Source organism: Nuphar pumila, chromosome 5, assembly GCF_984573655.1.
Source record: "Nuphar pumila chromosome 5, dmNupPumi1.hap1.1, whole genome shotgun sequence".
NCBI classification, from domain to species: Eukaryota; Viridiplantae; Streptophyta; class Magnoliopsida; order Nymphaeales; family Nymphaeaceae; genus Nuphar; species Nuphar pumila.
This window is the reverse complement of record NC_143253.1, coordinates 4,168,238-4,240,326: the sequence shown is the minus strand read 5'-3', so window position 1 is coordinate 4,240,326 and position 72,089 is coordinate 4,168,238. Positions and strand designations below refer to the sequence as shown.

The 72,089-nt window shown below is 37.1% G+C and overlaps 3 protein-coding genes across 4 annotated transcripts; 2 read left to right on the top strand and 1 right to left on the bottom strand.

Annotated features, from left to right (window-relative positions):
• Nucleotides 1–17,050: 17,050 nt before the first annotated feature.
• Nucleotides 17,051–25,930, bottom strand: LOC149836531 (calcium-binding protein CBP-like). The gene is made up of 5 exons (XM_090005411.1): nt 25,324–25,930; nt 21,601–21,647; nt 20,541–20,713; nt 20,316–20,334; nt 17,051–17,238 (listed from the first exon to the last, which is right to left on the bottom strand). Exons 1-5 carry the CDS (start codon nt 25,898–25,900, stop codon nt 17,134–17,136), a joined length of 921 nt encoding a protein of 306 aa, XP_089861537.1. The 5' UTR covers nt 25,901–25,930; the 3' UTR covers nt 17,051–17,133.
• Nucleotides 25,931–32,931: 7,001 nt separating this feature from the next.
• On the top strand, nt 32,932–49,976 carry LOC149836530 (chromatin-remodeling ATPase INO80-like). Of its 2 annotated transcripts, XM_090005397.1 has the most exons (22): nt 33,095–33,303; nt 33,484–33,571; nt 33,935–34,785; nt 34,922–35,119; nt 35,329–35,439; nt 35,988–36,418; nt 36,527–36,635; nt 36,722–36,802; nt 37,597–37,769; nt 37,890–38,015; nt 38,218–38,379; nt 38,490–38,547; nt 38,755–38,985; nt 39,217–39,363; nt 39,465–40,031; nt 40,612–40,869; nt 41,223–41,330; nt 47,009–47,103; nt 47,211–47,367; nt 48,081–48,278; nt 48,865–49,020; nt 49,137–49,976. In XM_090005397.1, the coding sequence occupies exons 1-22, from the start codon at nt 33,241–33,243 to the stop codon at nt 49,449–49,451; spliced, it is 4,683 nt and encodes a 1,560-aa protein (XP_089861523.1). In that variant the 5' UTR covers nt 33,095–33,240; the 3' UTR covers nt 49,452–49,976. The 2 variants fall into 2 exon arrangements, with proteins under 2 accessions (XP_089861524.1, XP_089861523.1); XM_090005398.1 differs by lacking the exon at nt 33,484–33,571 and having other exon boundaries at nt 32,932–33,303.
• Nucleotides 49,977–66,588: 16,612 nt separating this feature from the next.
• Nucleotides 66,589–72,033, top strand: LOC149836529 (putative glycerol-3-phosphate dehydrogenase [NAD(+)] 1, cytosolic). Its single transcript, XM_090005396.1, has 5 exons — nt 66,589–68,266; nt 69,526–69,747; nt 70,365–70,612; nt 70,900–71,039; nt 71,674–72,033. The coding sequence occupies exons 1-5, from the start codon at nt 67,609–67,611 to the stop codon at nt 71,810–71,812; spliced, it is 1,407 nt and encodes a 468-aa protein (XP_089861522.1). The 5' UTR covers nt 66,589–67,608; the 3' UTR covers nt 71,813–72,033.
• Nucleotides 72,034–72,089: the final 56 nt, after the last annotated feature.

The following is a 72,089-nucleotide window of genomic DNA, read 5'->3' as shown; positions in this document are numbered from 1 at the left end:
GTTTTTTACAAATTTTAAACCTTTTCAATAGAGGTTTCTTCGCTAAACAATATTTTGAATGAAATAAACATTTGAAATCACTTTAAGCGATAAGGATTAATCACCATTTGTACGATTATTATAGCACAATTATATTTAGTAAAAGTAAAAGCCTTTACATATAACAGAATAAAATCATGTATCTGCATAAGTAAATTGCATAAAGCAGGAGCCTCTACGATGATAAAGTAAAGTAAGTAAAGTAGGGCCAATGAATAAAATTATACATTCAACCAAATAAAATGCATAAAACAATATATATATATATATATATATATATATATATATATATATATATATATATATAATAGAAAGGTAGTTGTAAGAATACTTATGAGAACACCTATTATTCCAAATTAATGTAAAGTGTGGCCCTGCAAACTAAACTTTTTTTAGTGTATAGACAAGCTGAGGTTGGGCAGACGCCCACCGTTTATACCGCACAATTGGGTTTTATATTTACAATGTCCACGTACACTAACAGATCCTGCCAAAACAAGCCGTGAAACGTTGGTGCCACCTTTTTTTTTAAATTTAATAATTTAGGGTTTCATACAACAAAAGGTATAGGCTATGTTTGGTAGGCAGGAGTAGGTGACTTTGAGGGTCCCATTGAGCACCTGTACTTGGATTCTAAGAACTTCCAACATGTTCTTTCTTTAATCTTTATCAATGCCCTCTTTAATCACATCATGCACACACGAAGGCCTCTCTCTCTCTCTCCAACACCCTTTAACGCACACACGAGCTTTCATGTAAATGACATTGATTTTTATTACAAATACCATAATTAACCGATAACTAAAAATATAACAAACATGGCCATTTTGCTATCTTCATAACAGTTTGTTATTGCCCTTGTAAGGTCTCACCTGAAAAATCAGGTGTCAGGAGATAACTTACGTGGTTCCTGATTTTTTTCAGGCAAAAAAATACAACAAACATATCAATTTTGCTATTTTCATAACAGTTTTGCCCGTGTAAGTTGCCTGAAAAAATCAAGTGTCATGAGTCAAACTTAGGTGGTGCCTGATTTTTTTAAGGCAACAATTTACATGGCGTGGCAAAAGTTACATGGTTTGATCAAAGCATCTAACTCTTTAGGGGACAAAGAGTTAAAATTGTCAAGAACAAAAAATAAGTGGTGCGATTTGTTATTGCAAAATTTGTAATTTTTAAAGATTATTAATAAATAAAGAATTTAGTTTTGAGTTAGAAACATTTTTTATTTTTTAAATTTTATTTATTACATGCCCACTTACTCATTTGTGGCTGACAAGAAGTAAAATTGGTATTTTTAAGATTATTTTAGATATTTAACGATCAATTATATTACTTCTAATAAAAAAACATGTTTTTAAGAGGTTTGTAATTTTTTTTTGTGATATGATCGAATTTTGAAATTTAAAAGATGAATTTAGACAGTTAAAAATCTTAGTTTTTAACCAAGAGACACTTTGATCATTTTAATCAAAAGTACTTTTTAAAATATTTAATTTGTCATTAAAATTATTTATTTTAGTGAATTATGACTCATTAAATGTATTTTGATAGTTTCGAAAGAAATTCTATCAAAAAAGTATTTTGATTTTTAATAATTTATGAAAAATATTTTAATTGAATAAATTAATATTTTAGAAAGTACCAAAACCATGAACTATTTAGAATTTATATTGCTATTTTAGAGTTAATAAGATAAGAAAAATAATTAAGGTTAAAATTTTAAGAGCATTATAGTTATATTTTGAACAGTGAATTGGCCATGTTTGATCTGTTTTTCTAGTCTCGACCAAAACACAGAAGGTGTTAAAAGTGAGTGCTATCTAATTTATTGTTAGAAAAAAAAAGCTCCATGGTTAGGTAGGCCTATGTTGGCTGAAAACTTAGACCTATAGGATAGGTGCACCATTACTAAGGTCATTGCCTTCACGGTCATCATGTTGATAAAGAAATTTAAAAATAATGTAGAGTTAGGTTCAAACAGACCAGAACGTATCTTAGTTCAAGAAGACCTGCCCAAATCAACCAAGAACGTCAGTTTAGTCAATGCTGTCCTTAAATAAGAAGTTCCGGGAATGGGATTGGCACAAGGACACGGACAAGAATTATGACACCATAGGAGTTCAGATTATTATTTTTTAAATAGGACACGAGGCACAGTTATTTTCATTATTTAATTATTAAAAATACTTTTTTGATATTTTAAAATATAAAAGTACATTTAGTATTCAACTATTATTAAAAATTATCAAAAAAATCAGTAAAAGTAATAAAATATTTTCATAAGTGTCCCGGCCTGCAACATAGGCAAAAAACTTGACAAAAAAAAAAAGACAGGCATGTCACTACCCCGCACTCGCATGTTTTGGGCATGTTTTTTACCTAAGCCAGTATTACCACATATAATTCGGATCCCGGTTCAATCTTACACCATCTGATTATTTCAGATTTGGATCAGGTGGGGTCCGGCCTGTATCTGATCCGTTATTATAAGTTGTGAAAATTTGTGCAAAGTGGGGTTGCAAACATGTCGGATACAGTTGGATGATTATTTCGGGATTCAGATCGTTCAAGTTAGATCCTAATATGCATTCAGATCAGACTTGGATTCATTTAATCCGATCATTTTTGGATTTGGACCGGAAGTGTTTTCATCAGATCTAATTTGGATCCTAATCAAAATCCAATCAAATTGCACTTTTAATTTACATGTAAAGTGCAAAAGATGTGATTATGAGATTGAATTGAACATCTTGGAGATAATTAATAATTAACATCACACCCTTTGTGTTTTACATCCATTATGAGCATCTGACACCTCGTAACACTCATTGTTTGCATGTTCCACTCATCCTATGCTCTCCATTATTGGTGTCTAATGTGTTTCATGTTGATTGAATGTGCTCCATATAAAAAATCTCAATAGCCCCAAACAAAAGTCTCTTTGATCATTTTTTTTTCACTAGCATTCGCCAAAGGGTAATGGTGTACGGTTCAAGCTCGCAACCCTAAGTGGGACCCCCAACCATCCTTGTCTATAAAAGCTGGGGGCTCTTTGGGGGTGTTTGATTGCTTATTCAAGATTAGACGGAACAGACAGAACACATGTTTTGTCTATGAGTTTATTTGGATTGGACATGAAATTATGTTTCTTGTGTCTAGTATTGGATTTTTACACTGTGCGAATAAATTAGTTTTGGATTGTACGACTCAATTCGCCAACATGTTTATTAAATATAATCATAAAAATCAAATAAATCATAAAATTAAATATAAAAAGCTTTACTTCAAACCCTAATTAAAGAAAATCAGCCCTCATCAAATACGAGAAAAGGCTTAATTAAATTAACTATAAAAAATATTAATTTAAGAAATTTCATGCAAAACCCTAATAAAAAAACTCTAATAAAATCAAAGAAAAGCCATAATCAACTTAACTATAAAAAGCTTTAACTTAATTCAAAGCCCTAATAAAAGAAAATTAAAGAAAAACATATTAATCAAATAAAAAAAACCCTAATGAAATTAACTATAAAAAACTCTAATTTAAGAAATTTGATTCAAATCCCTAACCAAAGAAAATAAAAAAAACTAATCAAATAAAAAAAATCTTTAATTAAATTAAATATCAATTATTCAAAGCCCCAATCAAAGAAAACCCTAATCAAATTAAATATAAAAAACCCTAATTAAAAAAAATTGATTCAATGCCCTAATAAAAAAAAATATTCAAAGCCCTAATAATTTTTCTTATTGAGAGCCCTAATCAGAGAGAGAGAGAGAGAGAGAGAGAGAGAGAGAGCTCGTGGCTCGGCCGTTGCACAGGGGTGAGAGAGAAGAACCCCTCTCCTGATGTTTTTTTTAACCTGCATTCCCCATCCCCGTTCTCAGTGTAGCAGGGAGAATCTCTGTTCCACAAACATGGCAAAAAAACTTTGATCGTCACGGCGTACTGCACGATGTGCAGGGCACACGATCAAACACACAGTCGGGCACACACGATGTGCAGTGCTTGTTTTTTATACGACAATGAAGATTAATATTAAACAGTAGTCATTTGCGCAGTTTGTTGGAGTGAACCATCACTCACAGAGTTGTATATTAGACGACATTTTTTTGTATGACCAGACCAAGGAAAGCTTTGAGTGGTTGTTCAGAGTATTTACACAGGCAATGAATGAGAAGCAACCTGAAAATGTACTTACAGATGGTGATCACACAATTACGGCTGCAGTGTCTCATGTATGGCCAGATGCACATCATCGCCTATGTTTGTGGCATATCTTTCAAAATGCAGCAAAGAACATAGGACACATATTTAATCAAAAGACAGGGTTTGACAAAAAGTTTACAAGGGTGTACTTGAGAGCGTAGACAATGTCACCTTTATGTCTGATTGGGAGGAAATGATTTAGATGTATGACCTTAAAGATTGTTTGTGGTTATAAAATTTATGCAGAAAAAGAGAAGTAGGCATTGGTGTATGGAAGACAATACTTTTGTACATGTATGATAAGCACACAAAGAGCTGAATCTATGCATGTCATACTGAAGAAAACCATGTATTCATGTTTAACAATGTTTTGCTTCATGAAACAATATGAATTATTTGTAGACGGTCTTAGACAGAATGAGCTTTAACAATATGTGAAATGCTTCAATACACGTCTTATAACTTTGAGCATGAAAATATTGATGCGACCTGTAAATTTGTATACACTAACTGTATTTGAATGGATTATGAATGAGGTTATATAAGTCATGAATTGCAACATAGAACGACGCATACAAACTGAGAATATACACAAATACCATATTGTATGGGAGAGCGAAGAGCATCCAAAAAGGCAAGAATCACATGTTACGTACAATGTTGACAACGGAACAGTTAAATGTACGTGCAAAATATATGAATTCAAAGATATTTTATGTCATTATGCATTAAAGACACTTAATCAAGAGAAAATATAAGAAATACTTGAGTCATATTTAATATGAAGATGGACGAGATGAGCAAAGATTGAACTGCTAGATACAAATAATGTTAGTCAATCTGGTGTTGATGATAAGTATTACATAGCCTTCCGTTACTAACAATTATGTAGGCCACTTATGCATGTTGCAGATTTGGCATCAAAAAGCGAAGAGGCCTATGTATGCATGAGAAAAGTGTCAAGGGAGTTACTTAAAAATGTGCAGTTAATTCACCATCAGTCCGTTGCAACTCATGATAATTAGTTCAAGAAAATGAGAGCGAACAACGGAGGTAAAAATCATGCTTCCCTTAACCCGCATGAGAAGTTACGCCGAAGCGTAAACATCATCTTTAATAAGTCAGGAATCAACATTGTAGATTATGATAAAAAAATTCACCTAGCGAAGGGTATTAAAAGAAAACTTGTCTTTGATCGCAGTCGTCGGAGATCAAAGGGTGCACTAGAATTGGTTGGCAAAAAAAAGCCTACGAAACAACCAACCTCTAAGCAAAAGCAATCAAGCCCTTCGCATGAACAGTTATGTAATACATTATATTGTTTCTCATATAATAACTGTTGTACACTCGCTATCATAGTAATCGATATACATAGTAATTGCCATCATAGTAATTTCTATGCATTATAGTCGTTATACATAGTAATTGTTATCACAATAATCGCTATACATAATAATACCTATCACAGTAAATCGCTATACATAGTAATCGTTATCACATTAATCACTATACATAGTAATGAGTATCACAGTAATCGTTATACATAATAATACATATTAGAGTAAATCATGACAGATATGATCGATTTACATACCTTGGTCACATTTTTCTTCTCTTCATCCCCTCCATCCATCCTTTGCCTTTCTTCTTTCTTCCTTCGCTCATTCACCTCCCTTTCTGCTTTTCAATTTCTTCATTTCTTTTCCTTTCCTTCTTTTCCTCCTCCTGCTTCTTCCTTTCCCTTTCCTTCTCTTCCTCTTGCTTTTTTCTTTCTCTTTCCTTCTCTTCCTCCTTCTGCTTCTTCCTTTTTTTTTCCTTATCTTCCTTGTCCTCCTTCTCTTTCCTTTGCTTTTTCTTCTCTTCCTCGTCCTCCTTCTCCTTCCTTTGCCTTTCATTCTCTTCCTCGTCCTCCTTCTCCTTCCTTTGTCTTTCTTTCTCTTCCCCGTCTTCCTTCTCTTTCTTTTGCCTTTCCTTCTCTTTCTCATTCTGATGCTTCTTCTTTTGCCTTTCTTCTTCCATTTTCATCATTTATCTTTCCTTCTCTTCTTCCTTTTTTTTCAATTGTTTTTCCTTCCCTTCCTCTTCCTCCTCCTCCTTATTCTTTCTTTGCCTTTCCCTCTCCTCCTCCTCCTTCTTCATTTGCTTTTTTTTCATTCTCCTCCTTCTTCCTTTGCCTTTCCCTCTCCTTCTCCTTCTTCTTTTGCCTTTTTTTCTCCTCCTCCTTCTCCTCTTTCATCATTTACCTTTTCTTTTTTTGCTTTTCATTATCCTCCTCCTTCTTCCTTTGCTTTTCCTTCTCTTCATCATCCTTCTTCTTCTTCTTCATATTTACTTATTCCTCATGCTTTCTTTGCTCTTCAGCCTCAATATCGGATGGATAATGCTCTGCATTATATAATTCCAATGTTTTATCTCTGTCTTTATCATTCTCAATTTTCATTATATTTTGGTACCTTTCATAACGCTCATATAGATCGGACTGACGGATAATTTCTCTAATAGTTATCCCATCGAACGACGGGAGATTTCTTGTATGATGAACTTTAGACATTGCTAACATGCACAACACATAAATTTAACTGCATCATTATATGTTACAACCGCCTTCCCAAGTATATAATAATACAAAGTATCACATTCGTTAAACAATCACCAACATTACAAATCGTCGCAATATTTAGCTTCATAAGTAAACATTATTCTAAGATTTAGCAAACTTAAGTACAAATCGAGGTAACTTCATAAATACACATCGCTAGTGCTTTAAATGTATAAATCATTGTTGCTTCAAACTTCATAAGTACATATCGTTGTAACATTTGGGCTTCATACATAAACATTGTTGTATAATTTATCAAACTTAAGTACAAATCGTGATAATTTCATTAAATCGTTATTGCTTCAAACGTATAAATCATTGTTGCATCGAACGTACAAATCGCTATTGCATTAAATGTATAAATCATTGCTGCATTCCAACGTATAAATCATTATAAAAATTTAGCCTTCATAAGTACATATCGTTGAAATGTTTGGCCTTCATAAGAGTAAATCGTGCTAACTGTTTTTCGATGCCCAGAAGGTGGATAGGTACGAATCGATTTGTTTCAGTATAAAAATAGGTGTTATTTAGCATGATAGTACAATCAGTTGTAAGATTTAGCATTCAGATTTACAAATCGATTTGTTTGCATAACGAATCTTTGCACGAAACTCATCGAAATGATACGAGTTTTGGTAATCTGACAGTGGAGGAGAAACATCCAGAAGGTAGATGCAGTCGATGGTGGCAACGATGTTGTCACTGTGCAGACAACGACAAATGATGCTCCGGTGGCAGCAAATGACGGCAAATGTTGCTCTGGCGGCAACGAACGACGACAAAGGGTGCTCTGGTGGCAGCAGACGACGACAAATGGTGTGTCGTCAAAAAGAGCTCCTATTACAGCAGATGGTGCAAAAGTTTACTGCTTAGGGCAAAAATGGAACGTTTGGATTTTGAAGAGTTAACATCATCCTCGACTTTCTGAATTGGGGACATTTTTGTCCTTTTTTTGAACCGTCATTTTCTTTTTTTTGGATGAAGGATATTTTTGTCCTTTTCTCAAATCATCGTTTCATGGCGAGAATGGCAGGAAATGGTACTTAAGTCTTTGCAATTGCACCGAACTCTGACGCTAAGTGATGCTGGCACACACGGGGATACGAGCCCCACGTGCTTATATATGTGGCGCTCATTCGGACCCCCGAACACGCACTATAGCAAACAATGCGTCTTTGGGGGCGGGGGGACATATAACCTGCTTCAAAAATCAAGCCAGCGTTTGCAATACGAACACTTGCACAAATCGATGATGCTTTGTGAAATATGAAAAATCATGGAGATTTTTGTTATAAAAAAGGTATTAAATCTGTTTGGTCAGGCTTGTTTTTTAAAACTCAATTGCTTGGTCATGCAAAAGGTATTCTCAGGTTACAAAGATGAGCACTTGGGCTTTCCCAAACATGGTCTTGGTTTGTTGTTGCAGGGGTACGACCACAACGCTAGGCCCATCCCGGACACCAATGACAGAACGATTTGGTTGTACAAGCAGCATTGCCACCACCTTGAGATTGCACATGATGATGATGATTATATGCAGACTCTCTCCCTGCCAAGGAGTCACTAGCTAGAATGCATCCTTATTTGCAACTTAAATAGAGTTGAATAAAATGACAGCATTTTCTTAGTCTCCTCCATGCCAAAGATATATATGGTCCATAATTCCCGTATTTTTTTCTTGCAACTTCACACTCGCAACTGGGGCTGGTAAACCAGCCGAACGAACCAAACAGGGCACGTTCAGACTCTGCTCGTTTACTAGTAGATTGAACTTATGAGTTCGTTTATGTTTGTGTTAAGCCGGGCTGAACTCGGGCTTGGTTTGTCGATGAATGAGATTAGCAGAACAAGAGCTAGCTCATGTAAAAGCATTCCATGTTATTTATACATAGAATATGTTTACTTTTTTTTATATATTATATTTAATATATATGTTTTTTTTATATTACACTTAATAGTACATATTTTCATGCATCTCTGTCTTTATGTATATTTTATGCAATCTTCTTTTTATACATTACACTTTAAATATATATTTTATGTAAAATATATATAAGCTCTCCTGAGCCAAAACACAGTCGTTTAAGATAAACGAGCTGCTCATAGCTCAGCTCGCCAGCTATACGAACAGATAATGATAAGTTCAGGTTGAACCGAGCCGAATCATGAGCTACTCTGTTTGGTTACCAGCCCTACTCACAACTCATTTCCAAAACTACTGACATTAATGCAGATCCACATGGGTCCAGTGGAGGTGCGACCCGTTACAACTTGTAACCACAACAATTAACACCCAATTTAATTATGTTTCTAGATACTTTACTCCCGGTTCAGATCTAAAGGTGCCTTCTAAGCGGACCCAAGTTCGGTTTCAGATAGGATGATACTTTATTTGATTGCCATCCACAAAAATGGGGAAGACTTCAAACGATTAGGTGATGCAATGTTTGCATTTTATGTAGATTAATAACAGCACCAAATGGGCAATGGCAGTGTTCGCTCGCTAGGTTACTTGAAATTTATTTGTTTTTTCTTCCCAAGTAGGGGTGTCAATGGGTCGGGTTTGTTCTGGACCAGACCCGTACCAAACCCTATAGGGTCAGAGTTTGGTGATAAAGAATGAGGTCCGATTAGATTCTGGGTTGGACCTAAAAGGTCCAGTTAGTATATGGAGCTGAGTATGTCTTGTAAAATTTCATACAAGATCCGGATCCAACCCAAGTTTCAGTTAAGTTGCATGATTTTTCAATGTAAAAAAGATAAAAAAGTAATATCTCACAGGGTATGAACCAGTTCTGGTTCATGTAATTCTTGTAGGGTCAAGGTATGGTTTTCCATATGGCAGACCCAATAGGATCCGGTTCCAGACCCGGTAACTGTACTTTAGTTCGGATCCAAGTTTGAACCCACATGGATCCGAACCCGATCCTACCTGTTGAGACCCCTTATTCCAAATTGTAGCAGGGGTGCAAATGAATCGGATGCGAGGTGCACCATGGCAGATCCAAATCCAACCCTAAATATTGGGGAGAAAGTCTAAATCCAAATCCACATAGGAACTAGATCTTATCTATGAGAATTGTGTCCAAATCAATGTTATCAGTATCGGTGTGTATCGGCCGACATGCATCGCAGGGCCGATTTGACTAATTTAATAAATGTAAAAAATACCAAAAAATAATTTTTTACTATTATTTTTAAATTATTTATTGGTTTTAACACATGTCACATTATGATTGACATGTAATAATTTTTTTATTACTTTTGGGCCCATACATAACGATTCAGCTGAGTATAGGTATCGGCCAATACAGCTGAATCGGCAGCCCAACGATTCAGGGCTGATACCGATACGTGACAACATTGGTACGAATCAGTAACGGTTCATATGATTACAAATTGGTGTGACTTGCGGTCCAGCACACCAATTTTTTTTTTTTATATAGACAAGCTGAGGTTAGGCAGACGCCCACCATTTACACATCGCACAATTGGGTTTTGAATTTGCAACGATCCTGACAAACAAGCTGAGCCCACGTTGGTGCCACTGTTTCTTTAATTTAATAAATTAGGGTTTCATACAGCTGAATATGCCACCAATGGTGTAGGCCCATGTTTGGTAGGCAGGAGTGGGTAGCTTTGAGGGTCCCAATGAGCACCTGTACACCCACGTCAACTTTTTCTTTTTCTTCGATTGTCCTACCTCCATAATTGGATTTTGAGAACTTCCAACAAGTTATTTCTTTAATCTTTACCATTGCTCTCTTTAATCACCATCATACAAACACAAAGGCATCTCTCTCTCTCTCTCTCTCTCCCTTCAACGCACACACGAGCTTTTAGGTAGATGACACTGATTTTTATTAGAATTCTAACTAAAAATACATATAACAAACACCATTTTACTATCTTCATAACAGAGCTGAAAAATCAGGTATCAGGAGACAACTTACGTGGTGCCTGATTTTTTTCAGGCAACAAAAAAATATAACAAACATGACAATTTTACTATTTTCATTAACAGTTTTGCATGCCCGTGTAAGTTTGAAGCAGATCAGGTCATGCTGAAAATGAGCGTTTTTGCTCATGCGGACATCGTGGCCATCCGATTTGCATTTTCAGCATGAGCAAAAACGCTCATTTTCAGCATGACCTGATCTGCTTCCGTGTAAGTTGTCACCTGGAAAAATCAAATGACAGGAGACAAACTTATGTGGTGCCTGATTTTTTCAGGCAACAACTTACATGGCATGGCGTCTGATATTTTTTGTTATTCTAATACATGTAATTTTTAAGAATTATTAATAAACAAAGAATTCAGCTTTATCTTCGAGTTAAAAACGTGTTTCTATCTTTTTAATTTTATTTATTAGTGTTTTACATGTTTAATTAGTCATTTGTGGCTAACAAGAGGTAAAAGTGGTATTTTCAAAATTATTTTAGATATTACTTCTATCAATTATATTACTTCTGATCAAAAATATGTTTTTAAGAGGTTTGTAAAATATTGGTGTGATATGATCGAATTTTGAAATTTATTAGATAAATTATGGTTCGGATCCAATTAAATCTTACACCATCAGATCATTTCAGATTTGGATCAGGTTGGGTCCAGCCTGTAAGTTGTGAAATTTTATCTATGTCGAAAAAAAAAAGTGAAATTTTGTGCAAAGTGGGGTTGCAAACAGGTCGGATACAGTTGAATGATATCCGATCCAAGTCTGGCGTATTATTTCAGGATTCAGATCCTTCAAGTTAGATCCTACTATGCATTCAGGTCATTCATTTTCCATAGAAAGTTGCTCCACTCGGGGCCTTCTCTGGCAACACAGAAACACACTCTAAATGATTTTGGTTGCTTATGGTGACAGGTAAGGAGTGTCGCTCCGCATCAGGTGGAGGCCTTAAGGCAGGTTGTTGATGTTGTGAGTGTCTTTTTTCACTTATTTCCTCATTCAGGTCTGACTTTGGAAATTAATAGAAAGATAAGGTTGTTCTGGGAAAAATGCCATTCACCATTCCACCTGGCAGCAGTCCACATGAGACTTGATTTTTAAATGAAAAAGGAATTCACGCTATCTTCTTTAAAATCTCATGAGATTCCAATCGTACCTAAGGGGTTGTTTGGATCATGTGACTGTTGGTGGAATTGACCAATTTTGTTAAAGCCACCCAAACAGGAAATTTCAACTCTCTTGCATCCCCATCAGGGGATGAAAGAAGAGCCCTCCCCATGTTGGGTGTGCTTGATCTCCACTCCAGATAGATCAGGTCATGCTGAACATGAGCTTTTTTTGCTCATGCCGACATCGTGGCCGTCTATTTGCATTTTGGATGAATGCCACGTGGTTTTGTTGACTTTTGAGCTTTTTAAAATGCAAATATGATGGCCACGATGTCGGCATGAGCAAAAACGCTCATGTTCAGCATCACCTGATCTGCTTCCCCTAGGGCCCGTTTGCATGCCACAGGAAAGGTCAGTTTTCCGCAAAAAAAACAGGCTTTTTTCACATGCCCACAACTGATGTTTTGTTGCACAAAAGCCTCCTGAGCGCCTGTTATTTTCCATGCTTCTCCACTCTTTACCGTGGAAACAAAGTCCAATGGGGGATAGTAGGACTTTGTTTCAATAGTAACCCTCTCTGGCTTGCAAAACAAAGCAATGCAAGTCAGTTGGAATTCCAACCCGGGTCTGATGCAGATCCAAGCCGTAGTATCCGATACAGGATATATATATATATATATATATATATATATATATATATATATATATATATCGGAATCCAGCTAAATTCTGAATTAGTATGGTCAGGTATATTTAGAACCAGATCAGAATCAGATCCAACCTGACCCGTTTTACCATTTTTCACATTATTTTACCCATTTTTAGTGTATCTAGTATGACAGGGACATGTATCATAATCATATATTAGACCTCCGGATCCAAATCCAGCACAGCTCTCACTCTTCAAAACTCAAAAGCCAAATACATTGTCGGGTCAAGCATGCCAGACCCATATCCAACCACTTCAAATCCCCACCTTAGGCTACATGTGGCTGCCATGCTCCCACAGAAACAGAGTTGCAATTGGTTCCATGGATTCAGTCAACTTTTTATGCTTGAACATAACAGAATGAAAAAGTAAATTTTGTAAAAAGAAAAAAATTTGTCAATACTTTACAGGTTAATAGAACCGTAGAGGCTTGTTTTTCAAACTCACTAGCTTGGTCATAAGGCAAGGTCTCCCCAATACTCACCCAAGTGTGATGTTATGTAGAGTCTTTCCCTGTAAAGGAGTCACTAGAGTATCTCCTTGTAATGCATCTTAAATAAGAATGAATAAAATGACACTATTTTTCCATTAGCACAAGATAAAAGTGTTGCACTGGTGATTCCTTGAGAAATCTATGACTATATAGCTTATTCAATATTTTGAGGCGTAGGAAAAAGTATTCCCAGCATCTCTCTCTCTCAGCAACACTCGTTCATCATGGCGTCCGAGGTTGTTCATTCCTTACAGCATAGCGGTCAGCCTTATTTTATCCTTAAATTAGACTTTCATAAAGCTTTTGATTTCGTGCATTGGCCCTTCTTATTTCAAATATTAGCAAATTTTAGTATTGGTCGTCATTTTTCTGGTTGGGTAAGGGAGCTCGTCTCAAATGCCCAGGTCATGTTAAATATCAATGGTGTTAGAGGAGACCGGTTTAAGCTGGGGCGGGGTCTGCGGCAAGGGTGCCCCCTCTCACCTTTGTTGTTCAATGCGGTTGCTGAGGGTCTTGTGGTCTTGCTTAAACGGGCTGCGGTATCGCGATTCGTTGATCCTTTGCAGGTTTCGAACTTTCTTAATCATATTCTTACTTATGCTGATGATATGATCATTTTTTATCTTGTAAATGTTCAGCAGATGCTTAGGTTCAAGCATATCCTTCAGTTCTTCCTCTCTCTATCTGGGCTTTCTCTAAATAAGACCAAATGCTCTCTTGCCATGTTCAATGTTCAGTCCAATATGCTTGCAGTTAGAAGGATAATTTTTAATTACACTATTTCTGACATGCATATAATATACCTGGGGTTGCCGTTACAAGTGAAGCGCCTTTCTTCTGCTACATGGGCTCCGGCGCTTCAAAAAGTGAAGCGCAAATTACTTTTGTGGCAGTCGTCTTATCTCTCCATCGTTGGCTGTCTGACTTTAGTTAGACATGTTCTTTTCACTATTCCAAAAAAAAATTATGTCTAAGTTTGTGATGCATGTGGGAGTAGAGAAGCAGCTGACGCGCTTGCTGACAGGTTTTCTATGGTTTGGGTATCAACTCAAAGGTAAGCGTCACTTGATTGGTTGGTGTTTGGTGGTCTTACCTCGACGTCTGGTTGGTTTAGGCATTCCTATGCCCAGACTGTGGAGCATTATTCTTGTCGCCAAACAATGTTGGTTGGCCCACCAACCGGATAACTCTTGTGCTCGTTTGCTTCTTGCTAAATATGGGGCTCATGCTCTTATCCTGGTTCGTCTAGAAACCCGGGGTTTGGCGTTCTCGCACTTGCGTAAATCGTGGTTGACAACTTTAGCCTTCTTTAGAGACCATTTTGAGGACTCCAAAAATTTTGGTCAGTGGTTGCAGTGGGCGTTGGCGCCAAGCAGAGAGTTCCTCACCTCAAAAGTCTATAGATCGTTGCTCCCCCTGGGGGCTGATTGGTTGCCCGAGAATGTGCTTTGGGCGAAGGGACCTTCTCCCCGTTCTAGAGTCCTAGCTTGGTTAATTTTGCACAATAGGATCCAGACCCATAGTAATTTAAAGAAGTAGGGCATTCAACTCCCGAGTTGGTGTGTGCTTTGTCAAGCTGCGGAAGAATCTATGTTTCACTTGTTCTGGTCTTGCCCAATATTTGTGGAACTCTTCAGCAGGTCTCTTCTACTTTCTTTTATTTGTTTTGGCTTTTGCTCTTTCAGTTCATGGGTTCAACATTTTGTTGATCTTCATGAGTGGTGGTAATGTTGAATCTCTCTATCTCTCTCTCTCTCTAGGGCCCATCAAAATGTTCCTTGTAGGGACATAAATGGGTCAGAGAACTCAGTTCAGATCTAGGCATTGTTATTTAATCTGACCTAATTGGATTTGGAACCACATTCTGAATGGGAATAGATAATGATCTGATTATCTAATCGGATATATTTTATATGTAATCAGGTCGGATTATCATCAAATTTGAATTTTGTTTGGATTCATATTCAAATTTGGAAGCAAAGTTGCATACTCAATCCAAGTATGATTATTCATTAGATGGTACTTGATTTATGGAGTTCGACTAATCAGATCGGGATTAGGTTAGATATCCAACCCAAACCCAATCCGTTTGACAACCCTAGTGCCTGTCAGTGAGGGGCATCGCGTTTCTTTCCATGAAATGTGATTGCACCTGATCTTGCCTTCCTTTTGCCCCAGTAGTATTTCTGTCATCATAGATTTTTATCTTTTATTTTCACATACATTTAAACATAGGCGCATTGAGATTTTATTGTTACGAGAAAACAGCCCGGTCTTACGAACGGGTCACATACATGCGCAAAAGTCACACTCACTTGCAGTTATACATACACTCTTTAACTTGAAATTTATCTATACTTTAACTGTTTTTTTATTAATAATTGGTATATTTTCATCTCTCTCTCTCTCTCCCTCTCTCTATTTTGTGATAATTTAATATTTACATTTAGATAACTTTCTAAACTACCTAACTCTCATATATTCATAGGATCCTCCTGTAGGTGGCTTCTCTCTCTCTCTCTCTCTCTCTCTCTCCAATGCATGATGGGGGCATCTTTCCCTCTATAAAAAAGTTTAAAACAAATTTGTAAATGACATGTATACCATAATACATTGCATGTCATTGAAAAAAGATATAACTGTGTAGATATTTTGCACAATGATGCCCTTCATCCATTTTTAAGAAGTATATATTAAGATCTTTTACTGCAAGAGAAAATCCCAAGATTGAGTTCTGTAACTATGGGTTGAAATGAGCAGTCCTTTGGATTTTATTCTAAGATCCATATCAGAGAATAATATGCTGGATTTGGGTTGAGTATTATTCCAAGTCATTTGGGCTCCTTAAAAGGAGTAAACCCCATGAGAAGTGCACCACTGCATGGTATGGAATAAGTATCAACATTTAAACTAACATCAATAATATTTTGATGTAATGATTTACTAGATGTTTCCTATAGCAAAGGTTTGAGTGTTGGATTAATTACTTGCAGAAATATTTCTTATAACCAAGTAGAAAGCCTTTGGAAACATTTTTCATGTTTACATGTGTTTTCAGAGTGATAAAAAATCAACTGCTCATATTGCACTAAAACTCATGAAACAAAATTCCAATTTCCTTGTTAAATAATTTTATCCAAAGCATAAATTTTAATAAATAAGCAGTGATAAACACATCAAATGGTTTGAATCAAGCATAAAACTCTGATCATATTTTTTAGTTAAGAAGATTAGGACATAAAACTTTTTACTAGCTACTAATACATACACACGCATGCTGAATTAATTGAATTACTCGCATAAAATAAACATGGGAGTTTGATTTTCTTCTATTTTTTTTTAACAATATTTTTTACTTGAACAGAGTTGGGGAGTTCAAATAAGCCGGCTCTCTATCTGTTCGAGCTCCTGAGAAGCCATTTCGGGACTTGGCTTGAGCTCATATCGGACCTCATATCAAGCAAAGCCAAGTTTTCACAAAGCAAACCTGGCTTGTTTGGTTTGTGTACCATCATCCCCTGTCACCATCTAGTTGAGGGAAAGGAAACAGCTACCATAAAAGATGGCAATATTTCTGAGGACAGGTCCAATGGTCAGACCAAATACCTTGCAAGATACTCAGTCCAATCAATGGATGCGATATTGGAGCGAAAAGATCGGGAAGAATGGCATCCAGACATTCAACAAGGTACTCGGCCAAGCACTGGATTTGCTTTCAATATTTCAAGACCCGACGCGATGAAATTCAATCCCTGATATAGATCAAGCGTTTAACATAGACCCCCAGGTCCACTGGTGATTCCAGCCAAGATCAAGTCTGGAACCAAACCGTTGGATGCATTCGCCACACGTGTCCATGTGAACGCAGGCGTGTAATGTGTACTTGCATACATGAGAGAGAGAGAGAGAGAGAGAGTAGCCTTATCAGGTGCAGATCAAAAACAAAGTTTAAAATGATTCACAACAAAACCATTAACATCACACGGGCATACAATCCAAACACAACTTTTCACTATGCAATAAGGAAAGGCAGAACTGTGAGCATGAAGGTCTCATAGTTAAAGGTGGCCATGCCATTGTATGATGTATCCTTCTCCCTGAACTTCTCTGTCAGGCCCTGTGTTTTTTGTTCAAAAAAGAAAAAAAAGAAACAAAAAACATGAGCAATAACCTTTCAAATCCCCAAAAGAATGACCACAAAGAAGGGTGATAAGTAGTTGATCTTGTGCATGGCATTTGGTGGCAACTGAGTTACAACTCAGACCTTCTGTAGCAATTTAGATGAATCTGAGACTCAGATGCCCCTATTACCATATATACTTGGGCAAGTTGTTTCAGATTCGAATGTGGCCAAGTGTTGAATCTTAAATTCCATGTCAACATTGTCAAGCACGAGATCTATATTGGTAAAACTCGCAATATCCAAGCTAAGGTTTTCAGAGTGCACCACAAATATCAAAATGTCGCCTGTTTTGAATTTTGAAAATATCACATCTTATCCCATTATTCGATAGAGAAAGATTGATGGAAGGACAACAATTAATACTAGAGTACCAGAAAAAAAAACTACCCCCTCCCCCACTACTAAAAGATTGTCGGCGATGAGACAAAAAAAAACAGTTCCATTTTATATTTTCTTCAACAACTTTCACATTTTATATATGCCTATATTTTTACCATATATTAAAAAAAGTTGAGAGATAGGAAATCGAGGGATCTGGGTATGGTTAGATGTATCAAAGATGAAACGCAAAGGGTTTTAGTCAAAAAATGAGGAGATTAAGGAGAGATGGAAAGATTATTTTGATAAGCTATTTAATGAAAGTCATGCTCAAGATCTTGGAGACTTCTCCATTCCTTTTCATGAGATGAATCGTGACTTCATGCGCAAGATTCAAAAGAAAGAAATTGCAGAGGCTTTGAAGAAAATGAAATCAAGAAGGGCAGTTGACCCAGATGGTATACTTATCGAGGCTTGGAAATGCTTGGGAGAGAAAGATTTAGAATGGTTGACAAATCTTTTTAACAAGATTTGGCAGACAAATAAGATGCCTAATGAGTGGAGGAAGTGTACTTTGGTGCCTCTATATAAGAATAAGGGTGATATACAAGATTGCACAAACTATCGTGGTATAAAACTCATGAGTCATACTATGAAACTTTGGGAGAGGAGAATTGAGTCTAGGTTGAGGAAGGTTGTAATGATATGGGAGAATCAATTTGGTTTCATGCCTGAAAGATCAACTATGGAAGCTATACATCTTCTTAGACAACTTATTGAGAGAAATAAAGAGAGGAACAAAGATTTGCATATGGTTTTTATTGATTTGGAGAAGGCATACGATAGAGTACCTAGGGGTGTTCTCTGGTGGACAATGATGAAGAAAGGTGTTTCTCTCAAGTACATTAGTATAATTAAAGATATGTACGAAGGAGTAGTAACCAATGTCCACACTTGTGGAGGGGTGACAACCAATTTTCTATAACGATTGGGTTACATCAAGGATCTGCTTTAAGCCCTTTCCTATTTGCTATAGTGATGGATGAACTTACGAGATCAATTCAAGAAAATGTGCCGTGGTGTATGTTGTTTGCTGATGATATTGTTTTGATTGATGAGTCTAGAGCTGGGGTTAATGCTAAGTTAGAATTATGGAGACAGACATTGGAAGCAAAAGGTTTTAAGTTGAGTAAGAGTAAGACAGAATATATGGAATGTCGGTTTAGTAAGCAACGAAGTAGTGATGGGAGTGTAGTGAAGTTTGATGAGCAAGAAATACCGGTGAATGATTGTTTCAAAAATTTGGGATCTATCATTCAAAAGTATGGAGAAATTGATGAAGATGTAAATCATAGGATAAAGGTTGGGTGGATGATATGAAAAAGTGCAACTGGAGTGTTGTGCGATCGTAGAATGTCATTGCGGTTGAAGGTAAAGTTTTATAGGACGACTATTAGGCCCGCTTTACTATATGGTAAGGAATGTTGGGCTGCCAAGAGACATCATATTCAAAAAATGAGTGCGTATGCTGAGATGGATGTGTGAAAATACAATAAAAGATAAGATTCGGAACGAGGAGATACGTAAGAAGGTAGGCGTTGCACCCATTGAAAATAAGATGAGAGAGAATCATTTACGGTGGTTTGGACATATTCGGCGAAGGCCTAATGATGCTCCAGTTAGAAGGATGGAGAATGAGAAAATATATTAGTTAAAAGAGGTCGGGGTAGGCCTAGGAAGACATGGATGGAGATGATAGGAAATGATATAAATGCTTTGAACCTCATCGAGGACATGACATTGGATAGAAATGATCAGAATGATTTTCTTTTTTGGTTCATATCGCTGACCCCAATTGTTTTGGGATGAAGGCGTAGTTGTTGTGTATTAAAAATGGTTCAATTTATTGCGACAGTTTCACTGCCAAGATTTTCCTGAGAATGATGGTTGTAACAACAAGGATCGCATGGCCGTACCGTACTTGAAAAAGATCTTCCAGTGGCAAGGCAAAAAGCGATCAATGAATTTCTCATACACAAAGAAGGTAGAAAAAGAAAGGGAGCCTTTGGACAATAAAAGGCTGGCATCAATGGGGCGACCATATATACTAACTCCTGAAACAGATCAATGAGCTTCAGGAGACTTATGCTAACAAGGTTCGAAAAGCGCTCTCCTCAGACCAAGCTACCAAGTCTAAGACAAGGCTCGCAAGTTAATATCAGTCTAAGACTAAGCAATATCTTGGGGAGGCAAATTTTCCAGATTTTGTTTGAATTTCAAACACATGTAAGTAAAAAGAAGGGAAAAAAAGAAAAATAACTTTCATTTAACAAGGTTGAGAGAATCTATGAAACAATCAAAACAAAAAGGAAGAAGAAAATTAAAAGAAAACATGGAATTGTTAACATTTTTTGATATTTTCTGAAAATTTCTCACAGTAATTTGAATAACAGATATTTTCAACATACCAGGAAAATCTCAGAAAAGAATCTTGATTTCTTTATACCTTGTTAAAATGTTATGTTATTTTCATAATATCAACAATATATTTTCAAAAAAGCAGTGATATTTGTGACTGCCTTTTACACCATTCAGGTTGGTTGAACCATCAGTGATACCCATCAGAAATTCAACCTATCTCTTAGGAGGGATATAATTGCGAAATACAGAGAAGATCTAAGAAAACTTCTTACCTTCACAACGAGACTACACCTGCATCAAACAAGCAGAAATAAATAAACAGAATCCAGAAAAAGAGAAAATGAGTAATGTACTTTTGGCCATTACATGAAGTATGACCATGTTCATGAACTCCTGTTTCTAACAGTGTAAACAAGAAACTGTTAAGTTCACAAACTTGATCACCTTTCATTTGATGCCAAACATGCCCTTATAAAAAAGGGAAGAGATATACATACTCGATGAAATTGTCATAGTCGATTGCCCTGGTTTTGCTAGTGGGATCATACTTGGAGATCAGCAAATCCAGAACTACAGGTGATACAGAAAAGCCAAGGCTGAGAAGCGCATCACGCAACTCGTTGGCATCAATCTTCCCGCTACGATCTCTATCGAATCTCTCGAAAATCGCCTGAGTTTCCAAAATAGATTGAGAAAAGGATGAAAGAATAAAAAAAGTTAGAAGTGGAGGCCAACCGACTAGGGAGAAAGAAGAGCCTGAATTTAGCAACCCAGACTTCATCAGTGTCTTGAGTTGGTATGTGGCAGTCTGTGTGGGCAAATTGGATAAGCATGAACCAAGTCCCAAGTCTCATCGATTCTCTTTAGGCCAGTTTGTTTAGTTTCCATGAGGTGGGAAAAAGCTGAGCCAGCAGGAAAGCTCAGTCCCTTCCCACCTTGAGTGAAACAAACAACAAGGGAAGGGGATGAGTTGGCAACTCTTCCTTTCCCCAACCCTCTTTTCCTGTCATTTTACAGTCACACCTCCCCCCATGTCAAAACATTATTTCTCCTCCATGCTGGTGGCTGGTGTTCACGGATATCTGCATAGATCGATGGTATTCAAACACACCTTGTTTCATTCTCATGAGGTGGGAATTAGAAAGGACACCTTTCCCACGCTTGGGGCCCATGCAGCCGCCATCATGGAGGAGAAATAATGTTTTCACATGGGGGGGGGGGGGCATGCCAGATCTGACCTCCCCCAAATGAAGAATGGTCACAAATGACAAATCTGAGATCATCAAAATAGCCTGTAACCAATGCAGAGATTTTGCAAACAAGGTATCTCAGACCCTTGGTTCCAAGATTCCAGTGTCCTCTCAAAACACACAGATCTCTGGCCAAATAGGTGGGTCGTGTATCTCAGATCCTAAGGCCTAAGATTGCCTTGACCTTTGAGGCAATCAAATAGGACCTTAAGAGCAAGCCTCTGCTAGTGCCAACCAAATTGTAGTAGACTTGGGGACTCTTGAGAGATCAAGACTGACACAGATGACAAGGGTCCATGTTACTCACCCTCCAATTCTGAAGACTGTAAAACACAGATGTAAATTCTTTAGGTCCTGTTCAAGAGAAAAAGGAAATATGTCACAATTTTTTTCACACTCTGGCATTAACTATTGATTATAAGAACCATATAGGAACAATCAACCCTAATTCAGTAGAACAAACAGCAGAAACAATAAAAACTTGGAAATAAGGAAAAACCTGGTCATGAACCCTTGTGGGAATTGAATGAAGGATAAATTTTAAGATAGAATGGTACAATGTAATTCTTAATCTAGACAATAATCCCCCATTGTTCAAACAAGATGCTTGATTAAAAGGATGATTGTAGACTAAAAAAATCTCTTAAACGCGAAAGAGAACATTTTTTCCAACAATTATAGTTTTATGAGGAATAATAGCAAATTAAATGTCTTTATTTCCCTCAAATAAGCAAAAGGAAAACACAGATAAGGTGATAACTCTTATTAGCTGTAAGCCAGACCAGTATCCCCTATGTGGAACCAAGTGTGAGTGTCATGGGCAGAACATTCCGGCATTTTCATGGTATTACAGATGTTGCAGCACAATCATCAAACAGTGTCAAAGCTTTAAGATCTCCTGCACTTCTTATACAGTGAATATATAGGAAATGTATGGGACAGGTATAACCAAGAATCTGGATGGTGAATTGACGATACTACCCCATTGAAAGAACAGAAACAAGAACAATGGGTGACCAAACTTCAAACAGACCAACTGTCCTGCAAGCTGATTTTTTGCATTTATGCTGAATCTAAACTTGACTCGCTGATCCCACACCTTGATGTTCCATTAAAGTGAGTATTACATAAAAGAGCATCTACGCTTTTAACCAATTTCAAGTTCAACATGAATGCATTTCCAAACACACATGAATTTGAAATTCATTCCTTCACTTCCCCCTGAATGCCCCTAAAAAAACATCTCCTAGAGGTTTTTATTTAAACCATATAAGGGTTAAAATGGGATGGAAACTTTTCAATTTCTAAAAAGAATAGGATATGGTGTACTGCAGTGACTGCATACACATCATACGTTACTGGTGAAGATGCTATAAATAATGCAACAAACAAGTACACCTAATGTGATTACCCTATTACACAGGGATGACTCCAATCTGTCCCCACCTTGTCATCCTCCCTATGTAGTATTCTTGTGGATAATTACACAAAAATAGTATCTCCTACATAAAAGAGCATCTATGCTTTTAACCAATTTCAATTTCAACATGAATGCAATTCCAAACACATGAATTTGAAATTCATTCCTTCACTTCCCCCTGAATGCCCCCAAAACAACATCTCCTAGAGGTTTTTATTTAAACCATAAGTGTTAAAATGGGATGGAAACTTTTCAATTTCTAAAAAGAATAGGATATGGTGTACTGCAGTGACAGCATACACATCATACGTTACTGGTGAAGATGCTATAAATAATGCAACAAACAAGTACATCTAATGTGATTACCCTATTACACAGGGATTACTCCAATCTGTCATCCTCCCTGTATAGTATTCTTGTGGAGAATTACACAAAAATAGTATCTCCAGTGTCCTCCTGTCCATGCCCACGTGACATAGTCATGATATTTTATTATGCATGGATTGGTTTGTTCTTTTTGTTTTTTTGATGAGCAAACCGAACAAAGAAAAAAAAATAGAAGAAAAAGAACTGGAATCAATTATCCAGATCACTGTTATCAGAATCTATGTGAAACGGACTGAATCAGCCAATTTGAACCCATCAACAAAAAATCAATTTGCTTCAGGTGGAACCAAGCCGGAAAGATTGGCCAATTCAAGCCCGTTTCAGCTCAATTTGATTCAACCCTGAATCGGCTAATTCTCTGAGTTCTTTTGAAAATTGATTCAGGTCTGAAACTGATTCTGACAACATTGATCCAAATGACATCAATGTAACATCTTAGCGCTTGCTACTCTAACCAACAGTATACAACCCATATAACAAATAGTCGGGGAAATAGCAAAAACCAATTGTCCAAATGACATCAATGTAGGAGTTAGTAACCTAACCAACAGTATAGAACATACAAAACAAATAGTCAGGGAAAATGTATACAAGTTAGCTACTAAACGAATCATGACAATCAAAATAATTTCAGTTATATTCATCAAATCATTTTACACCTAAGGTAGTATTTGAAATGCATTAAGATAAAGCAGGCGGTTAAATGTAATAACCGAAACGCTGGGCAGCATTTTTCAAATAGAAGATGAGTTAGGCGGCTTTCTTCGTAAATTTCTCATTTCTATTTAAACCAACCAATTCTTCTCAAGTCAAAGGTATATTAAAAAAGGGAAAATTTTCCGGCCAGATCAATCAAAACAAATGGCAATTTAATCATAATTAATAACATTGATGGAGTGACCCCCACAGCACTACTACATAGGACTGGACTTATTCTTCCAACCTGGCCAACGTTGAAAAAATAATATATAAGCCAACGTTGCCAGATTGGAAAATATCCACACTACGCGTTTTGTAACATGTACTATTTCAATATTGAGAGATAATGCAATCATCAGAGGCAAAATGATATTTCTGACAAATAAATGAATTGAAAAAGCAAGTCGTGACAGGTGTTATGCTGCCATTTGTAAAATGTCAAACAGTAAGTTTTATTTTCTCCTCTCCCAACAGCCCCTAATTTTCTACACCATGGTGGTGGGGACTTGACTGTTGGCTCCTCTTATGGGTCAACCAGCAAATGGCAATCCACAAAAACAGGTCCCAGTAAGATGTTGCCATGATTATTTGGTAGAAAGTTGGAAACTATCTCACAACCATCTTCGAGTAAAATTACTGAAAACATCCCCGACTTTGTACAATTAGCAGCGTTACTGCTGACGATACGGTGGTCGGGTCGGACCAGCTTCAAGGTTCGAATCCACCAGGGCCACAGTACCGAAAAGACGGATATGCATCTGAGAACGACGGCTTGAACTGAGGCTAAGGACGGGGATACATCTGTCATTTTATATGATGACGGCATTGTTCAGAGGGCGCTAGTACAGTCTCGGTCCGCCATTAAGTGGCAGGAGGGAAAAGGCCAAAAAAAAAAGAGGCTCGGCCCGAGTCACTTGAGCATATAACCGAGTCGCATGCCCGATTGAACCCCAGGCCCTCGACCAGGGGCCTCGAACTCGACAACGGCACATATGGCTTACCCGATTCGAGTCATTCGACTCGGGAACCGTCAGGCATTTTAGCGCAAAATCCCGGAACGAGTTTGACCGCTTGAAAAAACCTAGGAATTTTCAAGGGGGCACTCATGGAAGCCTCTTTTCCTTTGATAGAGGCACTTTTGGGGGAAAGTGCTTTCCCAGGGGAGGAGGTTACGAACCCAAGAAAGGAAAGCTGTTTTTTTTCATCTAATTACGTGGGTCTCACCATATATTTCTTACAGCCATGTTTGTTTCACCAGGAAAGAGACCCTATTTCCTCTGAAAGAGCATGAAACAAACGCCCCTTAGGAAATCAAATCGAGAAGGAACTACCCCGAATCCTCTGAGAGAAAAAATAGGCGAGGAAATCGAGAGAGAGGATCGGGTCAGGGGCAACCTTACCGTCCGCGTTCCATCAATTCGAGAAATCGAGAGACAGAGAGAAGAGTTTATAGAAAATAGACTATGAAATTGAAAGAGAGAAGAAGAAGAAGATGAATAAAATGAAGACTTAAGTACTACTGACCGATCTTTCGGGTGTTGGAGTTGGTGAAGAGGTACATGAGGAGATGGACGGTCCGGATGCTGAAGGTCTGGTTGTAGGAGGAAAGCGCCCTCTGCAACTCCTTGTCGTCTATGAACCCGCTCCCGTCCTGGTCCGCCGCCTGGAAGCACGCCACCACATTCGGATCCGTCCCCGGCGGGAACGTCGACGGCACCAGCGTCCCGAACGGGCTCCCGTAGGGTCCCGCCGGGGGATAGGCGGTCGGCGGGTAACCGGCCATCTGTGGCGGTGCTCCGGGGTACCCAGCCGTCGGTGGCGGTGCTCCAGGGTACCCAGCCGTCGGTGGCGGTGCCCCGGGGTAACCGGCCGTCGGTGGCGGTGCCCCGGGGTACCCTGCCGTCATTGGCGGTGCGCCGGGGTACCCGGCCGTCATTGGCGGTGCGCTGGGGTACCCGCTGCTGGAGGGATTGTTCTTTGGGGGTTTCTCTCCCGGAGGAGCGGTCGCCTGGTAGGGTGGGGCCGTGGGTGCGTACCCGTACGGCTGGGGCGATTGCCCCGGATACCCGTACCCATACCCTCCCTGTGGGTAGCCAGCCATATTTTTTCTTAGAGAGAGAGAGAGAGAGGTTTTCTTGAGGGGGCAGAACTATGGTTGTGTATTTATAGGAAGAGAGAAACTTCGCCATTTGGGAATGGAAACAACGCGGATACCCGTCCGACGCGGATGCAAATCGGATGGCCACGATGTCGGCATGAGCAAAAACGCTCATGTTCAGCATCACCTGATCCGCTTCCGTCCGACGCTGCTCGACATATATAATTACCGACCCCGTTTATTTTGATAATTACCACTGCCTCTAGTCTAGGGGTGGCAATCGGGTCGGGTCGGGTCGGGTCGGGTCGGGTCGGCGGGTAGACGGGTCAGCATATCTCAACACGAACCCGACCCATTTATTAAACAGGTAACCCGACACGACATGGTTAACCCGTTTAATAAACAGGTTGGGTCGGGTAAACGGGTTGGCGAGTTAGCGGTCGGGTTGGGTAAACGGGTTGGCGGGTCAGGTTCGGGTAAACGGGTTGACTCGCCCGCCTAACCGGTTTATTAAACGGGTCAGCCGGGTTGGCATACCCCTAACACAAACCCGACCCGTTTAATAAATGGGTTAGGCGGGTCGAGCCGTTTATGACACGAACCCGTTTATAGCCAAACCGGAACCCGCCGAGAAATCGGATACCATCTGGATCACACCTGATCATATCACGGTTTTTGTGCTGACTTGATATGGTAAAAAATGGACCAAAACGAAGGTTTTCACATGTAAAAAGTGCAGGGTCGCCCAAGTGGCAGCAGGCCTGGGGAGAAGGTGTTGGCCCCTTCATTCATTTTTTCGGACCTCACCGGTGTGCGGGTGCCTTTAACTGGTGGGCTCCGTAAGGGCTTGAGTGTCTGTGTCGATGGCCCCATTCAGGGTTTACCTCGCAGGAGTGTGGTAATCAAAAACACATTCAAGAGGTGAAAATGGATCAGATTACATCAAGATCCTATCGTGTGTCTGAGTTGAAACACTGATCTGAATCTAAATCTATAAATCATCCAGCTATGTAAATCTGAATCCATGAATCCTATCTGAATAAATTTTTGGATCCTGTTCAAAAACCCGTATACACAAATTGAATTCTTGATTCATATCAAAGGTCCAATCAAACCTGATTAATTCACACCTAAACAAAGGTTTGGTTTGGATGACACAAACTGACCGGTTGCCCTTTTGGGCCGGTTGGATAAAGTTTCGGATCACGTCTTGAGAACAAATGTAGGACCCACTTCTTTTGTTTTGACATTATAAAAGGTGAGACTACCAACAGTCTCATTGTGTTTGTTTTGCTCCAACACTAGCTGTCTATGTGAAAAACTTTTGTTAAGAAACTTTGGATTCTTTTTTTAAATTTTAAAGCTGACAAAGCAAATGCAAACTTTTATTGGAAGTGTCTTTGGATTTAAGTGGTTGTGTTATAATGATCAAAAGAGATTTACTTTCAAAATCTCAAAAAAAGTTTTATGTTTGATTACTCTCCAAGTAACCATCAAATGAGATTCACTTTTTAAATCTCATGTGATTTCAAACCGCTTGAGATGCAACCAAACCCACCTAGGTAAGTGTGGATTCAAAGGTAAACAGAAGTTGATAGTTGTATGATCCATAAAGGATAAGGAAGCCTCATGTCCTCTTACACCTATCAAAGGTCCCAAGAGTGGGAAGTGGGAAATACCTAGTGCCAAAAGTTGATGCAGTTGTAGGAAATAACCGATGATATTTGACACCTCTAGTTTCACATTTCACTTTCTACCTAAATGAGGTGGTAGGTACCAAATACTACACCTCCAACAACCTTCCCAATGCTCTTCCACTCTTAATTTCAGCTTTTCAGATGCATTTCAAACATCAGCACAAGTCAAGTGATAATTTCCAGCTGAATCATTTTACTTATCCGAAACAACCATGTAAATTTGTTTAAACCACAGAATTTGAAGATTCCATAACTGCATCCTTAGCTGCCACTGACTGACAGTAGGGGGTGGCAAAACCTGACACGCCCCGCCAACCCCCCTCTTAGGTGTGTTCGGGTTGGGCTTAAGCCAACCCGTTTAATAAACGGGTCGACCCGTCTAACCCGTTTATTAAACGGGTCGGGTTCGGGGTATGCCAACCCAGCCCGCGAACCCGCCAACCTGCCTATTACCCGCCAACCCGTTTTCCCGACCCAACCCATTTATTAAACGGGTTGGCTGGTCATGTCGGGTTACCCGTTTATTAAATGGGTCAGGTTAGTGTTTGCCACAGCCGACCCGTTTAATAAATGGGTCAGGTTCAGATTGAGGTATGCTGACCCGCCGACCCGATTGCCACCCCTAACTGACAGTATCCAAACAAGGCCTTAAGGATATATGGGAGCACGTTAAAAATTTGGGCCAGGTATTTGACCAAATCTACTGAAAGCTGTTTGAGACATTAATGACGCTTTCAATAGAAAAATTTGGGCCAGGTATTTTTCTTATTTGGAGCCCTAGTTAAAGAAAAAAAAAAGAAAAAGAAAGAGAGAAGAAAAGAAGAAAAAAGGGAAAAAAAAGTGAAAGAAAGAAGAAAAAATGAGAGAGAGAAAGAGAGAATGACTTTAGCCACCACTTCACCTCGCCCTAATTTTTTTTTTCCTTGTTCCCAACATAACAAGGGGGTGGAACGCTGAAACACCATTCCTAAAGTGTACGTTTTGCCTGTCCACTGCCTCTAGGGTTTGATGGCGCTATCAAACACCCCCTCACAGTATTAATTTTTCAACAACCAGTGACCCGCGTATAACCACCGCCTCATAGAGTAGTCATTCATACCTTCACATATTCTGAGGGCATTAATGCAAATATCAGTTACTTCAACCCATCTTTTGAGTCCGTAAGACTAGATCCATTTATAGTATCTGCTTCCATATCCATATCCAGTCAATTACTGAAGCTTAAAAACCAAACCCAACCCATTCTTCATCTTCTTTTTTTAACATACAGCTTCATGTCCTTAAAACAGTTTAGAAAGTATTTATATAATAAAGATCAATTCCCATAAGACGTGTTTGGATACCTTAGATCTTAGATCCAAGATTTTGAGCGTTGACTTTTATTTTATTAACACTTTAATGGTCAAAGTTAAAAACAATAGTTGGGCACATGGAAATCTTATCCAAGTCAATGAAGCAAAATCGAGGTCAAATAATTTATTTAGTTGACTATAAAAAAAAAAACAAAAAAAAAAGGAGGAAAGAAAAGTTGGGCATAATTCTCAAGCTTTGCTCCAACGGTGGTCAAAGATAACGAAGCACAATGGCAGTATGAGTGGACATTAGGTTAGGCCAAGCTTGTCTCAAGTTGGATCCACAAGGGTCGTTGGGCCCATTGGCCTGGGCCTGGGCTCGGGTGGTGCAAAAAGTCTGGCCTCATTGTGCATGCACAGCCTGATGCTACATTTGACCCTGCTGCATTCTCCAAGCCTGATCAGGCCTTTAGTGGTCTGAGACCCGTGCTCAGCCATGTTCAAGCATGTTGCATTTTAATTTATAATTTTGTAATCTATTTCATGAATACATAGTAAATATATATTTTTTCTTATATAAGATTTAGATTTTAGAAGTTTTGCATTTTAATTTTTAATTTTATAATTAATTTAATGAATACATATTAAATCTATTTTTATATATAATTTGAAATTTAAAAAATTTTACATTTTAATTCATAATTTTATAATATATTTAGTGAATGCAAGATAAATCTGTTTTTTTTTTTTTTGCTTTGAAAGAGAAAATTTGTGATCAAATTGAAACTTGGCATGAGATATACCTCTCTAAACGGGCAAAAGTCATGTTAATCCGTTATGTGTTGAGTAGCCTCACATTGCACCACATTGTTATGTTATTTTTCATTTGCCAAAGAAGTTAGAGTGAAGATTGAATACGATTTTCTCAAAAAAAAAAAATTAGGAGGGTAAGGGCCCCACCAAGGTCCATGTCAATTGTTGTTTTTTCTGTTAATAATATTCTTTTATTCTTCTTTAAAAAGACTAGTAAATGGGCTAGCCTCGGGTAGACTCAAAATAATATTCCAATACTGTGTAACCCATAGTTAGCAATAAGTAAAACAACAAAAATTGTTAAATACTGAATACATTATTTGAAAGGCCTCACGTTAGAAAAGATGGCTGAGAAAAGCGGTCAGGAACAAAATCAGTAAACAATGCGTACAGGTTAATTTAATTCGGAATTAATTTTACAAAATGCGTCAAAAAAACAGACATATACACCAGATATTTTTATGAGAAACAAGTTAGTATAAGGAACAATGAGATTCAAATTCAAGAATTGACATGATTCAAACCTAAGACCCGATCCAATTGGTTCCATAATTGAGTTATTTGAAAAACACGAAGTTTCAATTGTTTCCTTCATTTTCAAAGTTTTTCAAAGTTTTATTGAAAGGAACGTGTTTTAAACAAAGTTTTGCTAACTATGGTCCAGCCCCACCTGGCATGTTTACTAATTGGGCTAAAAGGGCCCTACCTGACCCACTTATGACTCAACCCGGTAAAGTCTTGGCCTAAATCTGACAAGAGTCAGGTAAGGCTCACTGAGCATGAGTTTATGTTGAGCAAGTCAGGCCATAATGGACCTCAGGTCGAACCTGCTTGGGCAGGCCCTTTGCCACCACAGTTGATTGACCAAGCTCAGGTCAAGACTAAGATTTTCTTGTGAAAGCTAAGCTTGTTTTTTCTTTTTTGAAAGGCAAGCTGGGATAAGGCGGACCCCTACCAGAACAACAGCTGCCCCATGTGGTAGAGGGATTCGATCCTCCGCCTTCAGCTTGACACAGGACCCTGCTTACCACATGGGATACCACCTCGGTGGTGAAAGCTTGGCTTGTTGGTGGCTACTCACCCTTAACTCTCATATGTACCACCGAAGTGGTATGCCATGTGGTAAGCAGGGTCACGTGCCAAGCTGAAGGCCCAGGTTCGAATCCCTCTACCACATGGGCTTAAGAGATATCTGGTGGGGTCTGCCTAATCCCATCTTGCCTTTCAAAAAAAAACCCTCAGGTATGGCATAGACCAAATTTTTCGGGGTGTACTTATCACTGTAGCATTTACACATCCAAATAACATATCATGATGTGTTAACAAGGACTATAGCATCATCAAAATGTTTATACATTGAAAATTTTGTTAAAAAAGCTTGTTTTGTATGACCAGTACCTCTACCTCTGCTTTTGTATATTTTTTTTATGACGAGGAACTCTCATCGATAACTGGGCCACTTAATGGGCTTGCATCCCAATTAGGGGTGTCAATGGGTCGGGTTTGGTTCGGATCCGTTGAAACTAGAATTGACCCTGATGTTTAGTATGGTATTGGGTTCATACCCGGGTTTAATAGAACACACCATAAGAGAAACCATTTTTGGACCCGATAAAAAGTATTAACAAGACTCGGTAAAATCATATATCATTTTACATTGAAAAATTGCAGGTCTAAATCAGAACTTGGGTCGGGCTGGGTTTGATATAAAAGTCCACTAACTATACTCATATCTGGTATAAAATTTCACAAACTATGCTTGGGTCCATGTATTAATCAGACCTTTGGGTCTGGCCCCATATCTTAATCGGGTCTTTTTATTTATCACCATACCCGAACCCTATAGGGTTTCGTTTAGGTCTGGTCCAGGTAAACTTGCCTCGTTGACACCCCTAATCCTAGTGAGTTAAACCCTAGGTACATACATACCTTTGAAAGCTACGGATGCACCAATACAACAACAGGGTTTCATCCAACACCTTCTTGTCAATGCCTTCACATTGTACATAGGGATGGCAGTGGACTTGGGGGAAACGGGGGCCCACCTCGCCCCATTTGGATCGGGGACGGAGGCGAGGATGGACGTTAAAATCAAAACCTGTGTAGGGATGAACTTACGCTTTCTCTTGAGCTGCTCTTCCCCATCTTCTATTCCCATTAGTAAAATAACTAAAATACCTTTAGGGATGACATTAGACTGGGGAGAAATGGGACCCCTCCCCCACCTTGCCCCATTTGAATTGGGGATGGAATATATGGAAGGGGGTGGAGGCGAAGATGGAGGTTAAAATCAAAACCCATGGAGGGATAAATGGTAGAATTTGAGATGGAGCGGGGGTGAAGACCTTGTCCCATGCCTCCGCCTGAGGTACATTACATGAACTATACGGTAAATCTAGTTGAATATGACATCATGATTTTATGTAATATATATATATATATATATATATATATATATATAGAGAGAGAGAGAGAGAGAGAGAGGGGGGGAGGAGGAGGGGGGTATGTGCTAAATGATTTTTTTTTGCAGTTTTGACTTTATAAATCTGTTGGGCATGATCCATTTACGAGGAATCTACACTTGGATCATGTGTTTTTTGGTGAAAAAAAAATGGTAGTGGGAGACTAAAAAATTTACAAAGATTTTGGACTGTTGATTTTTTGAACCTTATAAAAACCCATGTGTGGGAATCAAATACTTCAAGAGCTGATCGCTATAAAATCAAGTTCTGGTCCTAATTTAAAAATAAAATAAAAAACCCTGAAAAACTCATTTAACACCCATCATTTTGCAACTACCCATTACCTCATATAGAAAATTGAAAATATAAGAACTAATGTGTGAAGAGCGATTTTCATAATTTTTTTATTCTTTTCCTCTTGAATCTATCCATACTGATATGATCTACATGCTTGGTTTTATAAGCACACGCTTTTGAATCATCTAGTTTTGATGCATAAATAAGATTTATTTAAGGCTTTAAAATCAATGGCTCATAATCTTTATAAATATTCAAACATTAAAAAATCACCATGCCAAGCACATCCACATGATTGGATTTACAAAAAAATTGTTGGAAATGCCCTAATTTCTAGTTCTCATATTTCAGTTCTCTTATTCTAGTGACTCGTATATCCAATACCTCACAAATATGATCCATCCTATCCGATATGATCCGACCCGTTTGTCTGTCTTCTACATCGATTCATTTTGCCCCACCGGAAAAAAATCGGGAAAATCTCTGCATCGTCTCGCACCGAGTTCCTGCTCGCGCGCGCGCACTCACACACAAACTGCATGCTTCGCACCTGCGATCCACACGCTTTCACCTTTGCGCTGTGCGTCCCTCCCCATCCTTCCTCACTCCCCACTAATCCTACGCAAGTGTGATCCCTCTCACACGTGCGCAAACTCTCTCTCTCTCCCTCTCTCTCTCTTTTATTCTCCCTTCTTCTCCTTCCTTCTTCTCGCTAGGGTTAGGGCAATCTTAGGGCTTTCTTCTTCTTCTTCTTCTTCTTCTTCTTGGGTGAACCATGTGACATGGAGAACGGATACTGCCTCACCAACAATGACTTCTCCTTCTCTAATCTCTTCAACCTCGAGGTATGCAAAATTCTGGGCTCTCACTCTCTTTCTGTGACCAGTTTCTTGCATCTTTGATCCTTCGGCCTGCGTTTTCATGGCTTATTTGCGGAAAGGTTGCTCTTTTCTCTCGTTTTTACGTTTTGGTGATTTGGGGTTTGTTTCTTTTCTTTTGGCTTCTTCTGTTTCTTGTGTTTGTAGCCCTTGATGAACTTCCAAATCCCCCACCAAGATGACGATTTTGATGATTGTGCGAGTAGTAGTCAGGATGAGAGCAGAGGTACCCAAGGTAGGCGCCATGTCGAGATTTTCGGATTTCTGGATTTTTCTAGATTTCTAGGGCTTGTTTTGTTGTATCTTCTTTTCTTCTTCCTATAAATATTTGATTTTGATTAGGAACCCTCGTACCCAAATTTGGGTTTTGTCACTTGGCCTGCTTCCTTCCTTACTCCCCACCCAATCTTTTTTATCTTTTATCTGCCTTTTTTTTTGGATTTTAACAGCCTGATATTCATTGTGGATTAGAATTTTAATTGGTATGAGGGAATTTCTGTTAAAAAAGATAAAAAGAGGATATTTTTGGGTGGTGGGAATTGGGGAGACATTGTGAATTTTCTTTTGGTTGTTTTTTGTTGAATTGTTTGTACACTAGGTAGAAGAGGAAAATTTGATGGGAATGCTGGCGACAAATCGCCGGAATTTGGTTTGAGGAGGAAGAGGTCTGCCCGGAGGAATAGTGGCAGCAATGACGAAGACGATGGTGAGTGCGGTGCCCATATCTCCGAAGAGGATTACCGGTCGATGCTCAGCGAGCATGTTGAGAAGTACAGGCGGGTGAGGTTCAAGGATTCTTTGAATTTGACGACGAATCATACGAACATGTCAGGCCCAAAGCGTGGCACTCATTCGAAGAGCCAGAGACTGGGGAATGAAGGGTTGGTTTCATTGAAAGAAGAGAGAATGGGTCGTGGAGCGGAGGTGCAAAAAGAAATCTTTGCTGATATTAGTCCTCTCAAGCAGGGAAATAACCATGAAATGGATTTCAGTAATGGTTATCTTGATCGATACAATTTGATTGAGCCTGTTTATTTGGATATTGGCGAGGGTATCGTCTATAGGATTCCACCAACTTATGAAAAACTTGTCCCAACTCTGAGATTGCCCAGCCTCTCGGATATTCTTGTTGAGGAATATTTTCTTACTGGTTCCTTGGATGTTGCTGCTTTGGGCGTAATGATGGATACAGATAGAAAGTTTGGACCTCGAAGCCGTGCAGGCATGGGAGAGACATTGCCAACACATGAATCGCTACAGGCAAAACTAAAGAGCTTGGCAGCTTCCAACTCAGTTCAGAAGTTCAACCTTCAAGTCTGTGACTTGGGCTTGAATTCATCTTCAATTCCCGAAGGAGCTGCAGGTGGGATTCAAAGGTCAATCATGTCAGAGATGGGTACTTTACAGGTTCACTATGTAAAGGTTCTGGAGAAAGGGGATACATATGAGGTTGGCATCTGCTGCTTCAGTTTGCTACATTTTTTTGTGTCCTGTGTTAGAGCAGATTTTTTATATTTTGTTCGTCACCATTCTGCTGGCAAGTTGAAGCATTGCTTTTCCTGATTTTGGTTGAACTGAACTTCAGATAATTGAGCGGAGGTTACCCGAGAAGCAAGTCATAAAGAAAGATCCCTCTGTGATTGAGAAAGAGGAAAAAGAGAAGCTTAGGAAAGCGTGGGACAACATGCTGAAAAACTTTGGTAGACATTACAAAGTGTTCACTAATTTTCACAGGAAACAAGTGGTGGATGCAAAGAAATTCTCCGAATCCTGTCAAAGAGAGGTACACAATTCTTGTATAATATCTTGCATTATCATATTGGTTGAGTTTTAAACTTTTAATGGCATTTTGATTATTGTTCTGTTTTCATGACATTTTACAATATCTTGCAGGGTGTTTATTTATTTGTTTTTCTTCCATGTTTTCTTCTCTTTTCTTTCTAGATGAAACTGTTTGCATATTGATGGCTGATTGTGGAATGTTCTTACCAGGTGAAATTGAGGGCGACTAGGTCCATCAAATATATGAGGGGAGCACCAATGCGCACCAGAAAACTGGCCAGAGATATGCTGGTCTTTTGGAAAAGAATGGATAAGGAGCTGGTACCAATTCTTACCTAATTTATGCCTAATAGAAGCATTTCTTGCTATATATTGAGCTATTCCCAAATTTTTAGTTTTAGTTGTTAATAATCTTATACTGAACATGGTCATGGACTATGCATAACATGTGGTGATAGAAATTGCTGCATTCATCAAATATATTCATGATTTAGGTAACAACTTTTTTAATATGGTTGTAATGCTGTTGATAAATGTTTGAAATATGCATCTATAACTCTATGTACTTCTTACACATGAATATAATACCTTCTTTTGCAGAACCCATGTTTGAACTTACACTTCCTCCACTTTAATATAGAAAAAGTTTCCCTTACTATTTTTTGTACTGCTTGTTCACTGATTTCTAATTAATAGAATTTCTACCTTTGTGGTCTCTAAATGGTACTTCAGTTAACGTACATGTGCACGCCCACACATGCAGTGTGTTAGTTGACACACCCACACATGAATTAATGATTTGAGCATTGGGGCCTCCATTTTATGCTCAACCATCACAACAACTGATGACTGTGTTTTCTCTCCTGTAGGCAGAATTGAGAAAGAAAGAGGAAAGAGATGCGGCAGAGGCCTTGAAGCGTGAAGAAGAACTTCGGGAAGCAAAAAGGCAACAACAGAGGCTTAGTTTTCTGCTATCACAGACAGAGCTGTATAGTCATTTCATGCAGAACAAGTCAGCACCACAAGCTTCAGAGTCATTGGAAGTGGCTGATGGAGATGCTACCACAGAAGGTATGCCATCTAGCTTGGTGGATCTTAAGGCTGATGAGGAGGAGGACCAAGAAGAGGCTGCTTTGAAACGAGAAGCATTGAAAGCAGCCCAACATGCAGCTTCTGAGCAGAAGAAGCTTACAAGTGCATTTGACAATGAATGCATGAAGTTGCGTGAAGTTGTTGAGCCGGAGGCCATGGCAGTGGAAGCATCAATTGCAGGTTCTAGTAACATCGACTTGCTGCATCCGTAAGTTAACCATTTTTCTTGTAGGTTTAATTTGAACTTCTGTTATTGTTTGTCAAATACCTTCTGTTTGTTTTCATAACAATCTTACTGGTTTATTTTGTTACATAGCTCGACAATGCCTGTGGCTTCATCAGTACAGACACCTGAGTTGTTTAAAGGGTGTTTAAAAGAGTATCAGTTGAAGGGTCTCCAGTGGCTTGTTAATTGCTATGAGCAGGTAAACTTATGACACGACATATTATCTGATGTTTTTTTATATATATTTTGTTCTTCACACTAAAATATTCTAGTTATTAATTGCAGGGTCTCAATGGCATTCTTGCTGATGAGATGGGTTTGGGGAAGACCATTCAAGCTATGGCATTCTTGGCTCATTTAGCTGAGGTGCTAAACGTTAACTTGTTGCTAAAGCCCTGAATTACATCATGATTTTTTTTAGAAACAATTTGTGTATGTGTATTTCAATATGTATTTATGTATGTGAGTATGAATTCCCAATTCCTGCTTTGCACCGAATCATGTTTGCTAGAGTGGAGATGTGGGACAAAACATTGTCGAAATTGTAGGTGATAGTTTTCTCCCCCATGCTGAAAGGAAGAAACATGATAGCTAACAAAATGGTCTTATCAACAATGTCATAAATATGACTATCGAGATTTCCTGGGCAAGGGAAAATCTAGTGAAAATGTGTTTTTTGTAAAATATCAGCATGCACTAAATATATAGGAAAATATAAAAAAATATACAGGATAATTTAGAATATAAAAAAGGATAGTATTGGCAAAACCATGATATGTTGAAAATAAACAATATTTGGATTTTCTGGATCATATCAGATCTTGAAAATATCATGATAAAATTGCATTGTAAAATTTCACCTGCAATTGCAAGTTTGCAACTATTCTTATCAGCATAATCAATCTAATCGATATTCATCATCGTGAGAAACCTTAAGAATGGCAACAAACCAATGATATGCAATGAAAATTACAGTCACTGTTATGAGCTTAAATTTTCTCAAAACCCAGAATCCTGAAAATTGCAATGGGGAAGCGGACACCCTTGCTGAAACACAGAATTATGTGATTTTCCTTTCTGAATTGCTTCATTTAGCAAGGATTACTGAGTGCGTGTGAATGTAGATTATCTTTTAACTCCTATGCGATGGTTTTGATCAGGAGAAAAATATTTGGGGGCCGTTTCTGATAGTTGCACCTGCATCAGTCTTGAATAACTGGGCAGATGAAGTCAGTCGCTTCTGCCCTGATCTTAAAACTCTTCCATACTGGGGTGGGCTTCAGGAGAGGGCGATACTGAGGAAGAACATCAATCCTAAACGCCTTTACCGAAGGTTAGTAGTGAATATTCTGTAATATATATTAAGACCAGTTATTAATTATTAAATCTCTCTTCCATCTGTTGCAATCTTGACCATTAATAGACAAGGGTCTGCTATCACTTATATTTTCAGGGAATCCTGCTTCCACATACTTATTACTAGCTACCAGCTTCTAGTGGCGGATGAGAAGTACTTCAAGCGTGTGAAATGGCAATACATGGTATTGGATGAAGCGCAAGCCATTAAAAGCGCCACAAGGTTCTGTGCATTTTTACTTGTCAGGAATCTATGGTTCATATTTATGTGTATATTATATAACTTTATAGGCATTCACATGGTGCTTTGCAGAGTTAACCTGAAATGCTTGTTGCATTTTTTTTTAAATTCCACTTTACAAAGTGTGCATTACCATACATGTTAACTCTTGATTGATAAGTCTTTTTTGTTTTTCCTTTTTCAGTATACGTTGGAAGACCTTGCTCAGTTTTAACTGTAGAAACCGATTGCTGTTGACTGGGACTCCTATACAGAACAACATGGCAGAGCTGTGGGCTCTTCTTCATTTCATTATGCCTACACTGTTTGACAGTCATGAGCAATTCAATGAGTGGTTTTCAAAAGGGTACTGCTTTAAACCTTTTCTATTTTTTTTTTTTAACTTTCCTGTTTCATTATTCTTTCTGTTTTTGTGCCCCATGTGAAAGCTTTGTTTACATTCTTTTTGTTTGCCAGAATTGAGGGCCATGCTGAGCATGGTGGCACTTTGAATGAACATCAACTTAACAGACTGGTGAGGATAGTATAATAGAACTTTTCAAATATTGTTTCATAAGGCTGTAGTTCTTGTCAACCTATCCTTATGCTGAAAATTCGTATATTTGTTTTATGGACTTTTCCAGGCTATCTAGTGAGTCCTGCTTTTGTTCAAACTTTAAAGTAAAACATTTTTTTGCTTCCATGGTTCTTTGACTTTAATAATGTGTCTGTTTGTTGACAGCATGCGGTTTTAAAGCCTTTTATGCTTCGGCGAGTTAAGAAAGATGTGATATCAGAAATGACCAGCAAAAAGGAAGTTACAGTACATTGCAAATTAAGTTCTCGTCAGCAAGCATTCTATCAAGCTATTAAGAACAAAATATCCATTGCCGAGTTGTTTGATGGCAGTCGTGGACATCTTAATGAGAAGAAAATTCTTAACCTCATGAATATAGTTATCCAGCTAAGAAAGGTAGTCACCTGTTTTTATTTGTTTTATCACGTATGATGTGTTTCCTGTTCGTTTCTTGATAGAATGTTGCTTAAATTTTAATTATGAATTTGTTACAAATTTTCAATTTTTTCTAAGAGCTTTAGAAATCAGTATTGTTATTCCTTTGAGACTCAATTTTACCTTGCAGTTCTATTTCCAATAGACAATGAACATAAGATGTGGGTTTTACTTTTCTCTATTTTATTGTAGGTGTGCAACCATCCAGAGTTGTTTGAGCGTAATGAGGGAAACACATCCTATTACTTTGGAGAGATTCCAAATTCTCTTCTGCCCCCACCTTTTGGAGAACTAGAGGATGTACACTATGCAGGGAGTCGGAATCCCATAAAATATGAGGCAATTCCAAGTTCAATTTTTTTTTATGTCTATTTTTTTTCTTTGTTCCTTCCATTTTATGAACATTTTCTCCTTAGACATCAGATTGTTTTCCATTTCAGATACCAAAGCTGGTCTATCAGGAAACTCTTCGAGATGCCAGGTTACCTTGTTCCACATCGGGCCGTACAGCCCAGTTGGGAGTACTTGAGAAACTACTTAATATATATTCTCCAGAAAATATATATAGGTCTGTGTTTCCACAAGGTGAAAGCTTGCCTCACTTAAGTGCTCTTGTGAAGAGTGGAACATTCGGGTTTTCTCGTCTGATTGATCTCTCACCTGAAGAATTTGCTTATCTGGCTAAGGTTTCTGTTTTTGAGAGGCTACTATTTGCTATTATGGTGTGGGATAGAAAGTATCTAGATGAAATAGTTGACTCATTCTTGGAATCTGAGGGAGATGATCCTCAATTTAATTACCTGGGAAAAGAGACAGTTAGGGCTGTTACAAGGATGTTGTTGTTGCCAATACATTCAGATTCTAATTCACTAAAAAGAAAATTTGTGACATGTCCTGGTAATGACCCATATAAGGGACTAGTCACTTCACACCATGATAGATTTATATCCAATACCAGACTCATACATTCAACGTACACGTTCATCCCCAGCGGCCGAGCTCCACCTGTAAGTTTCTTTCTGTATTTTTCCTTCAGTATCTTTAATTTTAAAAACTGGTTCTTTATGGCATGGGGTCATCTTTTGCTTGCAGTTGTTAGCAAGACAAAAACTCCAGCAGCATCATTCTTGGCTTGGCATATTTTTGTGAAGTTCATGTCCTCATCTTAAGATATTGCTAATTTATTACTCTCTTTTTTTGCTGTTATTGTGATCTTAATTTGCTTATTTGCAGCTTATGTTCCGTAGATGTAGACATTGGTGACAATGTTCAAAGTCTATGACTCTCTGAAGCTTTAAAAGCTTGAAATGGAGCATCTCTCTCTCTCTCTCTCTATATATATATATATATGTGTGTGTGTGTGTGTGTGTGTGTGTGTGTGTGTGTATTCTGACCCCTTAATGATGAAGGCTTTTTGTCTTACCTTTTATTTCTTTTCCATGTTAAAGAAATGGAAGAAAAATGTGATCAAGCCAAGTGCAATGTAAAAAATCAGAATCAGATGATGTGATGCACTTTTATTTCTAAGTGCTTATATGCACCACCACAAAACATCTGTTGCAATTAATGTTTTTGGTTCTTTTGTAGATTGATGTTCACTGTTCCGATAGAAGCTTTGCATACCAAAGGCTTGAAGAATTACACCATCCCTGGGTGAAAAGGCTATTTGTTGGTTTTGCTCGCACATCTGAATTTAACGGCCCCAGAAAACCTTCTGAGTTCCACCATCTGATACAAGAGATAGATGCTGAATTGCCTGTTGTACAGCCTGTTCTTCAATTGACATACAAGATCTTTGGATCATCACCTCCCATGCAGAGCTTCGATCATGCTAAGATGCTCACGGTGATCTTTGTTTCTTTCCAATGTTATTCTATAATCTATATATTACTTTTTGCATTTAGAATTTGATAAGAGGCATCCAATCCTGATATCCATGGTGGGAAGTAAACAAGAAAACGGAGAAGCCATATCTATGGAGAACGTGCCACTTTTAGCTTCAAGCCATGTGAAGCTGCATCTCACATCTCAAAAGTTTCTAGAATTTGTATAATGAAGCATAGCAATTTGCATTATGCTTCAAGATGTCAGGTTGTGTGCGCAGCATAGTTGATCACATATAGATGGGATAGGAGTAGATGATATTGATGATATTGATGATATCCTTGTAACTTAAAGGATCATTCCTTTTCCTACAGGATTCTGGGAAGCTCCAGACATTGGATATACTGCTGAAGCGTCTACGGGCTGAAAATCATCGTGTACTTCTGTTTGCTCAAATGACTAAGATGTTGAATATTCTCGAGGTACTTTTACATTCTCATTGGTATCATTTTGTAAGGACAGCACAAGAGAAGGAGCACATTTACAAGGCCACTAATGGGCAAAGTACAAGAGCCACTAAGGGAAAGCACATGAACACAATATGGCTCACAACACAAGCCACTAAGGGCTAAGCATAAAAATAAAAAATACAATTTTATTAACCCACAAATGCTTAAGAAAAGCATACAATAGAATGGGGAGTAATCCCCCCCCCCCCCCACACACACATATATATATATATATATATATATATATATACACACACACACACACACAAAGGAAGGGGGAAGAGGGGAGCTCAACTAGCCGTTGGGCTAGTCCAACGGCTAGCTTGGGGAGTAATCCCCACATATATATACAAAGGGGGAAAAGGGGAGCTCAATTAGCTGTTGGACTAGCCCAACAACTATCCAAAATGCACAAAAATGCCCTTGAAGGAATTTTTGTCCTAAAAAAATAAATAATAAATGAAAAATTACACTTTTACCCCTAGAATACATTCTAAAAATGAAAAAATGCGTATATATATATATCCCCTCAAACTAACAGGGAGATCACAAAAAGTTTGCTAAGAAGAAACGAGAAAAAAGGTGATGAAAAGGCTTTGGTGATGAAGTCGGCCAATTGATATTTCAATGTTACATAAGGTAGTTCGATGGTTCCTTTGAGATATTCTTCTCGAACATAATGTTAGGTCATCTCTATGTGCTTAGTTTATTCATGAAATGTGTGATTGCTTGCAATGTATATGAACTTTTGTTGTCGCAACACATCTTCATAGCAGTAGAGATGTAAACAACCATGTCCTTCAACAAACATCTTAGCCAAACATTTTCGGTGGTGGTAGTTGCGATTGTCCGATACTTGGCTTCGGTGGAAGAAAGTGACACATTTTGTTGCTTCTTACGCCTCTATGATATAAGAAAATCTCTAAAAAATACACAGTAACCTGTAGTAGAAATCTGATCATTAGCTATGTCACACGGACTCTTCTAACAGGGCATCACACCTGCACCCAGGCATGTGCGACACTTGGACACAACTTCCTTTGTGTTAGGTGAAGTCAACCACATTGAGGTCCATTTCTATTCAAAAGTAAATTCAGTTAGCCCTAATCAAGTCCATTTTTATTTATATTATATATATAAATACATAAATACACACAAATACTTAGTATTAATTTAAAATTGTTAAATATATATATATATATATACACACTCCCCGCACCCAACTTTTTTTAAAGTGATGCATTGTCGCATCCACACCCTTACCTGCACCTATGTGACATAGTTCGTTAGGATTGCCTCCCCAATCAAAATCAATATAAGCAATTAAATTTAAACAAGAAGAAGATGAGAGGAATAATCCTTTAATTAAGGTGCCCTTAATATATCGAATGATCCTCATGACTACACTTATGTTAACTGAAGTAGGTGCATGTTGAAACTAATTGGTGTTATGTACAACATGTGCGATGTCGGGTCGAGTGATTGATAAGTATGTTAGAGATTCAATCAGCTGTTTATAAGGCATGGGATCTTCTAAAGGAGTTCCATCATTGGCCTTCATTTTAGTGTTGATGACTTTGGGAGTATCCACAACCTTTTCATTTGTCGACCCAGACCTAGCAATAATCTCGAATGCCAATTTCATTTGAGACAAAATGTACTTTCGTGGAGAATAAGTAACCTCAATACTTAAAAAATATCTTTGAAAACCTAGGTTAGGCAAATCAAAATTTTCTTTAAGAGTATTTTTAATAACTCCTTTTCTATCAGTAATAATCATCTAACAAGATATAAAATCATCTTACCAGACTTTTGAGGTCTATTTAAAACCATATAAAGCCTTTTTAAGTCTAAGAACTTTACCTTGCTCAACCTCAAGCTCGGGCGGTCTATGTATACTTCTTCGTTAAGATCCTCATTTAGGAAGGCATTCTTGACATGTAAACTGACCACTTCTTAATAGAGGCTATAGCTATGAGGTTTCTAACACTAATTATTCTAGCTACGAGCATAAAGGTTTTCTCATAATCAATCTCATATTCCTGGGCCTACCATTTGGCTACTAATCTTCCATCACTCTTAGTTTTAACTTTTAATACCCACCTACATTCTATAATTTTCTTACCTAAAGAAAGATTTACAGATTCTCAAGTTTTGTCTCTATGGAGGGCATCCAACTCAACTTTCATAGCTTCTACCCAATGAGGATGGTCCTTGGCTTCTTTGTACGAGGAAAGTTCATGAAAGACATGTATAGCTAAAAGGCATACTCTATATTTAGGGGAAAAGACTTATAAAACACAAATCTACTAGGGGGCCTAGATATTTGATCTGATCTCCTAACATTGGTTTCACCTGTAGGTTGGTTTTGCAAGAACTTATCAAGGTGCACATGGATGTTCCTCACTTTTATGCTAGGAGTAGACATTAAGTTCTTGAATATCATTATCTTCATTTCCAAAGAGGTTGTTGGTATCAACATTTACATAAACATCAATAGTCACTAATAATATAATCATTCTCAAGATCATTAACACATACATCATTAGAGTTAAATGATTCATTCTTTTCCTTAGGCAATAAATCACAAAAAAGAATACTTGGTATCTTTCTTAGTCACAATTTTCTCAAATCCATTTTCATTTTCTAGAAAAGTAACATTTCTAAAAATATAAAGGTTTTCATGTTTTAACTCAACACTTATAACCCTTTTGATTTTTCACATAACAAAAAAAACACATTCAATGACTTTCTTAGTCTCATAAGTTCTAGAGGGAAATGAAAGAGTTTTCATTTTTTTCAAGTATACAATCTTTATAAACAAATTCTTTCTCATTATAAAATTTTCCCAAAAAACGAAAATGAGATAATTTAAATATACTTGGATGTCCTGGTCTTTTATGCCAAGTTTCAATATCTTTCTCTTGGACATAGTCACAAAAAGACTTTTTTGGAATACACGTAAAGTCCACGTAGTACAAATATCCCCTTCTATGGCCTTTCCCAATTAACTTTCCTGACTGCCGATCATGCATCAAGCAAGCCTTAGATGAGAAGGAAATTTATACCCATGATTGAAAATTTGAGAAATCGAAAGTAAATTTACATTTAATTTTGGAATAGCTCTAACTTTTGGAACAAGAAAATTTTTAGAATTATTTTCTAAATCACCAATGCTAGTGATTACTAAAGAAGTGCCATCGACAATAGAAAGGTTTTTATTGGTGCGACAATCAGATAATAGGGACCCATTAGGTGTCATGTGAAAAGAAGTTGTCGAGTCAAGGATTCAAGATGTCATACCTGGAGGAGGAGTGGAAGACATGATTTCTCCCGAAGTAGATGTATACGTATTCAAGAATTGTTGAAATGCCTTCGTCAATTGTGTAATAGATAGATCTTGAAGTCGACCGCCACTTTTGTTATCGGCTTCACTATTAGTTTTGGTTGAAGTGTCTCCAACTAAAGCTACATTGTCTTCAATTTTGGACAAGCCAACTTGATATGCCAGCTCATTGCAAAAGCAACATAATTTTTATTTGACCTCCATTTTGCTTTCCAAAGTGTGGTGGCCTATAAGTCTTGGTGGTGGCATCGGGTTTAGAGGCGGCAAGAACAATGTCATTGGTCTTTTCTTCCTTGACTTCCTTCAGTCTTCCTTCCTCCATGCTCAACTCGGTAAGAGTTTCATGGAAAGAAGGAACCTTTGATTTGTTGAGTAACATCATTCTTACTCCCTCGGACCCAAGTAGAACAATACTTAGCCCCACTTTTTGGGTATGGTATCGGGTCTGGGCCCGAGTCTAATCGGGTCCACTATAAGAGAAACCAAACCCGGACCCGATAAGAACTACATGAACCAGACCCGGTAAAATAATCATTTTTACATTGAAAATTTTGCGGGCTTTTATCGGAACTCAGGTCGGGCCTGGGTCTGGTATAAAATTTCCCAAACTATACCTAGATCCATGTATTAATCAGACCTTTGGGTCCGGAGCCGCGTCTTAAATGGGTCTTATTATTTATCACCATACCTTGACCTTATAGGGTTTGGTTTGGGTCAGGTCCGGGTAATCCTGACCCGTTGACACCCCACTCTTGAGTTGTTCTTGTCTTTGGTGATGATCTCCTATAGTTTCCCACTTGGGTTCCAAGATGACAAGCTCTCTCCAAAGGAAGGCCACCTCGTTATAGTAATCACAGATTGATTTATCACCTTGCCTCAAGGACATCGTTCTTTGGTGGAGATTCCACCAATGAGTCATGTCCTTCATGGTGTACATGTCTCTTGGGAGCTCCCATACTTAGCAACTTTGAATTATGCCACACTATCAAGAATAAAAGCATTCACACTACTCTAAATCCATGCCAATATTTTAGCATTGTTCATTCGCTACTCCATGTGATTTTTCTCAAACTCAAGGTTGGCCGCCTCATTATTATCTTCATCGAGAAACTTAATGTTCCCATTCTCAAATTTTGTGAATAAGAGTTGGGGCTCCAGAATGTACTTGATGAGTCCTTTGGATAATATGTGGTTCTCCATAGTAGAGGCCCAAGTGCAGTAGTTGAAACCATTCAACTTGTTGGGCATGACGAACACAGATTCTTTCTCAAGAATGCAAGATCAATGAAGAGATAGGATCACTTGAGGCTTTGGCACGTTTTCCGAGAAGAAACATGATCTTAACAAAGGTCACTAGGATCAAGAGCCTATTAGCTCTGATACCGTGTAAGGAGAGCACAAGAGAAGGAGCACAATTACAAGGCCACTAATGAGCAAAGTGCAAGAGCCACTAAGGGCAAGCACAAGAACACAATATAGCTCACAGCACAAGCCACTAAGGGCTAAGCACAAAAATAAAAAATACAATTTTATGAACCCGCAAATGCTTAAGAAAAACATACAATAGAATGGGGAGTAATCCCCACATATATTCACAAAGGGGGAAGAGGAGCTCAACTAGCTGTTGGGCTAGTCCAATGGCTAGTTGAGCTAGCTGTTGGACTAGCCCAACTGCTATCCAACAATGGACAAAAATGCCCTTGAAGACAATTTTGTCCTAAAGAACAAAAAATAAAAATAAAAATAAAAAATAAAAAATAGATGAAAAATTACACTTTTACCCCAAGAATACATTCTAAAAATGAAAAAATGCATATATACATGTGAATGCATATATATATATATATATATATATATGACACATTTGCACTTTGCTGCACATGCATGTTTGCACACATTCAGATACACACACACACACAGAGCTTGCTCTTCAACAAATTAAGCAAATCTGGAGTACTGTCCTCTCTCTCTCTCTCTCTCTGGGTGATCATAATGAAGTTGTTCCGTAATACCACCTTAAGCAGAGTGGCTTGAAAACCTGAAAAAAGGCAACTTGGTTCCTCGGTTGTCACCAGATTCCTAAACTTTGTCTTCAACTTTCTGAATTTGATGCAGATAGAAGCAAGTCTTGCTTGCTTTTCAATCTCAGTTTCATCTGTACTTTGAAGTATAAACTCATTGTTAGGAATGCAACTAAGATTCCTGGACCTCCATATATTATCTTCTGCATCATTTTTTTTCTCTCTTGACTATATTCATTATATCCAATCTTAAGCTAGTTCCCTTGTAAATTTACTTTTTTCAGGATTACATGAACTATAGAAAGTACAGATATATTCGTTTGGATGGATCCTCAACCATAATGGATCGGCGTGACATGGTCAGGGATTTTCAACGTAGGTAGGAATCAGGATTTTGTTCCATCCACTTTTCTTTATCTATTCTGGGTTGTAAATGTGTATGATCATGGTTTTATTGGACATGAAAGTGGCTTTTTCTCTGTGTAGGAGCGATATATTTGTGTTTCTATTGAGTACTAGAGCTGGAGGTCTTGGAATTAATTTGACCGCTGCAGATACAGTCATATTTTATGAAAGTGATTGGAACCCAACCTTGGATCTACAGGCAATGGATAGAGCACATCGGCTAGGTCAGACAAAGGAGGTCAGTTTACCTAATATATGGCTTTTTAACTTCTTTTTTCTTATTGCTGTGAATGAATTGTTTCTGTTTTCATATGGTGCTTATCTTTTCTCTTTTCTTATGCTCTGCTGACACATAAAACCACCTTGGTCTTAAAAGAGGCATGGTTAGAGTCTGAATTGTGGGCCTGTTCCCCCTGTCCTCTCCATTTTCATCAGTTAATGATTCATGTCCTCAGTTTCTTCCTTTTTCTTCTATTACTAGGGAGCAAATTTAATATCATTTAGTATCAGTACACAGTTCAAAAGCCACAATATTTATACAGAAGTCTGATCTCATTTTGAGTCGAAGTTGGCCATCTTTTACTTTCATTATGTATAGATCTTGAGTTATAGATGATTACCTGCTTATATGTTTTATTATCTCATGCATTTGAGGCTACTGTTTTTCGGCTTATACTGATAAAAAGAAGCGGCTGATGATTTGGCTGCTTGTGTTATTATTATGCATGATTCACAATACGGATCCTTAGGTTTGGCTAGTTGTCAGTGATTAATGTTTGTTTGAATTATATATGCTTCTGTATTTTTTTCGGTAATTATGTTCTCAATGCACGAATCTACACTGGCTGAAGTTTATCTCTTTTGATGCACTTTTTAATTACGGTGTGCTGAAGGTAAGGATGAAAGACAGTTTTTTTTTGGCTAAACACTACCTGTATGTGTGGCATGTAGGTTACTGTATACCGGTTGATCTGCAAAGAGACGGTTGAAGAGAAAATTTTGCAAAGAGCAAGTCAGAAAAATACTGTACAGCAGCTTGTTATGACTGGAGGTCATGTTCAGGGAGAACTTTTGGCACCTGAGGACGTTGTCTCATTACTTATTGATGATGCCCAGTTAGAGCAAAAATTGAAAGAGATACCTCAACAGGTTACTTCTTAAGCTTTTCTTTAGGAAAGTTAAAAAAATGTTTCCAAGTCTGAGTGGAGCTAGGAGCATACATCTTTTAAAATTGGTTTTATAAGATGCACATGAATGTAGTCAAGCATATAGAAAAGAATTGCCTCTATTTTTTTTGCTTGAAGAAAAAATTATATAGAAAGGGGAGATTTACCATGTCTGAGTCATCTAACTGACAAATCTGTCAGTAAGCTTGCTGCTTTAGCTTTCATTATTTTTTGTTGTTGAAAAGGAATGATTATTTAGAGGAAGCGTTGATAGCTGCTGGTTCAGGGCTCTGCTTTGGCAACTATGCTTGTCATTGTCTTGTGAGTTGGGTTGCTGTTACGCTGAGTGGCCCACAGAGCATTGGTCAACACCAAACCAGGCTAATGGAAATTTATATGTACCATGGCACGATAACTAATTCTTGATTTGGACCTGTAACCAGATATGGAAGTGCTGCAATCCTGTTATTTGAATCTAAGAACACCATGGTTTCCTGATGCGAGCAAGGATGCAAAAGGTATATCTCATGTGAGAGGGGTGGTGTCTCAATGTATTCTTCTCTTTGCAGGCAAGGGAAAGGCAGAAGAAAAAACGGGTAACAAAGGGCATTCGGCTTGATGCTGAAGGAGATGCCTCATTAGAAGATTTCACAAACCTCAGTGGTGAGGACGCAGGTCGTGACCAAGCACCTGACCTGGAGAATGGAAAGGCACCCAGCAAAAAGGTGCAGTGAATCTATCTTCTATGTTTTTATACTTGTTTGTGGATCTTTGAATTTTTTTTTGTATGTCAGAACTCTTAATTTTCTGATCCTTTCTAGCTCTGCGATAAACTTTGCAGAGGAAAGCAAATTCTGACAATCTAACACCTTCAAGGCAGCGCAATTCTCAGAAAGTTTCCAAGAATGTCCGTCGAGCCACAGAGATGGATATTCCATTGGATTATGATGAAGAATTTGGAAAAAACATGGTCACTGGCCAGCCAAAGGGGAAGAGCCGAAAGAGGCCAAAGACAAACGTGAATGGTAGCCTTGTCACTGCATCAAATTCTGTACCAGGAAAAGCAGTGGATCTATCTGAGTTCCCACCTCTCTTTGACCTGACTCCTGTTACCAATGGAGAAGAGGAAGAGAATTTATCCCTCGAACAGGACTGAAACAGTTGATGATGAGTCTTTATCAGGTTTAACAGCAAAGTGAAGGTGCTACCCTCATTCTGTTCTGGAGGGGATACAGGCCATAGTCATAAACTGATTAGGTTTACTAAACATAGGAACCTACATAAAAGTTTGAGGATATTGCACTGGTTTTTGTGGCCATTTCCATGACAGAAGATTAGCAAGCCCTCAGAATGTATATAGTCATGCCATGGATTAGCTGAGCAGTATACGGATTCTCTTTCTTGCTTTATATATATGTATGTATATTTCTCATTCTTTGGCTATATAGACAGTGGACACCCACAAGTTCTGTAATGCTTCCTGGTGTTGAGATGCATTGGGTGTTCAACTTGTGGTATTGGCAGGAGACCTGCCTATTGCTACCACTTTTCAGCAGATCTGATTCTGCTATTGTAGTTCACTCTGATATACTAATTCAAGTTCAATTTTGTAACTAGCTTGTTTATTGTTCTAACTTGAATTTACAGGGAATAGCTATTGAGATCACAATTTTACAGGAAACAACTTTCAGAAGTGTAATGTACATTGTGTTGGAAATTTGAGAGGGTTGATTCTGAAAATTAAGTATTTCATCGCCACTGAAATTCATGCCTAGGGTTCACAGGGCTAAGTTTCAGTCATCATATTACTTACATTATTCATACAAGACAGAAGTGAAGAATGATGCTGTCAGGGTTTCTCATTAATCACTGTAGGAAACTAGCAGATCCTTTTTTCTTTTTTTTTTGAAAGGCAAGCTGGGGTTAGAACGACCCCCACCGGTTATTATTCAAGGCCCCCACCGGTTATTATTCAACGTACCACTGGGGTTTGAACCTGCAACGTCCCACCATAATGAGACGGGTTCAGGGCCATTTTTGCACTAAAGGGAAAATGAGCTCTTTGTCTATCGCCAGAACATTGTGAAATGACAGCGTTCCTCTTTGCATCTTGTTCCACATTATAGTGCAGACAATACAGATTAAGATTTTTTTTTCTTTTCATCATGCCAAGGTAAAACCATTCCCCGCTTTCCCCTCCCCTCTTATCTCCAGCTATACATTGGCAATACTGTGGTTGGTAAATCTTTGAGGTCCACCCTACTCACTCGGGAGTACACCCCGCTTCGACCTTATGGCAAGGGATGCCTCCTGAGAGCTCATGATGCCCCATCAACCAGATAAATGGAACCCTTGCCAACGGGGGCCCCGCTTGTCTGGTAAGAGCAGCTAGTGCACGTCACCTTGTGTTGGGACGTTGCAAGTTCATATCCCTATGGTATGATTGTATAAGTGGCAGGGGTCTGGCTAACCCCAGCCTACTTTTCAAAAGAAAAAAAAAGATAACGGAACCCTTGTGGTCATATAGTTTTGGATTCTGCAGTGGCACGTGGTTGCAATTAAATATACGAAAAATGACTATTGTACGACAAATATAATGTGTTTTCTCATATGCCTTTAAATTCTTGAAATCCGTCTGCTTTCAAAAATCACAAATAGAAAACTTTTTAGGACTTTTTTACATTTCGCAAAAGAGAACCTCACGAAGTTTGCGTGATATATCGTTACACCCATTGGACAAGGCAAAAGCTTATTTAAATGTATATTCATACATTCTTTTGCAGTCCTCAAGCATCACACAAAAATTATATTATTTATGTGGTCTTCTCTGTTAATCATAAAATCACAAATATTTTAGCAAAATCGCATATTTTATACCAGTCATGAAAAATCGTGCAAATCTCATTTCTCCTTTCATTAACCGTCACTTAAATGTATGTTCACACATATTTTTTTTTATGGTCTTCACAAATTGCGTAAAAACAAATTTTGTGAACCTCCTTGTAATCATAACTTTACAAATACCTTAGTAAAATCACATATTGTATACAAAAGTCACTGAAAACTATGCAAACTTTCTTTCTTCCTTTTGTAACCATTACTTTTCTTAAAGTTCGCACTCAGAAATGAAGTCCACAAATTAAGTACTAACTTCGTAAATAATGTCATTGTGAATATACTCTTTATATACAGATTTTTTGAGGATTTTTTTATACGTCGCAAATATTATATATGAATACAACATGAATTTCTTTCTTATTAGCAAATTTTTGGACAAGCATTAAATGTGACCATTGTATAAAACTAGGGTTTTTTTCGCACCCCATGGCCATTTTCATATAAACTAAGGTTTTTTGTGGTCTCCAACGTGCATCCTCTCGACAACAATTTTCAGTGAATCATAGGTGGCGATTCATCAACGACACTTTATTAGCAAAAAATCATCGACAACAAGTTTTTTCGGTAAGCACGTCTTTAATGACTAAACCTTTTATTTTTCTGAAACAACGACTTAAATCAGTTGTTGTTTTTTGAAACATTAACATGTTACTTATTTTGTGAAAAATTTGCATGGTTTTCGAGTTATATTTGTATGCTCAATAGCCTATTCTATTTTTTTTCTTTGATTAAATCATTTGCGTGTGAGTGTCCATTTAATTATATGTATGTGTATCTTGTATTATGCAACATCGTTCCTGCCAGCCAAAAAATTTTGGGCTTGTTCTTGTGACTATTTTTCGATGACAAATAATGATGGCCTCTAAGATGATTAAAGTATACTATCATACTAATTGAATATCTATATTGGTCTTTAAAAATAATAGTTTTAACGAATTTATGATTTTGATGTATGATAAAACCGGTTATGTAGAAGAGTTATTAAGCCTCCAATATAGTTATTCTTCAAACATAGATAGCTGGATAGATGTTTTGGATGATGATAATGTAAAATAAATGTTATTTAGTAACAATATATACTTAATTGCTTGCTTTAAAGCTGGAGAAAAAGTTGTTGGTAAAAAAGTTAAACAAGCAATGGGCAGTTAGCAAGACTTCTGAGAAGTTAGAGTTCGATCATATGGTATAGGTAAAATAAGAAAGCAAAGGACGGTTAGCAATTGCAGTTGATCAATTAGCAATTGAATTATATGAGCAAATTTACTTTTGAATGAATGCAATATATGATAAAGTAAAATATTGAATTACTAAATGATTTGATGAGCATATTTATTTTTTAATAAATGCAATGTATTAGCAAGCACAATATTTAATGAATAAATGTTTTGATGAGCATATTTATTTTTTAATGAATAGATATAATGAATGCAATGTATGAACATGACATATTTTTGAATAAATAAAATGAATGCAATGTATGAGTAAAGTTTATTTTTAAATAAATAAAATGTATAAGTAATTTTATTTTTTGAATGAATAAAATGAATGCAATATATGAGCTGATTCATTTTTGAATGAATGCAATGAATGCAATGTATGAGCTAGTTTATTTTTTAATTAAATGGAATAAATGCAATATATAAGCATATTCATTTTTTAGTGAATTAAATGAATGTAATGCATGAGCAGGTTCATAGTTTTAAGAATGCCCATAATAGCAGTAAAATGTAATTCTTGCACATCTTCTGCGACATGAAATTAAGCACACAATATATGCAGAACATTAAAACTAGAATGAATTTTTAAAGTACATTTACAGAACAATTTTTAAGAGGTTCGCAAAACTTATTTTTGAGCACTTCGTAAAGAAAAAAAAATAGGTGTGAACATACATTTAAGTGATTGTTAAAGATAAAAATAACTTTGTAAATACCCTACTAAAATCTCATATTTTATACCAAAAAAACATGTGTGAACATACATTTAAATGATGATTAAAGATCAATATAATTTCATAAATACCGTAGTAAAATCACATATTTTATACTAAAAAATAAGTGCAAATTAACATACATTTAAGTGACGGTTAAAGATAAATGCAACTTTACAAATAACTTAATAAAATCGCATATTTTATACCAAAAAAATAGGTACAGACATACATTTAAGTAACCGTTAAAGATAGATATAATTTCGTAAATATCTTAGTAAAATTGCATATTTTATACCAAAAAATAGGTGCGAATATACATTTAAGTGATGGTTAAAGATAAGTGTAACTTTGCAAAATGTGCAAATATAACTTATGCGAACCTCTTTTAATTGTAACTTTGCAAATAACAAAGTAAAATCACATTTTTTATAAGAATATCGCCTATCTAATTGTGTGGAGAGACACAAATATGTTACTAATAATGGAGTAAAAACATATATTTTCTAAGAATATTGCATATTTTTTTATTATTTATTGCAAAATTTCTAAAAATTGCAACTCTTAGTTATTATTTGCAATAATTATTTGTGGAGTTCACTAAAATCGTAAATCCATCATTTTTTGTTATAATTCAACAAGCATATTTAACCAACAATGACGACACTCATAATTTACATCCTTAAGTTTGACAATGCATAAAGTTTGACAAATTTAAACTCATTAAACATGAAAATTTTAATCAACTATAAGTTTTGGATCAATCACCACTGCTATCATTAATTGATTATTCGATTGCACAAAATAAATCAAAATTCATTCTCATCCTTTGCCTTCATGCATGCAACTATCCTGCATTTTCAAATTTCATGATTAACAATAAAAATATCACATTCATCATCACACTTACATCTTAAAAATATTAAATAAAACACAAAACAAGCAAACAATCATACACAAATACGCATGGGCCTAAATGATACTCATTTATACAAAAACAAAAGTTTAGAATAAAAATAAAACAATATGCATATATATTATCTGTATGAAACTCACTTTTCAACCTAACCGAGGAAGATGATATAAAGGATGCCACAACCTCATCAGAATGCAATGATGAAGTGCCGCTAATAAATCACTGAAAAAAGAGTGGCCGATAATAGTTGCTAGAAAAGTTGTTGAATTTTTGTGAAAAATCAAACAAGTTAGGGACCACAAAGAAACCCTAGAAAATGCAAAAATAGCATCCTTGGGGTATGAACAATCAATTTTTATATCACGAAAAACCATAAACATGAAAGAACATTGCATTTTATAGGTACCTGATATTTGCATAGTTAGAAGCATATTGGTGTCTCTCCACACAATTAGGTATGCAAGCTTCTTATAAAATATGTGATTTTACTCTGTTATTTATGAAATTACGATTAAAGGAGGTTTACATAAGTTATATTTTTTTGTTTCATAAGAACCACAAAAATAAATTGTGAATATACATTTAAGTGAGATTTACATAAAAGAGGTTCAGATGGTTTTCAACGACTTTAGTATAACATATATAATTTTATTAAGGTATTTGTGAAGTTACAATCATAAAGAGGTTCACAAAACTTGTTTTTGGGTGCTCAATGAAGACCACAAAAAAATATGTGCAAACACACATTTAAGTGACAGTTAAAGAAAAAAGAAAAAAGGTTTGCATTGTTTCCCTCGACTTTGGTATAAAATATGCGATTTTATTAAGATATTTATGATTTTATTAACAGAGAAAACCACATCAATAACATTGTTTTGCATGCTTCTTGAGGACCGCAAAAAGATATCTGCAAATATACATTTAATTGAGGTTTGGTCTTAGTCGACAGGCAAAATGATATATCATGCAAACTTCATGAGCTTCACCTGTGCAAAGGATAAAAAAGTCCTAAAAAAATTCTTATTTACGGTTTTTGGGCAGCACACAGATTTCTTAAGGGCATTTGGGAACACATCATATTTGTCAAACAGTATGGTCATTTTTTGTTAAATGCATCTGGCCAAATTTGGGGCCTTTGTACCAACTTATAAAAAACATGTGGCTCCTTCAGTCGGCAAAAATGGTGAATTAGCTCAGCAAATTGGTCATGGACTTAATGATCCATTTGAAAATTGGATAGTATGTGTTGAACTGGATCCTGGTTGACCATCCAGCTGAATTAAAGAAATCTTTTATCAAGGCAATTTTTGTGGATGTATTTGTTGATGTCGATAAAGAAAAAACTAATAAAAAACTTTAATTAAAATAACTCCATAAAATTCCCAACGTTTTCCAGAGACTTTTCAATATTCACGGATTTTTTTTCAATATTTTCATGATACTTTCAAATACCAGCAATATTATGTGACCATGCTGCAAACAACTGCATCACAGTGACAGACATATCAGTCTATTTGGTGAAAACCGATACGAAGTACTGACGGACATCAGTTTATTTGGTGCAAACTGATACGAAGTACAGCTTAAAGATTTCCATTATTCTATGAAACTGGTTTAATTTCTGAACAGCGTCTTCATATACATAAAAGTGTACATCAAGACGTATGCCTTAATCTTCACTTTTGAGGTATTCAGCGTGGTGTTTGATGTGATCGTCAATGAAGGTAGAAATGAAAAAGCAAGAATGATCATATCCAGGATGCATTCGCAAAAGAAGAGGGGCACCCACGGCCTTGCAGGCATCCTGAAACCTGTGAGGCAGCAACTGATCATGCAAAAACTTGTCTTCAACCCCCTGCATTTAAAAAATTGACCAACTTTGGTTTGTGGAAAGGCCAAGATCAAATTGCTCTTGTGCAAAATGATATCCTCTCCCATCTGTCTGTCAGCTTATAGTTGAAATAAGCAAATTGATTGTTATTTAGAACATCTTTCGATATGCCCCCTTTGTCCTTTTCTTTTTTTCGACAGAGAAAGCTGGGGTTAGGCAGATCCCTATCAGTTATACAACCATACCATTGGGATTCAAACTTGCAACGTCCAACACAAATCCTGCCAGACAAGCGGAGCCCCGTTGGTGCCTTTGTCCTTTTCACACGCACGCACACACAAACGAACAAACAAAACATTTCCCAAGCTTAAACTTGGTGAGAAGACCAAGGACACCCATTGTCTGGCAACTGGCAAAACCACAAGCATAATAGCAATGACATTGGTCTTCCAACACCAGGTAATGGTGCAACTGTGCACAAGTACAAACTGAGTTCTTACTAAATAATCCTCTACACATCCTATGATGGTGCAAGCACAAAAAAGGCTACTCTTTTGACATAGCTTTTGTCGTGGAAGGATAATGCGCCCCCTTGCCAAGACTTGATGCACTAGTACCAACAGTGAAGACAGTGCAGGACACAGAAAGATGCACGTAAAATGGACTTGGCTTCACACTGAACATACTGCATCAGGAGTATTTTCTCTTCATCATGGTTATGCATTCAGGAGTATAACCATTATCATCCTATGAACAAACTTCACCCACATGATTAGGGCCCTGTTTTCCACCAGTATAATAGAATCTATTATTGTGAGTTACATTACTATCTGCCTAAATTATGTATTTGTTCCAGCCAAATTATGTTGCAGTCGAAAATGCAAAATTATCCTGTTTTCCACCAGTGTAATAGAATCTATTCTCTTTTTTTTCAAGGAGATAATGTCACAACATTACTATCTGTCTAAATTATGTATTTGTTCCATCCAAATCATGTCTGCAGTCACGAATCCAAAATTAGATGCTTCCTTTGAAGACAAATTGGTGAGGAACTAATATCTACCTGATCGATTAGGATAGGTGTTAAAAATTTGTTACATGTTTTTAATGAGAACCAGCTTAAACTTCATGAATGTGATCTACATGTTTTTAATGAGAACCAGCTTTTGAATAGTCAAAACCATAAATACGGAATTGTAAGGTAGTTAGACCTAGAATCAATTCTAGTTGTTCTCCATCTGGCTCCGAATCTGAATCTAAACACGATTATGTTAGATTCTATTAAGTCGGTCTTAGCAATGCCTAAACAAGGTTGCCAAGAAGGGAAACGAGAACGAGAAACATGTTTGAAAACGGAAACGGGAACAGGAAATGAGAAACAAGACTTTATAAATTCATGTGAAATGAAAGCGTGATATATATATATATATATATATATATATATATATATATATATATATATATATATATATATATATATATATATATATATATATATTGAGAAGGGGATGGTCCATCCCTTGTTCTTCTTCCCTTCAAAAATTGAATCTTAGATATGATTTTTAGCAAATTTGACTATATGTAATCTCCAAGGTTGAAAATACATGATTAAACTCTTGGACCAAAGTTTTTGTGTGTAAATAAGATTTTATAACATAGAAAATTTCATAATGTTGATTTTTGGATTTTAGTAAAATCCTATCTACACAAAAAAAGTTTGATCCAAGTGTCGATTTATATGCTTTCAAGTTTCAACCATGGAGATAACATCCATATGGTCAGATTTGTCATAACACTCATATTTAGAAGAGGTGGACAGGGGATGGACCATTTATTGGGTAGACCACCCCTTTCTCTATTTATTTATTTATATGTGGCAAAAGTGCAAATGTGACCATATGCATGAATAAAGAACATTGTAAGTTTACACAAATTTTACTTCTATACTAATATTATGATAATTAGTAGGAATTAATAAGTTTCTTAGTAAAATATATGATTACATTGACTACAATTATGAAACTATTATAAGTTTGGTTATGTTTTATATAAACATGGCTGAATAGTTAGCTTACTTTTAATAAAATATTAAATACCATAAATAAAATCTTTAATGCCATAAATAAAATATTTAAATGTAACTTAGGTTTAGATAGAATCAAGAAATAAAAAATAATGTAGTTACATTAAATTTTGCAAATCTCAATTCCATCTAATATATTACATTCTCATAATATTAAAATTATATACAAATTTTAAGTTTTTAAATAAGTTATTAAAATTTTAAATAAGACATATATCACATTTTTTATGAAAAAAATGTCTTAAGGAAAACTTTAAAAAAAAAAGATGGTAGCTACCTATCACTTTTCTAGCTTACTGCCAGCCTACTAGGCTTTTGAATAGTTTTTTTTTCATGTTTTCCTTTAATATGATCATATAGATGTGTTTTACATGCTTGATTTTATAGGAATCGACTCTTGGATCATTCAATTATGGTATGTAGGTAGGTTTTTATAAGATTTAAAAATAAACACTCTAAGATTTACATAAATATTCAAGGTTTAAAAAATCATGTTTTGTATAAAAAAAACATGATTTAAGTGCCATTTCTTAGTAATTTAAACTGGCAGAAAACATATGTAGGGTCAGACTTGTAAAAAATGACCTGAGTGGTAGGCTATATATATATATATATATATATATATATATATATATATATATATATATATATATATATATATATATATATATATATATATATATATATATATATATATATATGAGAAGAGGGATGGTCTACCCTTGTCCAACCCATCAAAATCTCTATGTTAAATATAATTTTTTGGCAAATAAGATCATGTAGAAGTGATCTCCATGATTGAAAACATATGAATAACCTCATGGATCAAACTTTTTTTTATGTATACATAAGATTTTACAAGGTTAAAAAAATCAACAGTTTAAAAATTTTCCATGTTATAAAATCATACCTACTTATAAAAAATGTTTGATCCAAGAGTCTATTCATATGTTTTCAACCATGAAGATGACATCCATATGGTCAGATTTGCCAAAAAAAAATATTTAACAAAGAGATTTTAAAGGGGAGAATAAGGGGTGGAACATTTATTGGGTGGATCATCTCCTTCTCATATATATATATATAGATAGATAGATAGATAGATAGATAGATAGAGAGAGAGAGAGAGAGAGAGAGAGAGAGAGAGAGATTAATCAAACCATATATTGGTAAAAAAATCATGCATCATAAGAAGTGCCTCTTATGATTAGATGTATGTATATATATATATATATATATATATATATATATATATATATATATATATATATATATATATATATATATGTGTGTGTGTGTGTGTGTGTGTAGATTAATCAAACTATATCTTGTATAGCTTAGTAAAAAAAATCATGCATCAGATGAAGTTTCTCTTATGATTAGATGTATTTTTAGAGCAACAAAAAATAAATAAAACTCATATAACATAAGACTTGAAGATTACAAAATTCTAATTTTCTAGTTAAATTGATTTGATCTAAATTATGAATTTTAATAAATAAGCAATAGCAAGCAATTTAAAAGTTTATATTAAAGAAAAATAAAGGGGGGCTCCGCTTGTCTGGCATGAGCAGTTAGTGCAAGTCACCTTGTGTTGGGACGTTGCAAGTTCGAATCCCCTAACCCCAGTTTTCTCTGTAGAAAAAAAAAAGATAAGCTACCTTTGGGAGCTTCATTTCCTTCAAACTCCGCCTGTGTATAACTGTTTAGTTATACACTGCCGGTCCCAAGCCCGGATAAAGGAGGAGGGTTGCGGTAGGCCTGTGACAGCCAGCATAAAAACTTTGTCATATCCTATGAAAATGAACCAATATGAGAATTTCGTTGGGGCGTTCCCTACTGAGCGACGCGTTGTACTCTCTAGGCCCGGAGGCAGTGATAAATGGGCAAGGGTTGCTAGGTCGTCGCCCAGAAGCGACGCGTCACACCGGCGCCCGGGTGTGGTGTCAAATAGGCAAGGGTTCCCTCACTTTGTTGGACGGGTGGGGGTAAAGAAGTTAGTCCAAGACCATAAAATTAGGTTAGCCACTTGGAACATAGGGTCTTTAACTGGTAAGTTGGTAGAGTTAGTAGATGTTATGTGTAGGAGAAAGATTGATATTTTATGTCTTCAAGAGACCAAATGGGTAGGTGAGAAAGCTAAAGTGATAGAACCTTGGGGATATAAGATTTGGTATACAGGAATAAATAGGAATATGAATGGAGTAGGGATTGTTATGAGTCGTCAGTTTATAGATAATGTAATTGAGGTCCGTAGGAAGGGTGATAGAATTTTACTTATTAAATTAGTATTAGGTATGGATATTATTAATATTATTAGTGTTTATGCACCTCAAGTAGGTTTAGATGATTCCATTAAGCATCAATTTTGGGAAGATTTAGATGGAGTAGTACAAGGGATATCTTATGGAGAAAAGCTTTTCATCGGCGGTGACCTTAATGGACATGTAGGCATTAGTGGGGATGGATTTGAGAGTATCCATGGAGGCTATGGTATAGGAGAAAGAAATGAAAGTGGAGAAAGGATTTTAGATTTTTGTTTGTCCTATGATATGATCTTAGCAAACACTTGGTTTAGGAAGAGGGAGTCTCACCTAGTAACATTTAAAAGTGGGGTTAATACGAGTCAGATAGATTTTTTCCTACTTAGAAAGAGAGATAGGGGTTGTTGCATCGATTGTAAGGTTATACCGGGAGAAAGTGTAGCTACACAACATAGAGTCTTAATTTTAGATCTTAGAATTAGACAATGCCGCAAAAGGGATAGACATAGGATAAATCCTAGAATTAAGTGGTGGTCACTGAAAGGAGCTAAACAATGAATGTTTGTAGAGCAAGTAGTTAAGGAAGCTAATTGGTGTCTCGAGGAGGATTCAGAATCAATGTGGAATAAGATAGCGGGTGGCATGAGAAAAGTGGCTAAGGAGGTATTGGGTGAGTCTAAAGGCGGTGCACCACTAGGTAAGGATACATCATGGTGGAACGAGGATGTCAAATTAGCTATTAAGGTTAAAAGAGAGTGTTATAGAAATCTAAGTAAGAGTCGTGATAATGAGAATTTGGAGAAGTATATGATAGCAAAGAAGGAAGCTAAAAAAGTTGTTCGAAACGCGAGGGCTAAGTTATATAAAGAGGTTTATGACAAGTTGGATACCAAAGAAGGCGAGAAGGATATTTATAGGCTTGCAAAGGTGAGAGATAGGAAATCGAAGGATTTGGGTATGGTTAGATGTATCAAAGATGAAACGCAAAGGGTTTTAGTCAAAGATGAGGAGATTAAGGAGAGATGGAAAGATTATTTTGATAAGCTATTTAATGATAGTCATGCTCAAGATCTTGGAGACTTCTCCATTCCTTTTCATGAGATAAATCGTGACTTCATGCGCAAGATTCAAAAGAATGAAATTGCAGAGGCTTTGAAGAAAATGAAATCAAGAAGGGCAGTTGGCCCAGATGGTATACCTATCGAGGCTTGGAAATGCTTGGGAGAGAAAGGTTTAGAATGGTTGACAAATCTTTTTAACTTGATTTGGCGAACAAATAAGATGCCTAATGAGTGGAGGAAGAGTACTTTGGTGCCTTTATATAAGAATAAGGGTGATATACAAGATTGCACAAACTATCGTGGTATAAAACTCATGAGTCATATTATGAAACTTTGGGAGAGGGTGATTGAGTCTAGGTTGAGGAAGGTTGTCACGATATCGGAGAATCAATTTGGTTTTATGCCTGGTAGATCAACTATGGAAGCTATACATCTTCTTAGACAACTTATTGAAAGATATAGAGAGAGAAATAAAGATTTGCATATGGTTTTTATTGATTTAGAGAAGGCATACGATAGAGTACCTAGGGACGTTCTCTGGTGGACAATGATGAAGAAAGGTGTTTCTCTCAAGTACATTAGTATAATTAAAGATATGTATGAAGGAGTAGTAACCAATGTCCGCACTTGTGGAGGGGTGACAACCAATTTTCCGATAACGGTTGGGTTACATCAAGGATCTGCTTTAAGCCCTTTCCTATTTGCGATAGTGATGGATGAGCTTACGAGATCAATTCAAGAAAATGTACCGTGGTGTATGTTGTTTGCTGATGATATTGTTTTGATTGATGAGTCTAGAGCTGGGGTTAATGCTAAGTTAGAATTATGGAGACAGACATTGGAAGCTAGAGGTTTTAAGTTGAGTAAGAGTAAGACTGAATATATGGAATGTCGGTTTAGTAAGCAACGAAGTAGGGATGGGAGTGTAGTGAAGCTTGATGAGCAAGAAATACCGGTGAATGATTATTTCAAATATTTGGGATCCATCATTCAAAAGTATGGAGAAATTGATGGAGATGTAAATCATAGGATAAAGGTTGGGTGGATGAAATGGAAAAGTGCAACTGGAGTGCTGTGCGATCGTAGAATGCCATTGCGGTTGAAGGAAAAGTTTTATAGGACGACTATTAGACCCGCTTTACTATATGGTACAGAATGTTGGGCTGCCAAGAGACATCATATTCAAAAAATGAGTGTAGCTGAGATGCGGATGCTTAGATGGATGTGTGGAAATACAATAAGAGATAAGATTCGGAACGAGGAGATACGTAAGAAGGTAGGTGTTGCACCCATTGAAAATAAGATCGAGAGAATCGTTTACGGTGGTTTGGACATATTCGGCGAAGGCCTAATGATGCTCCAGTTAGAAGGTTGGAGAAATGGGAAAATAGATTAGTTAAAAGAGGTCGGGGTAGGCCTAGGAAGACTTGGATGGAGATGATCGGAAAGGATATGAATGCTTTGAACCTCACCGAGGACATGGCATTGGATAGAAATGATTGGAGGAAAAGGATTCATGTGGAAGACCCAAAATGATTTTCTTTTTTGGTTCATATCGCTGACCCCAATTGTTTTGGGATGAAGGCGTAGTTGTTGTTTGTTTGTTTGTTTATTAAAGAAAAATACGTGCAGGTATATTTTTAATAGTATTTAGAAAGTTCAAAGATAAAATTGCTTAGGAGCTACTAATTTTCTCATGTTTTTTCTTTTTTACTAATATTTTTGACATACATTTGCCTCTTTTGTAGTCAAAAGATTTTGGAGTAAAGAATTCACATCCCATTGCAATAATATTTGTTCTTTCCCACATATTACTATCTTCTTCCATTTTTTTTCAATTCTAGATTGTCCTTTTTTGTGTACAAGCGGCAAGATAACAATGTTGCATCGAGAGCAAATGTTGATAGTATCGTTGTGAATAGGCAGATTTGTATCATATATGCAGAAAATCAATGCAAAACTGACCTAAACCGGCTAATTTTTAAACAACTCTTAAAAATGGCAAAAATAATTTTTAAATATTTTATTTTTTGACACGTCTTTATGTGGTTAAAAGTTGGCCGATTCAAAACTATTCAGCCCTGAATCGAAATCATCCGATTCTCTGAATCGATGTCCAAGACGATCCTTACAACCATAGTGACAAAAGTTTAAAACGGCAAAATATCGGCAGCCAAAAACTCACTGCATTATTTAAAATCTCATGTTTTTGGGCAAAATCTTGACAATAAAAAATATAAAAAAATATTTTTTTACAAGAAAAACTAAATAAAAAATAGTTAGAAATAAAAACCACATGGTTTTTTCATGATAAATAGCCGTTAAAATCATAAATATCGCATTTTGATGAAAAATTGCAAGAAATTACCGTTTTTAACTTTTGAGTAATTTCTCACCATATTTTCAGGAGATTTTCATAAATCTTGCGAGAATTGTCACTATGCTTACATTGATCGAGAGTTGCCTTGCCTTGAGTTTCTTTTTTCTTTTTAATTTTCATTTATTGGATGGAGAAACTGGGTTTGGGATCCGAGAACTAGTTGGGTTGGTCTTAGCCTGCTGTACCTACGATGATGTTCATCTTCATGGTGTTCAATTCATTGAATAACAATTAGGGCTGAAAGTGAGTTGGATCCGGATTGTATATTTAACCAGATCAAAGGTATTTTGGACGAACATGGTTCATAAAATAAATTTCGTTTCATAAACATGTTGGATTCAGCACAAATAATGTCAGGTTTGGTGAGATCCGGTCTAGAATCAGATAAATAAGTTCGTTCAGAACCAGGTCTGACCCAACCCATTTTATGTAGTTCACATGAAAACCAACAGACTTATTTTCTGTGGGTCCAGTATCGGGGGTTTAAGATCATGTCTGATCTGGAATTCTATCATGTGTTATAAGTCTGATCTGAATCTGAAACCGAACCTACTCATTAAAATTAAGAGCCAGTGTCCAGTCAACCCTGACATGACCCATATCCAATCCATTTGCAACCCTAACAATAGGGCTATCAACTGGTCAGGTCAGGGTTGACCGGACCCACCCATACAACTAATAACCGGGATGGGGTTTTGTCAGGTCACAAAAATAGAATCTCAAACCCGGACCTGCATAATTTTAGAATTTTATTTCTATTAAAAATATAAATAAAATAATCGGACCAGGATGGGTATCCGGTAAAAAATCATGACCCAAACCCAGCCTGCATATTGCTCGGGTCAGGCATTTTTCATGCCCATACCCAGGAATTCATGTTCGGATCGGTAACCGATACAAATCGGGTCCGTTGACAGCCCTACCTAACAATAATGATAAACTCCAATGTCAAGTTAACATCACAGCTTCATTAGTTCATTGAGATGTCATTTTTCTCTAACCGAACCGACCCGTTTACTAGTAGAGCTAGGCCGGGTCCAACATTATTGTGCTTCAAGCCACACAAGGCAACCCAAACCTGATCCATCTCGGGTCAGGTACCAAACTACCTATTAGGTATTCGACCCGATGTCCACCCCAACGCTTTGCTCTTATTTTCTACAAGGGCTATGTTTTGCTGGTGTGTCTCCGGTGACATGAGCAGACACGTGGACACGAACATTAATATATACAGATAATATTTTAATATTATATTTCTTTGTTTTAAGGTTTTATTTAAATAAAAAAATACTTTTACCTTTAAAATATTAAAAATTTAATTTTTGTTGATGATTTAAAAAAAACCGTGTCCTCGTGTTTGAACTTGCTGAGTGGAACCCACGTCACGTGTCCACATGTCTTTCTGACATAGCTTTTGATGATTTCATCATACACGGATTAGATGCCATAAGCTTCTGTATTCGGATTAGGGCTGGTAAAACCGAACAGGGCAAGTTAGAGCTCGGCTCGTTTACTAGTGGATTGAACTTGTGGCTTGGCTCGTGTTCATGTTTAGCCAAGCCAAGATCAAGCTCGGCTCATCCCTAAATGAAATGAGCCGAACACAAGCTGGCTTTTATGTTATATATATATATATATATATATTTATATTATACTTGAATATATATATATATATATATATATATATAATTTTTAATAAATTACACATAATAGTCCATATTTTATGTATATATTTTTCATTCATCCATCTTTTTTATATATATTTTATGCATTATTTCTTATATATATATATATATATATACGAGAACTATCGAGCCTAGCTGAACACTAACTGCTGTGTTCGTTTACTAGCCCCAATTGGTATTTCAACAATAAATTAAGCCATTTACCACCACTGCAATCCTTCACAAAATATTCCCCGTAGGTTTTGTTGCAAGGCCTCACTAATAGATCTTCAATTATGTCTTGATTGGAAGTTGGTGGTTGAATGGTGCTAAAATCTCTGCATATTTTTCCAATGTGATCTTAGTTTCAGACCCCACAATTGGCATTACCCAATTTATGACTAAACAAGAGCTCTTTGAAGTTGAACAACCGAATTGTTGGTTGGTCTTTCATAGTGAGTGTTAGTTAATATGGCACCAAAATTCACGGATTGAAGTTGGTTGGTTTTGAATGTTGATACTGGCCCGTTTGGACGGTTGGTCCTGTTGATAAAGGACAAAGAGAGCCCCATTCACGCGGTGGACAACTACCCTTATGGACCTTGTTGAGAACATTTTTTTATTCGTAACCCCGAAAAAACTGCACCCACCACGATGACATGATGCTGGTTCAGCCTGCCAAAACCCACGGTCGCAGTGCTGGCAGCGTAAAACTCTGAGGCTAGGACTCTTACCGTAGGGCCTATGCTATAAGTGGCTTGCGCAGAGGAGCGACTCCCATGAAATCTAACCTTGACTGCCCATGTAGCAGCCCAGGGCGCCACCCCACTACGCCAATCCCTCTTGAGGCGACCTTGATGAGAACTTGCTTTTGATGTGGTATGCAAGCTGGCAGGCTCGTTAATTGATTGGGGATGTTTGATTGCCTGTCATCTCAGAATCTCAGATCCGAGGGACTGATCTGGCATGGGGTCTCGTTTCGCAAACAAATGATGTTAGATTCTCAAAACCAATGTTGTTGGTATCGTTGCTAATTGGCCTGAATCTTCCGATTCGTGTTTTATCGGCAAAAAATCGATACTAAACTGAGCTGATTCAGTTTGTTTTTAAATAAATGTAAAAAGATGGTTTAAATAGTTTTTTAATATTTTTTAGTAACTTCCAGACACGCATCAATTGCTGGTTAAAAACTGGTCTATTCAGATCGGATTCAGTTCAGAATCGGAATCGTCCGATCTCTTGAATCGATTTGAAATTCGATCCAAGGTCCGATACGATTCTGACAACATTGCTCAAAGCCCTTTAGAGACACGGATCTTTGGTACGTCCATAAGATTATGTGTAACAAAGGTCACTGTTATCGCCGATATTTGTTGCAGTAGCTATCTGACCCCCTCGTCCTGCTGCATCTCCCCTGTCATCTCACTTTTGGGCAAACTTGAATGAGCCCAACTACCCACCTTCTCTATCCAACTGCAATGCCGGCGAGGGGCCACAGACCATGCACCAACCATAGCGCTGGGCTTCCACGAAGGCTTCGTATGGGCACCACCTGCATTAGAGAGGGAAGACAACTCGTTGCCTCCGACGCGGAAGGTGGAGAGAGAGAGGGAATATATAGACTAGCGGATTTTGATTGGGGGGTCTCTGGGTGAAGGCTTGCGTGTGGGCATTCATTGACGTTTGGTAGGAATTTGGAGGTGGGTTTGGGGAGAGGTGAATTGAGTTGTCCTCTGTTTTCTTGTTTGAGGTGGTGCTGTTTTGAATTTTGATTCCTGGGGTTGGAAAAGATGGGACTCGGTTTTTGGGTGTCTCAAATGTGGTTATTGGGGATGCCCGTTTTGGAGAGGTTTTGGCAATGGTAGATTTTTTTTAAGATGGGTCTGTGTATGTGGTTTATTTTTCTTTAGCTAGGTTGACAGCTTGAGTTAGAGAGAGAGAGAGAGAGAGAGAGAGAGGTTTTTTGGGGAGTTCTTGTGTGCATTTATCTCTGAGATGAGTCTCATTTGCTTTCCTTATCGGATGATTTTTTGTTCAGAAATTGGGTTTTCAGTGATTTGGCTTAACTGTTAGGGAGAATAAAGAAAGCCTCTTTTTAGGCTTTCTGGTTTTAAAATTTGGGTTTTTGGTCAAAAAAGGAAGGAATCGAAATCTGCAAAAGAAGTGTTAGAAGCATTTTTGTGTTTGAATTTGGCCTTTTTGAACGTCCGGGATTTATAAAGAGAACAAAAAAAAAACATTGTGAATTCTGTCAAGGTCTGTTGCAAGTGATCTGATCTCAGAGACATGGTAGGCACTGTGGAGGCAAACCATAATTCTGTTCACTCAAATGAGTCTGCTCATAATTCTAATGGAGTAGAGGAAAAATTGGATGAACTTCGCCGGCTTCTGGGGAAAGCCAATGGAGATGTGTTGAGAATTGTTGGTGTTGGTGCTGGTGCTTGGGGCAGTGTCTTCGCTGCGCTTCTGCAAGATACTTATGGTCATCTTCGCGAAAAAGTTCAGATTAGGATATGGAGAAGGGCTGGACGGTCTGTTGATCGGGCAACAGCAGAACACTTGTTTGAAGTGATAAATTCAAGGGAAGATGTGCTTAGAAGATTGATCAGGCGCTGCGCGTATCTGAAATATGTCGAAGCCCGGCTAGGCGACCGGACTCTGTATGCGGATGAGATCTTGAAAGATGGATTCTGCTTGAACATGATCGATACACCGCTTTGCCCGCTGAAAGTTGTTACAAATTTGCAGGAAGCCACATGGGATGCAGACATTGTGATAAATGGATTGCCTTCAACTGAGACAAGGGAAGTTTTCGAAGAGATCAGTAGATATTGGAAGGAAAGGCTTAGTTACCCCATAATTATCTCTTTGGCAAAAGGAATTGAAGCTGGATTGGAGCCCGTTCCTCATATCATCACTGCCACACAGATGATTAACCGTGCAAGTGTCTCTCTCTCTTCTCTCTCAATGAATAAATGCTTTTTCTTTTTTCTTTTTTTTACTTGTCAGAAGTTTGGTTTCTCATTTATGTCTCCTGCATTTTCTGGTAATTCGACTTTTTCTGTAATTCGACTTTTTCTTCCCATTCTATCTGATCAGTGTGGAGACCACCTTTCATTTATCTGTCTAAATAAATTGATGGTAATGTTCTTTTGTGGGATTACTTAAACATTGATAAAACTGTTAGGTTTTCAAGTTTTGTCTGACTAAAGAACTTATTGGTGAGTTAGTATAATAGATAATCTGGAGGACCTAACTTGTTCCAACCAATGCTTAGAATTCATGTGCATGGACTATCGAGGTATAACAAAGCCAAGTTGTTTTTTTTTCTGGGAAATATGTATATGTTCTCCTGTACTCAGTGATTTTACGTAGTGCGTAACTAGCAAATATTCATAAGTGATAACTAAGTAGAACTGTCTAAAAAGTATGTTGGCTTTATTGTATTTTTTTTTTCTAAATTTTTTAGTTGAGGGTTTAAATGTACTTGTTCAGCAGAAGCCTGCCTTTCTTTTCTGGTTCCAACATTTCACATTTCGTTGCTCTTTTGACAGAGAAAGAGTTAGAAGAGATCCCTTCCCAAGAATAGTAGCAATAGCCATGTTGCTATCATGAGGCATTTTTGAAAAATATTCATGGACTATCATTTGGAAACCCCTTCACTTATACATTAGTACTTAAAGTAAATTTAACTAAATTGACCCAGAAGACAATAAAATATCAATCACATGGACGAAATATTAGAATATCCCTGCACATATGCAGAGGTACAATGACTAAGGTCTTAATTGTTTACTATGCCCTTGAACAATATTTCTAGCTTTATATGGTCTCTGCTCTTTGATGAAAACTTGAATTCCAAATGATACCAGTGCTTGTTGTAGGTTTCCTTAATTTGGAGTACAAATAATATAACTGCAATAAAGAACTTCACAAAAAGCTCAAACTCCAAGTAGCTTCTTTGAAAAGTTGTTTGAATGTCATTTATACAAGTGTTACCTTCATCCAAACAAGATTAACATTGTATTCTTGATATAGAGTCATTATTACAATATTAGTCATGCTGCCATGTTGTAGTCACACCTGAGATGTCGGATTCACATTATTGTGATACTTCCATTTAATTTGATTCAGTGATTTGCATATTATTGTTATATTTACTTTTGTTTCACTTCCTTTGTTTTGTGATCCTGTGGCTTCCAGCTGGAATTCCTATGGAGAACATTCTTTATCTTGGAGGGCCAAATATAGCTTCTGAGATATACAACGAGGAGTATGCTAATGCTCGAATCTGTGGATCTGAAAAATGGAGGAAACCTCTTGCAAAGTTTCTAAGACAACCTCATTTCATTGTATGGGATAACAGTGACCTTGTTACACATGAAGTTATGGGCGGTTTGAAAAACGTATATGCTATTGGTGCAGGTACAGTCCTCTTTACAGGAGAAAAATTTGACATTCATGTTGTTTGTTCAGTTGATCACTGCCAGAGTAATGTTTAACTTGGTACCTTGGTTATATGTGTCACCTTCTACTCCAAGTGCCTCAGCCTCAGCTTCTCCCTTATGCTTCCCTTAGTCTTCATTTCTGACTAGGATTTAGAACTTTTACCACCAAGAAGCAAGAGAATTCTTTTTATTCTCACAGGAATTCTTTTAATGTTATTTTTCCTTCATTATAACACGTATATGCCACTGGCATGCATATCCACGTATTTTCTTACTGCAGTTTCTTAATACCCATAGTCCAGTTCTCCACCTTCACTACCAACTCGACTACACTTATTATGGTAAGTTTTAGTTTTATCCATTCTGCCCTGTCTTGTGCAAAGAAGCTAGTATGATTCATCCACTGGTGCACTATCATTAGCAAACTAATTAAATGAATTCTCTTACTTTAATTTATATAGTATTTTTGTATCATCTGAACATGTGCATAAGATGTTAGATTCTTGATGTGCAAAAAAATTGTAATAAGAACTCAACATCTTTATGCACATATATCTGTCTTCTAACTAAAATTTCTATCCCCTGTTATGGCAGGCATGGTTGCAGCTCTGACCAATGAAAGTGCTACCAGTAAATCAGTTTATTTTGCACATTGTACCTCTGAAATGATATTCATAACACACTTGTTGACTGAAGAACCAGAGAGGCTTGCTGGACCATTGCTGGCTGATACCTATGTAACTTTGTTAAAAGGTCGTAATGCATGGTATGGACAGATGCTAGCCAAGGGAGAATTAAGTCCTGATATGGGTGACAGCATCAAAGGTAAGGGAATGATTCAGGTCTGTTTCTCATTCTTCAATTCATACCTGCAAAAATTCACTCCACCTAATGGATGTGGTGGTGTGAATATCTTGGCTCAGGCAGATGTGTATATACCACATTTCTACATTTAACTAAATGCATATGCATGTGCACATACATCAGCACACACCTTTGCTGCATTATGTGCATTGCTTGTGATCATACATATTATCTGTATATAAGTGTAGATATCATATTTACTTTATTGGAAAAATAATTAATTTATTAATTTGTTGTTGTGCTACTCTTTAATGCTTTGTGCCAGGGTGTGTCTGCTGTACATGCATTTTATGAGCTGCTTGGTCAACCTTGCCTCAGCGTTTTGCGTCCTGATGAAAACAGAGCCGTTGCGCCTGTTGAGCTCTGCCCCATTTTGAAGACGCTTTATAAAATACTAATCAAAAGGTGAAAGATACTTGTCTCAATCTCTTTACTTGATTATCCACATTATGTTGTTCTGCAGTATCATTATTTAGTTTAACATTTGGCTACATAATGTACATTTATTTTGACTCTTGACTTTGTAAATGTTATTTATCCAAGAAAACTTGTAGTATTTTCTAGCACAGTTGTTGAACTCTATAAGAACTTTGGTGGATCACTGTTATCAGGTGGCTGGCCTATTTATTGGAATTCGGCAACGGTCAAACTAGCATCCCTTCAAAACTTTGCAGTGTGTAAGATGTTGAGTTGGTTCAGTTTTTAATGGCCCTACCAAACCTGGTGGTTGTAAAAGGATAGCCTATGGACAGACAGTCATAGTACATGCCTACTTATTTAAGAAACAAACTTTATCCCCCTCATTAATTAAGATAACCCACCGATAGACTGTCTTTAATGCTTCTAATAATGCATGAATATGCTGCATAACCTTTTAGTCACTGGAACCAAATGCTCCTAACATCTATCTTGAATTCTACTGATGCTTAAATTCAAAAACTACATGAGTCTTGATTGATAGCTGAAGATGGCCTCAACTTTTATGTAAAGGATGAGAATGAGCACAGCAGTTTCTAATATGTTCCATTTTAATTCACAGGGAGCTTTCAACTGAGGCAATTCTCCAAGCTCTAAGGGATGAGACCATGAATGATCCCCGTGATCGAATTGAGATAGCGCAAAGGCACGGTTTCTACAAGCCATCCCTTTTGGGAACAACTTTGATCAATGGCATTTGAAATCATGAAGCGTTCAAGTTGCTTGCCTCGGAGCACAAATCATGACATGGTAAGACATGCGTTTCCTGTTGTGGTGAAACGATAGTATTTTGCATAAAAAACATTAAAACAACCCATGATTTTGTAAACTTTCACAAGGACCATATTAGATAGTATATCATATGCTCTAAACCAGTTAAGTTGTATATGTCATGAAAGAATAACTGCAGAATTTCCTCAAATCTGTTTCCAAATTCCAAAAATAATAATTCAAGTAACCCAACTCATTTGAGAGCAA

What these genes read in the sequence shown, in the direction of transcription:
- LOC149836531 (XM_090005411.1), bottom strand. Translation starts at nt 25,900, where the DNA reads ATGGCTGGCTACCCACAGGGAGGGTATGGGTACGGGTATCCGGGGCAA. An exon ending in CTCCAACACCCGAAAGATCG is followed by an intron (nt 21,648 to 25,323) that starts GTCAGTAGTACT and finishes TCTCTTGAACAG; the next exon opens with GACCTAAAGAATTTACATCT. An exon ending in ACAGTCTTCAGAATTGGAGG is followed by an intron (nt 20,714 to 21,600) that starts GTGAGTAACATG and finishes TTGGAAACTCAG; the next exon opens with GCGATTTTCGAGAGATTCGA.
- LOC149836530 (XM_090005397.1), top strand. Translation starts at nt 33,241, where the DNA reads ATGGAGAACGGATACTGCCTCACCAACAATGACTTCTCCTTCTCTAAT. An exon ending in GGAATCCCATAAAATATGAG is followed by an intron (nt 39,364 to 39,464) that starts GCAATTCCAAGT and finishes TTTCCATTTCAG; the next exon opens with ATACCAAAGCTGGTCTATCA. An exon ending in TGAAAGAGATACCTCAACAG is followed by an intron (nt 48,279 to 48,864) that starts GTTACTTCTTAA and finishes TTCTCTTTGCAG; the next exon opens with GCAAGGGAAAGGCAGAAGAA.
- LOC149836529 (XM_090005396.1), top strand. Translation starts at nt 67,609, where the DNA reads ATGGTAGGCACTGTGGAGGCAAACCATAATTCTGTTCACTCAAATGAG. An exon ending in CGTATATGCTATTGGTGCAG is followed by an intron (nt 69,748 to 70,364) that starts GTACAGTCCTCT and finishes CTGTTATGGCAG; the next exon opens with GCATGGTTGCAGCTCTGACC. An exon ending in TATAAAATACTAATCAAAAG is followed by an intron (nt 71,040 to 71,673) that starts GTGAAAGATACT and finishes TTTAATTCACAG; the next exon opens with GGAGCTTTCAACTGAGGCAA.